Raw genomic sequence first — 72,089 nt, forward strand, 5'->3', positions numbered from 1 at the left:
ATTGACTCCCATTCATTTTGGCGTCACTTTGACAGCGAATAACTTTACATCTGAGGCGTTTAAAGACTCCATTTGTCCATTATTTATTTCTAAAGAAACACGACAATGTATAAAATGCTCCATTACCTTGTATCTTACGTTATGGCCCCGTAGAAGCAGTTTTTGTAAAAACAGGCTAACGATTGCATCATAACCACGCGACTCTCTGGAAATTACCGTAGAGACAGGAGGAGAAGCTCGCAGTCAATCGGGGGGACGTGGAGGCATAAAGTCAAGGGAGAAGCCCATAGAGAATCGTAATGTTTCTCCTGCTCCTAGCTCATGGACAGCTCCTACTCACACTCTCCGTCTCTGCAAGTTTCGGAAGGGAATGATTCAGATTTCTCTTGGCACAGCTCCTAGAAGACTTACAACTGTCAGACAGGCTGCTCACGTCACATTCACGTCGTCAAGCTCAGTTTGAGTCTGCGCAGTTCGCTCGGCAATCAGGAAATGAGTGCTTCTAATTTGCTTCACTTTTCTCCGTTGAAACCTATGGGGTCGCTGTGTCCAGTTTATATACTGTCTATGAATGCAACCCTGCGTGAAAAGATCGTTCGTGACGAAAGTTAACCTGCGCCTGCGCGGCCCCGCCCACTAAATCCAGCGAGGTGAAGCTGGAGCAGCTGCGAGGGGAAGAGCTGGAGCTCTAGCTCCTCCTATTTGGCTCTGCATCGAGTACCACTTGAAAATGTTGAATGTTTACAACTCTCATGCCCCTCCCCACTACCAGCGAGCAACCCTCCCATCGAGGTCGTGCTCGTCAGTGCGTCACTGTGAGTGTGTACCTGATTTTCTGTGAACGCGTCCGTCTCTTCAGCATCTATCAACACCATGGACTCGGAGGTAGGCTGCCCTGGCTAATCTATCCATAGATAGCAATAACCGAGGAATTGGAAGCTTAGTAGATTTTCTCTCCGCCATCACGCTTCATGCAATCTCCAGGCGAACTTCAGGCGTGGCGTGTGCATGTGATATTAACGTGCGCGAGTGAGGGGGGATCTGTGGCGTGTGCATGACCTGTGATTGACAGTCAGATCTCACACCCCCCTGCGCTGATTGGACCTGATGATCCGGGAGCGGTGGATTTTTGCAAAACAAATAACACGCTCCAGGTGGAGTTAGAAGCTCGGGTTTTTTCTAAAACCATCTTATTTATGTTGTTCTGTCGGATTATAGTGTCAATTTCACTGAATATGATCAAAAAAATGTTGCCGACGGCAGCTTTAATAAACAATGCTGCAATTTAGATCATGCATCCTTCCCTGCTTCAACCTGCCCGTGACAGTTATGCTGCTTGATATTGCAAACTGTTATTTGTTATAATATTATTTTAATTTGTTATCATAATCATAAATGCTAGTTTGTAGCGCAAATTATTTGACCATTTAAAGCATTTCTGTCAGGTCCATTAAGTCAAGAACACACAGACAATAAAAATAATTTAAGAATTTTTTTATTGAATAGATTGCAAACAGGTTGATGTTCCTGATTTGAATTTGGCGGTATGGCTCTGTTCAGGGAGTCCTCTGACCTTTCATGAGCACCATGAAATAGCAGAGAGTCAGAGGACAGCAGCAGCATAGGGAACGCTCACAGTTTAGGACTGTGAGAGCTAAAATATCCCCCCGTGAACAGAGCAGGCAACATGACAAAGCAAAATGCCACGTTATGCATAAGGAGGAGCTGGGGAGGTGGCGGGCAGCAGTAGCGAGCAGCAAGCATGTATGAGCAAACTGAATGTGCTTTAAATAGGGCGCCTTGTTTGAGCTTGGCCATTGAGCAGCGAGGGGAGTTACCCAGCTAATGCAACTCAGCTGGAGCAGATCAGCTGGCGGGACAGTGTTGAAGCAATGCATTAGCAGCGTCTTGACTACCTGGCCTGCCAGAACTGACGCTGACGCTCAATTTCTGTTTGTTTTCCAGTTATTTATCTACAGCGGCTAAAGCGTTGGAAGTTTACACACATTCACAGAAAATAGCTTAATTCCACATTGCAAAAAAAGGTGGATAAACATCCCATACGGCAAGTTCTTATAGTATATCCTCTCTTCTCAACTCTGTTCATGTACTTTAAAATTGTTGAACAGGTGTTACCACATTCTGTTATTTACAGTCTCAGTGGTTTACAAAATATACATGTGGTGTGATAAACATTTGATAGCTGGCTTTTAACGTTTTTGTAAAGCCTCTCAGGCATTTTGTATCACTGGGCTCCTACTCTTAGAGCACAGTAATAAAGAGCTGAATCTGACAGAGTTACACCATTAATAGTGAGTTCGGTGGAGGTTTGGGATGTAGTTGGCTGAAACCGATCGTCTGTTTTATCCCCTCCTCCACTTGATCGAGCACCTTTCCACAGTAAATACTGAGGTTCTGTATTAGGATACTGTCTGAACCAGTAAAGATAGACATAACTGCTGCTTGTATCATATGAGCATCTCAGTGTCACAGACTCTCCTTCTCTTCTGATTATATTAGTATCCTTGTCATTTGGTTCAATGCTGTCAGCAAGCACACCTGCAATAACAGAGCAATTGCACACTAAACCATCAGCCCTTTTCCATAAATCAAAAAATCATTCTTGTTAAAAACACCATTTGATCTTTAAAGCATGAAATATATTCACCTGAAATTGTCATGAGAATCACTAGCAGACAGGCCTCCATGCTAATACTGTACCTTAGTTTAAATATGTTTCAAGTGGGTTTTGATCACAGCTTTAGGAGGTTTTGCTATTTATCATTTTTGAGATTCATACATATGCACACCCATAAACTTTTGATAAATGAAATTGATGTAGATGGATGCATGGATTTATACTGCAGTGGGAGGTGCTCAGCTGTTTATGAATGGTGTGGGTGTAGTCAGTGACATCAGAGCCAATCATCTATCCCTTTTTCTTTCATAATATAAATATACAGAGCAAGTGTCATTTTAACTAATGTGAATTACTGTAAATGTAATCAATACTTATCAATCTTATGATACGGTGACTCTTTAATGCAATATTTTCTTACTGTGGATCTTAGAATAATCTACAAGGCAAATGGCTGTCTTCCAGTTTTTATTAAACAATCATTGTTCTTCCCTGCAGTTCATATTAAATCAATTTGAAACAGCTTCTATAATTCCCCTTTCATATTTATTATATATTAGTTCAAATATAGGAAGTCAGATAACACAGTGCTAGTTTTGAATAGATTTATTGTATGTTTTTAATTTAAACTTAAAAACAAAAGTAAAGGTTGTAAATGTCTAATTTATTTAGCTGTAAAGCACATGTACAGCAACTTGTTCTAGTTCATTATCATGTCACCAATTCTCTCTTAAACGCACTCCTCAACTGTTCAGCAGGTGTTACCACATTCTGATATTTACAGTCTCAGTGGTACATGTGGTATAATACACATTTGATAACTGAGTTTTAAACCAAGAATTGTGTCTGAGAGTTTTTGTAAAGCCTCTCAGGTATTTTCTATCACTGTGATCCAATTCTTAGAGCACAGTAATAGAGAGCTGAATCTGACAGAGTTACACTGTCAATAATGAGTTCAGTGGAGGTTTGGGATGTAGTCGACTGAAACCGACGGTCTGGTATATTATCATTTCTGCTGAATGATCGAGCACCTTTCCACAGTAAATACTGAGGTTCTCTATTAGGAGACTGTCTGAACCAGTAAAGCCAAACATTATTGCTGTTTGTATCATATGAGCATCTCAGTGTCACAGACTCTCCTTCTCTCTTGGTTATATTCGTATCTTCGTCACTTGGCCCAATGCTGTCAGCAAACACACCTGGAAGTAATATAAGACACTTCACAAATCCAATTATTTCAATGAAACTAAAAAGGAGACATACAAACACACATGCATATAATTGATGTAAAATTGACTCTGTACTCATTGATGTGATGCACTGCTTAACATGTATTTAAGAATTGTTAAAAGTGTGATTTACCTGATATAATTATGAGGATCAATAAATACCTCTCCATGTTGATATTTCAGATCTGAACTGTTTTTGAAAGTGTGGAAAATTGTACTATGTTGTTTTGAATGCTAAATTATACCATACTTAATACTGTACATAAATTATAGGTATGAATGCCCTAGAGAACTGATATGCTTTATATTAATAACGTGGGTGTGGCTTGTGATAAAAGACCCAGGGCCTCAGAGCACAGTAATACACAGCAGAGTCAGACACACACACATGGATTGTCAGTGGAAATGATTCTGATGACACTTTAGAGAGAAATCTTTCCTGCAACTCAATGTCCTGATCTCCTCCATATTTGTTTTTCCTCATCATGTATTTAGGAATGTAATTTGCTGTCTTGATATACCAGAAAAGGTCTGGTGATGTTGTAGATGCAGTATTCATGGATTTCATCCGGTCCCTTTCCACAGGTGTATTAATCAAGCACAATGCAGTCTGCATTCATAATCTAGGTGCTTGATTTTATACACCTGTGGAAAGGGACCGGATGAAACCCATGAATATTTGCATTGTAATGTGACTGATCCTCCTTCAGGTTTAGTTACATGTTTATCTGGCTGATCAACAGTATCCTCTGGTCTGCATTCTGAAAATACATGATAATGTTACAAAAATGGTATTATTCAATAAAAAAAGAACGTAAACTTACATGTAGTAAGTGTACATACCAAGAATAAATAATGCAAATTTTAACGCTTCCAACAATAGTTGCATTGTTTGATTGAGTGGTATCCAAGCAGTTTTTTCCAGTATAGGTCTGAGAGAGAAGTCTGTTATTCAAAGCATTGGTTTTGTTACTGATAGTGAGGAGGATTTCATTGCACTGTCAGATGCACTTGGTTAACAATATAATTATAGAGTGCAAAACTTCAGGGTTTTTATGGTAAATTGCAAAAGGTTGAAATGTTCTCACTGTAAACATGTCCCTACTGTGACATTACTTATTTGTTTATTTTTGGTAACACATCACATATTAATACTGATAGCTGCTTTACCTTTTAAAATGATTGGTTTCCAGGGAGGATTTCCAACACATGGGGCTGAATGTAATTGTAACGTTGTGGTTGAATGATAGGAGGAAGCAGGATCCACGTGCAGCAAACTTTATTAAATAAACACAAAACTAGACAAACTCAGACTAGGAAAACAAGACACAAGAACCAAACAGCCAAAATACAGTAACAAGAACTCATTAAGACAGAGACTAGACACAGGGCTTAAAAATACACAGGCAAACAAGCTAAACAAGATAACAAGGGGGCGTGGTTAATCAGAAACACCTGGGGAGACTAATCAACACTAAACACGGGACAAGACAGAGGAACACAGACATGAATCATTACAGTAATACAGTCAGATAATAAAACATATGGACATTACACTTTCCATTGTTTTGTATAAATACACAAATATTTAAATAATAAAATGAAAACTGTTAATGAATTGTAGGTCAATGATAGGCCATACTTAAACCAGAAGTTATTCCAGAATGTTATTTGAAACATAAATCAACATATAATTTGACACAGTTTCATTATTTATTTTTAATGTCTGTTTTTTCACAATCAGTTAATAATTCTTCCTTAATTTACAATTAAAATGTATTCCCATTAATACAGCATAAAACATAAACAGTGGATATAGGTAAATGTATACTATACTGTGGGGAACCCCTTTTTGATGTTCAACAGGTGTTTACATATCCTCTCATTTATTATCATCTCTGTGGTTTACAAAAGATATGTCCATGGTTCGTTACTCATGTGATTGCTTTTGTTCAAAGCAGTAATAGTGTATGTGAGTTTTTGTAAAGCCTCTCAGGCATTTTGTATCATTGGGCTACAACTCTTAGAGCACAGTAATAGAGAGCTGAATCTGACAGAGCTGCTTTACCAATAATGAGTTCAGTGGATGTTTGGGATGTTGTTGACTGAAACCGATGGTCTGGTATAAGAGACTGTCCGTTGTATGCTCGAGCACCTTTATACAGTAAATATTTTGGTTCTCTGTTTGGATACTGTCTGTACCAGTAAAGATAGACATAATTGCTGCTTGTATCATATGAGCATCTCAGTGTCACAGACTCTCCTTCTCTTCTGATCATATTAGTATCCTTGTTGATTGGACCAATTCTATCAGCAAATGCGCCTGCAATAAAATTTGAAACATCACAATAAAGAACATTAAACCATCAGCCAGTTCCTATTGCCAAAAACACAATGTAATGTTAAAAGTGCTTATTATATACACCTGAAACTGTTATGGCGATCACTAGTAGACATCTGTTCATGTTGATTCCTCAGTTTAAATGGGTTTTGATAATGGTTTTATGGTTAGCTATGTGTCTTTCTTTGAGATAGCATGTGCACTAAACTAAATGTGATAAATGATCAAAATGATTGGATAGATAAATGACTGCAGTGGGAGGGGCTCTGCTGTTATGAATAGTGTGTGTGTAGTTAGTGACTTCACAATCAATGCACAACCCGATATTGTAAAATATAACCAGGAACAATGTCTGTTTAACTCATATGAATATCTTTATTCCTTTTTAATTCAGAGTTTAATAACTAAATGTAATTAAAACTTTCATGCTCAAAACTGAAAATTCTGTTTTTGGTGAGCAATTGACAAAGGAGTTTCTTAGCTTTTGCGGCAAATAGGCCATGTGTTAAAGCAATAATAACTTCTCGTTCTCATTTAGTGTACTAAGCATTTAGGTTCATAGAGGCATTATAATCGTGGAAGTAATTAGCAATTAAACACTATTCAGGTGCTTATGCAGGATTTTTTTGGTGAGTGTTGAGTGTGTTTGAGTCACAGTGGATGTCAGAGCACAGTAATACACAGCAGAGTCAGACACACACATCCTGGATTGACAGTCGAACTGAGTTTGAGTCCAATCTGGCATCAAATCTGTCTTCAAATTCAGAACTACTACTTGATCCAAATTTGTATTTCATCAGTATATATTCAGGAAGGCCATTAGAGCTCTGAATGTACCAGAAAAGATATGGAGCAGACTGAAGCGTTTCATATTCACAGCTCAGGGTAACCTGATGTCCTTCGGTGGCAGTTTGTGTCTCACTTGGCTGATTAACAGTGTCTTTCCCAAAGCTTCCTGTGAATGCATAATAGCACAATTATACAAGCAATGTCATTTTAATAATGCAGTAATTTACAACAATAAAGGTTTGATTACTTACCATAGAAATTAAAGGCAAAAAATAATAAAACAGGCATTCTGTGAGTCATCTTTGTTTATCTATGCAAGGAAATAGAAAAATGTAATTGAAAGCAGTGTTCCAGCGCTGGAGGAGAAGCTTTGATTCCTGCTTGTCATGTTGATGTAGTGATGATGTTCAACAGCAGATTTTCTGTTGTTTCTGACAAAGGTTTACAATTGTAAATATGAGGTATAGTGTCCTGTGTATGTAGATATCGCCATCTTCAGGTTAAAAAAATATCTTACCTTCTGTGTCCCAAATTCCAGCAGAATTGTAACATAAAATCCAAAAACATTTTAAAATAAAATAAAATAAACAGCGGTTGTTAGTATAGATCCGATTACAGTATCACCTAAAAAGCAACAATGACTTCCCAATTGCTTTTTGTTTTGTTTGTCAATGCTGACTTGAAAGTACACCTGAATATGAATTAAAGAAAAGTTTTAAATAGTACTGTACGATTATGTTGTTTTAAGAGGTTTCCATAAAGTAAAGAATATATTACATAGCAATTGGCAAAGCAGTTGTATAGCATTTGTGGCATCTGTGGTTTTTTAGGGTAATAAGTATTTAGGCTCACATAGGCCTTATAACAGTGGAATTAGTCACATCTCATAGGAGGTTAAGCAACACTCAGATCCTCACACAGGGTTTTTGTGTTTGTGTTGAGTGTGTTTGAGTCACAGTGGGCCTCAGAGCACAGTAATACACAGCAGAGTCAGACACACACACATCCTGGATTGTCAGAGGAATTGTTCCTAATGTGGAATCCATTTTTGAATGAAATCTCTCCTTAAATTCAGGCTCTGTCGTTCCTTTCCCAATGGAAAAGTTACTCAGAATTAATGTTGGTGATCTGTTTAGTTGTTGTTTGTACCAGAAGAGATAAGCATTTGCAGCGCTCATGAGTGTATAATTACACCATAAAGTCACTTGATTTCCCTCATCTGAAGTCTTTTCTCTCAAAGGCTGATCAACACTGTCCTGTCCCCGGCACACTGGAGGAGATGAAGCATAAATTAACAATCATTTACAGATACTCAAATAAAGTGTAAATGACGAAAGGCTGTTCTTACCTAAATCATGTGCCGTAAAGAAAAGAGTAATTATCACCCATTTTGACATTGTTGCTCTTGAGTTTAAGAGAGTGAAGAGAAAAACAACTGATCCGACATCTGAGTCTCTCCTTATGGCGAATCTCTCTTGATATTTTCAGCAACTTCTCAGTCACACAAGATTGTAAGGGATGGTTCCCCCTGGTGGTGAATTCATTGAATTAAACACCTCGCTTTTGAAGTTAATTTGTAACCTTTGAAATAATTTGTATTTTTTTAATTATATAAACCATGGAGTGCAATGTCTTTGACAGATATACACATATAATCAATTTCTGTGTATTTGAATCAAGATGAGTAATCAGGTGAGATCATGTGATTTTCAGTCAAACATCTCTGTTTCTCTTAGTAGTTTTAGATTCTTCATAAGGTTCAGCCTTATAAAAGAATTTTAGGAATTATACATTACTCTTAATACATTTATTGGATAAATCAGACTTTTTCAGGCAGACTCAAGCAGATGTAGATATCTAATGATAATGTAATGTTTAGTCACACATTTGTCAAGCTGTGATGTACTAAAGTCATGTGGGATGTTACATTTCTAGAAGAATATGTATTATTTATCTGTAATTTTTTTTTATCTCTTTCACTTTATTTCATTTAGCTTAAACTTGAATGACATTTCATTTGTAACCACACACTGGTGTTTCCACCAGTGTAATTATATTATGTGAATTATAGATTGTGGATTTGATGTGAGATCAAAGTGAAGTTCAGTTTTTCTAGAGCTTCACACAGACTGTATCACTGGGCTCCAGAGCACAATAATAGAGAGCTGAATCTGACAGTTCTTTCTTATTAAAGTCCTGTGCTGTGAAGAAAAGTGTAATAATTAATCACCCATTTTTTCATTGTTGAATAATAATATATTAGAGCCAATAATAATATTAGTGCTATGATACAAGATCTTAACATGTCTAGTACTGATCTAGAGTAGAGGTGTATTAAAAAGTATAATTATAATAGTTAGCAAGGTCAGTGTCACAAATTTGATAATAGTGACCTAAAAATAGTTATATGAATCTTAAATAATTCTGTCACCCACAGTGGGCTGCAGAACACAGTAGTACGATTGTCAGAGGAACTGATCTTGATGTGGAGTCCAATGTCCAAAGGAGGAGCTAATGATCCTCTAATCATTCAATGGCCTAGGACCTCAATACATTGCAGATATGCTCACTGAATATAAACCCAACAGATCACTCAGATCATTAGGACCATATCAGCTAGAAATACCAAGGGTTCACTCTAAGCATGGTGAGTCTGCTTTTAGCTATTATGCCAGCCGCAGCTGGAACCAGCTTCCAGAAGAGATCAGATGTGCTCCTACAGTGGGCACATTCAAATCTAGACTCAAAACACTTCTGTTTAGCTATGCATTTACTGATTGAGCACTGTGCCGCTGTTCGTCCGACTGTTTGTACTGTACTGTATTTTATTTTATTTTTCTAAACTGTTTTAATTATCCTTATTTCTTTTAATTATTTTAATTTCTCCTATGTCAGCAGGGCATTTAGCCCGAAACTGTAAATGCCCACTCAGAAGGTAAAAGAAAGTGATAATGTGAAAGTGACGTGTATTAATGTGGGTTTGAAAGTAGAACAGTGTTTAAATGACGATATTAAAGTTTTCGTCTGAGAAAGAATGTGAACGCAGTGCTAAAGAAAGTGAAAAGAACGTGTGAGTAAATGAGGGAGAAAAGAAAGTTAAAGGAAAGTTGATAGATGGAAGTCGAGAAAGAATGTGAACGCAGTGCTAAAGAAAGTGAAAAGAACGTGTGAGTAAATGAGGGAGAAAAGAAAGTTAAAGGAAAGTTGATAGATGGAAGTCGTAAGAAGATTGAAGGTTAAAAGAAGGAAAGATTTAAGTCTTAAGGGAATCCTTTGAAGGAAAGATCTATAATAATATTATTTTTTATTTTTAAAAGTACTGTATTTTATTTAATTTTTCTAAACTGTTTTAATTATTCTTATTTCTTTTTATTATTTTAATTTCTTCTATGTAAAGCACTTTGAATTGCCATTGTGTATGAAATGTGCTATATAAATAAACTTGCCTTGCCTTGCCTTGCCTAATGAGGCTTGGTGCATATGGTTACCCAAAAGCATTACAAAATGTATTTAATGTAGTTTAATTTTTCAAGAAAATAAAGTCTGCATACTGTTTCTTCTCTCCCTGCATATTTTATTTTGTGTTGTTTTATTTTTTATAAATGCTGGTAGAAGTTACATTGTGAAATTTTCACTTTCACTTACAGCACATAATAATGACTTTAATGTTAGGTTTGTACAAAGTTATTATATCTAATTTTAAACATGGGCCTTTGAATGTGTTCTATCACTCTTGTTGTAAGTGTCTGCATTGGCAGGGAATGTTATTATTTTAATTGTTATGTGCTTCAGTCTGTTAAGTAGAAGGCATCAATGCCTTTTCAGTTGTGTCAGGTTTTTGTACAGTGTTCTAGTGTTTCCTGTGACTGTGGGCTCCAGAGCACAGTAATACACAGCAGAGTCTTTCAGAGCAGCAGAGGAGATCTCCAGATCCACATAGTTTTGTTTTTCTTTTCTGATCTCAGTGGTGAATCTGGAAGACTTCTGAGCTTCTTTTGCACCGTCTGAGATGAGCTCAAGGAATTCAGGAGCTGTCCCGGGATACTGACGGTACCAATGAAGTGTACGAGCAGAGGAATAACTGCAGGATAATTTAACACTTGAACCCTCGACAGCAAACTCCTCTGTTTCGGTTGGTTTAATTTCATTTCCATACGTTGCATCTGCAAAAGTAGATCAAATCTTTAATGAACTGGTGTTTCAATTGAATCTATTTGAGATGTATCAGCATACAATGCAATATACAACATAAAGGAATATACTTTATACTTGACAAGTATTATGGCTGCTCAGAATAATTGATGTAGATGCAAAACACAAAACACTTTATTACTTACATGAAAAGGCAGAAAGCAGAAAGATAGAATGGAGTATCATTGTGTGTGTTTCTTATGGTCTGTCTAAAGTTTAACAATATCTCACCAAACATCAAAGCTTTAAACCCTCCCTCTTCCAGAGAGCTCTATGAGAGAGCAGATCAGTTTCATGTTCATAGTCCACAGTGTCATCACTACTGCAATAGTGAATAGCACCCTCTTGTGTTTTTTTTTACAATCTCTGTCATATAATATAAATCCACAGATCTCAACCTACAGAATATGATCTGCCTTATTTTGCAAATACTTTGGCTGTTTCAGTATTTTAGATACATAAACCATCAGCAGTTATTCTCAGTTTAGATGTGTATATGTACACAGCACAAATTTAGGGATTTATTTTTAGAGGTGCTAAAACAGGTATTCATCTGGTTCTGTGTAGTTGGCACAGCATAGACAAAAAGCAAGTTGAACTGTTTAGTCATTGATTTACATCCTAGAGTACAGTGTGAATAAATATCATTAATAGTATTAAGAAAAATAAGCATACTTTATCATATCACTGCTTAGTTTTCACCTTCACATGTGACCCTGGACCACAAAACCAGTCACATGGGTAAAACATTTTTTAAATGAGATTTATACATAATCTGAAAGCTGAATACATACGCGTTTTATTGATGTATGGTTTGTTAGGAGGATAGGATAATATTTGGCAGAGATACAACTATTTGAAAATCTGTAATCTGAGGGTGCAAGCAAAATTGAAACATTGAGAAAATCGGCTTTAAAGTTGTCCATTTATGTTTATGATTGTGCTGCATTCACTCACAAAAATAAATGTTTTATATATTTACAGTAAGGAATTTACAAAATATCTTCATGGAACATGATCTTTACTTAATATCCTAATGATTTTTGGCATAAAAGAAAAATTGATAATTTTGACCCATACAATTGTTGGCTATTGCTACAAATATACCCGTGCGACTTGTGACTGGTTTTGTGGTCCAACCAGGTTCACATATTTATTTATATATTATAAATTCATAATCTACCTTTAATTCAGATAGATTTTATGGTAGGAAATTAGTTGTGCACGTTCAGCTGTCAGGTTTTTGTACAGTGTTCTTGTGTTTCCTGTGACTGTGGGCCTCAGAGCACAGTAATACAGAGCAGAGTCAGACACACGCACATCTTGGATTGTCAATGGAAATGATTTTGAAGTTGTGTCGAGATCGCTGTTAAATCTATCCTTGAACTGGTTGTCATCAGTACCGAATCTGTTCAGCATGTATTCTGGAAATCCATTCACTTTTTGCTGATACCAGAAGAGATATGGTGAAACATCAGTGGTTTCATATCGACAGTTGATTGTTACAGTTGCTCCTTCAACAGCAGTTTGAAATGTACTTTGTTCAACACTGTCCTGAGAATCACATCCTGTAATGTATAACATCACTGATGAGGATCCCATATTCATATTAGAGGATTATTACAGCATGTATATACTTACAGAATTTGACTTACCCCAGAAATATGTGAGAAAGAAGACTACAATTTTGTGCCAGTTTGCCATCACAGTAATTGTTAAATAATACTTGTTCGAAACAAAAACTTGTCAACAAAAACTTGTTGAAATCTATAGTAGACTCTTGTTTCAGCCTCTCTTTGATAAGGTTGTACTAACACTGTCACACATGCAGAGAACTTCATGAGTCTGACTGCACCACAGTTCCTGAATACTGAATGTCTCCTCCTCCTTAAGAATTCTTGGTCTATTTTTGAGACTTTTCAATGTTCTGATGTTTGTTTTCTCAGTCTCTTCACAGTTTTTGGTTCAAACACAGATCCACTATTTTTCTAGAAGATAGAAGATAGAGCACTTAACATTATTGTACTTACAGTAGGTATATGTGAAAAATAAGAGACTTGTACATTAAAATATTGTATTTAATGTTGCTCAACTACTATGTTTTTACTATAATTGAATTACAATTGAGTATTGATTCATTATGGTTTGTCACCAATATATGTCAGAGAAATGTGAGTGTTGAGTGTGTTTGAGTCACAGTGGGCCTCAGAGCACAGTAATACACAGCAGAGTCAGACACACACACATCCTGGATTGTCAGAGGAACTGATCTTGATGTGGAGTCCAATGTTGCAGAAAATCTCCCCTTAAATTCATTCTCAGTAGTTCCTTTAATAACTGTAGATTCACTCAGAATGAATGTTTGTACCAGAAGAGATAAGCATTTGCAGAACTCATGAGTGTATAATTACACAGTAAAGTCACTTGATTTCCCTCATCTGAAGTCATTTCTCTGAAAGGCTGATCAACACGGTCCTGTCCCCGGCACACTGGAGGAGATGAAGCATAAATTAACAATCATACAGATACTCAAAGTGTAAATGATGAAAGACTGTTCTTCTTACCTAAATCATGTGCCGTAAAGAAAAGAGTAATAATTGCCCATTTTGACGTTGTTGGTCTGAGTTGGAGAGTGTGAGAGAAAAACAACTAATGCGACTCCTTATGGAGAATCTCTCTATCCTTAGTAGCTTCTCTTGATTATTTTCAGCAACTGCACAATCACACCAGAATGTAAGAGGTACTTCCCCCTGGTGGTGAATTCATTGAATTAACCACCTCAGTTTTTGGAACCTTTGGAATAATTTGTGATTATTTATTTATATAAACCAAAGAGTGCAATGTCCCTTTTTTTGTACAAATTGTGCATAATATGACATTACTGTAAAAAGATTGCATAAGATTGCAAAAGGTTGCATAGAATACATATCTATGTAGGCCTATCTGAATTGAGATGTAGTTAGATGAGATGACAGGCTAATGTGATTTTCAATCAGACATCTCTTTTTTTCTTAGTAGTTTTAGATTCTTCATAAGGTTCAGCCTTATATAAGAATTGGAGAAATAGCACATTCGTCTTACGTTTGCTGAGCTGACTACATTACATATTTTCATGCTGCCAGCAAAGGTTTCTTAATTTGTTTTTGTCATTTAATCTTAAAATATGTTTGTTTATGGTTTGTTATATGTATCCATCTATGATTAAAATAAAAAAACCTCACAAATTTAATTAGGAACTTAAAAATAGTTCAGAATCTTAATTTATTTATTTTTTGTCATAAAAGTGTTGAATAGCCTACTTCAAGATCTAAATTCTATAAGAATTTAAGAATTCTCTTAGAATAACTTAAATTCTAAGTTATTATCTATTTTATGTTTTTGTATGAGTGTTGAGTGTGTTTGAGTCACAGTGGGCTGCAGAGCACAGTAATACACAGCAGAGTCAGACACACACACATCCTGGATTGTCAGAGGAACTGATCTTGATGTGGAGTTCAATGTTGCAGAAAATCTCTTCTTAAATTCAGGCTCTGTAGTTCCTTTCCCAAAGGAAAATTCACTCAGAATGAATGTTGGTGATCTGTTTGATAGCTGTTTGTACCAGAAGATATAAGCATTTGTAGCTGTGGTAGAATAATTGCACAGTATAGTAACTCGATCTTGTTCAGTTGCATTAATTTCTCTTGAAGGCTGTTCAACATTGTCTTGTCCCTGGCACACTGGAAAAAAGATTTAACTATTTATAATTTACATATATTGAGTACTGTAACTAAAACAGATACTGAGGTGTAATTGATTGTTTTTCTTACCAAAGTCCTGTGTTGTGAAGAAAAGAGTAATAATAATCAGTTTTTGCATTGCTGAGATAAGGAGATTATTTTAATATATTCTAATGAATGCGTCTCTCTGTCTTTACTGTAGCTCTCTGTTTCCTCTCTGCTGCTCTTCTCTTGATATTTCAAGTCTTCAAGTAAGTCCTCACATGCACAGTTGATGGCACTTTTAAAGGATGCTGCCCCCCAGTGGTGAAATTGTGTATCTCTAACACATAACCACTTTATGTATACATTTTGTAGCAGTGGACATACAGACGACACACTTTTTGAAATAATGCCATAGGGCTAGATTTACTAACAGCATGCACTAGCGCAAACCCTCTTTTGGTGTTAAAAAAGGTCAGGATTTCCTAAGACATGCAGTGAAAAATTAGCAAAGAAAGGGTGTGGACAGTTATTTTTGCAGCTGACCTCATTGCTTGTGCTTTTAGAGTAGCTTTCCTTTCAGACGCAAAATGTGGGGAGAGCATTTAAATAAATCATTCAAGGTGATTTACTAAAGCAAGTTCAAAAAACGAGAAGGAAAAAATATCGGGATAGCTTTTCCCAGGTGAAAAGAGCTAATGAAGGAGAAAGACTTTGAAAGGGACGCTGAAGTTGCCTGCTTTCTTCTCGACAGGTAAGTCAATGTTACGGCCTAAATTACAAGCTTTTTTTCATTGCTTGGTTGTGTAATTCATTATATAGGCAGCATAACAGTAGAACATATAGTTAAACTCGATGACGTGCTATTTTAAGATATGTTGTCATAGCTTATTGGTACATAACGGCTACCGTAGTTGCAACACGCATTTGAAAAGCGAGGCGCTAGACAGCACTATTCATTTGAATGCAAAATACAATTTCACCACTAGATGGGAGAAATTCCCATACAGTGTACCTTTAAATTTGCGCATTGTCTGTAAATCACCCCGGAACTTTCCGGTCTCATATCCACTTTAATAGAATTGTGATCTAATTGGCCTTGTTTAGAAAATCTGCCCTTTTCAAAAGTAATTTGTCATGGGTTGGGTGTAAAGTCCAAGGATAATGCATGATGCAGGATGAACAATAATATTAGACGTTTAATAAACACAAAGAGCGATAGCATAGCCTATGGAGGATGGCATTGGCAATCGAAGAAACGGGAAAAGGAGAACAAATGAGAAAAGAACAAATGAGAAAACCACGACAATGACTCAAACACAGGCAAATACAGACAATGAAATCTAAGACTAGAAACTAAACGGGGTCGACTAACCCCTCATTTACCCCTCATTTACACTGCACACCTCTGCGGCGCATTACGGCTGCGACACGGCTACCGGAGCTGATCGCGCCCATTCTAGTCAATGCTTGTGTTTACACCGGCCGCGACGCGGCGCGTTTCAGAAGCTTCCCAGAAGCGGCTCTCCGCGCCGCTTCGCTATATATAGGCGCCTAGTCTATTTTTGACGGACGCGCGTCAAAGTCGCACCGGAAATACAAACTAAAAGTAAAAAAAACATTGTCAAATTCAAAATAAACACCATGTGCAAACTCCCAAACGTATTACACACCAATATCCTTGGTAGAAACCATAGACTGTATGGGAGAAACCCAAAAATCAAGAAAAACCACGTCGGACAGGCAAATCACGTGGTCTCGCGCATCCAGTCGCTCCGCTACTGAAATGCTTCTGGTGTGAGTTGGCACGGCGTGGAGGACGGAATAAAACCTTGTCGCAGACGCAATGCACCGCACACGTGTGCTGTGTAAATGAGGGGTTACACCGCACACGTCTGCGGCGCATTACGGCTGCGACACGGCTACCGGAGCTGATCGCGCCCATTCTAGTCAATGCTTGTGTTTACACCGGCCGCGACGCGGCGCGTTTCAGAAGCTTCCCAGAAGCGGCTCTCCGCGCCGCTTCGCTAAATATAGGCGCCTAGTCTATTTTTGACGGACGCGCGTCCAAGTCGCACCAGAAATACAAAATAAAAGTTAAAAAAAAACTGTCAATTTCAAAATAAACACCCTGTGCAGACTCCCAAACGTATTGCACGTATATTGGCCAACTTCCCCATGGTACTAGAAACCCTCGAAATCAGAAAAACACGTCGGACAGGCAAATCGCGTGGTTTCACGCATCCAGTCGCTCCGCTTCTGATATGCTCCCGGTGTGAGTTGGCACCGCGTGAAGGACGGAATAAAACCTTGTCGCAGCCGTAATGCGCCGCAGACGTGTTCAGTGTAAATGAGGGGTTAAAGCAGCACTGCGTAGAACGATCGGTGTATGACATCAAAGTACCGCGAGAGCTTTTCAAAAGCATACAGAGCCGTCTGCTCTCTTATCGCTCTCGCGGTACTTTGATGTCACACACCGACCAGACCAGTCTTTCCAGCGCCGCTTCAAGTCGAACACACCTAACATGACTGTGACATCATGCTGTTTGCAGTCAGTTGAGGAAATACAGTGAAATAAAATAAATCAGCAGGTGTCACAGTTAAAAACAGAACAGAGGCCACAAGTCTTCATCAACACTGATGATCAGTTTTACACTTGAATTTGCACTTTTAAAATGCTTTGTAGTCAGTAATAATCTCTTACATTACCGTAAACAGGTGTTGCATGAAATATTATGGGTAGCAGTTACAGTTATGTTCAAAGTGAAAAATGAATTTGAGTTTTTGTACAGCTTCACATAGACTTTGTATCACTGGGCTTCTACTCTTAGATCACAATAATATAGAGCTGCATCTGACAGAGCCAGATCTTTATTAATGAGTTCACTGGATGATTGGGATACAGCCGCCTGAATCATTAAATACTGAAGCTCTCTATTAGGATACTGTCTGTACCAGTAAAGTCTAACATTACTGCTGCTTGTTTCATATGAGCAGCTCAGGGTCACAGACTCTCCTTCTCTCATGATGAGATTTGAACCCATATTTGGCCAAATCAGGTCCTCAGCTATCACACCTGCAAACATGAACAGAAAGAAACGTGTTACAAGATCATGTGTTGAGATCATGCATATAAATGATACACATTACATTTGAATGATCTATATTGCTATAATATAGTGGAAAAGGTATGGAAGTAGAATAATGTCAAATGTTTTTGAAATAAAAAGCCTGTTGAATTGCACTACTTGAAAAAAAATAGGCATTGCATTAACCATGCTTGCATTTTAATGCATTGTATTTTTAGTGCTTACATTTTTATGGGCTGAAATTCAACATGGTTGAATATTTAAGCTGTGAATATTTCAATTAAAAACATTTCAAACACCTTTTCATTATTAAAAATTCAATAATCCATATTCACCTTTCATATTTCACTTCCAAAATATTCAAACTGTTTAAAAATACAACCAATAATATTCAACAGGCAATTTTCGGTCCATTTTATTTCGCTTTGCAAATTCGCTTCCACAAATTCAGTGGTTCAAATTCGACAGTAAATTCAACATTGACGTCCAGGAACTGCAGGAAAAGCAGAAGATTGCCGAGCATACTCTCCATCTGCTGTTAGTCTACCTCACCATCAGATGGTGCAAAAGCGCTTGTTGTTGACGAAGACATTCATTCATAAAATGAAAATGATTATCTGTGTCAGTATATGCGGAAAAGATGATAAACACACAAAAGCTGTGTTTATGTTTCATTCAATAACTTCATTGTTACTTTCCCTGTGTATTCTACATGTCATCAGCTTTCTCTACCATGAACAGGATTATAATCGGTTTCCGTCAATGGTCTCATACTCAAGGATTTCCCTTCCGTTGATAGTGATATGAAAGACCAATCTTGCACCTTATTAGGGAAGTAGGCTGTAGGCTATTATATAGGCTACAGGCAAGAAGATGGACTCAGAATATGAACTTAACGCGCAAAGTTTCATGCTGAGCGTTTCGTGATATACTAGCATAAAATCAACATATATATATATATATATATATATATTAGTATGCATACGTGTATTGCATTAGCTTAAACTGTCACAGCACTTGCATATTGTCCTCCTATTGTTAGTTTAACTGTAAATCGCTTTGGATAAAAGCGTCTGCTAAATGACTAAATGTAAAAATTGGCTTGACATTGGACATTCGCACATTTAGGGACCGTCTCTAAAGTTGCATACAACATTGGCATACACGTTTCTAACTTCAATAGCAAACTTAAATTTATTTGAATAAATATCAAAAATCCAAAGGGTGCACATTATGCCTGACACTAAATGAACACTTTACAGTAGGTTTTATGACTGTAAGTCATTCTATTCAAATGCTATCGGAGTTAGAAACGTGTATACCAAAGTCGTATACACTTTAGAGACGTCCCTAAATGTGCGAATGTCCAACATCAAGCCATCTGTATGCCAGTCTATCACTGGGAAACGCTCAGCATTAAGCTTTGCGCGTTATTCTGAGTCCATCTGCCTGCCTGCGAGTTTGGTCTTTTACATCACTGTAGTCCATTAAGCTACGTTAAGCGTTGTATATGTCCAGCAGGGGAATCCTTAAGTATTGAGGGAAACCCTAATAGCCTGCATGCAGCACATCGCCACAATATAAAGTTAAGGCAACTAAACAACCAAGAGAAATATATGTCAACCTCAAAAATGTAACATTGGATCTGTACATCCGCATCGGGGAATAACATTAATCTCGTTCACGGTAGAGAAAGATGCATGTATAGGCTACACAGGAAAAGTAACCGTGAAGACACTGAATTTAACATAAAACAGCCGTCATAATAATCACAAATACACTTACGTTGCTGTAAATGAGTTTTATGAATTAATTACTTGTTTTAACTGTTGCTGGTCTTCAACACACGCTTTTGCACCATCTGATGGTGAGGTCGACTAACAGCAGATGGAGAGTATGCTCGGCAATCTACTGCTTTTCCTGCAGTTCCTGGACGTCAATGTTGAATTTACTGTCGAATTTGAACCACTGAATTTGTGGAAGCGAATTTGCAAAGCGAAATAAAATGGACCGAAAATTGCCTGTTGAATATTATTGGTTGTATTTTTAAACAGTTTGAATATTTTGGAAGTGAAATATGAAAGGTGAATATGGATTATTGAATTTTTAATAATGAAAAGGTGTTTGAAATGTTTTTAATTGAAATATTCACAGCTTAAATATTCAACCATGTTGAATTTCATCCCATAAAAATGTAAGCACTAAAAATACAATGCATTAAAATGCAAGCATGGTTAATGCAATGCCTATTTTTTTTCAAGTAGTGCAATTCAACAGGCTTTTTATTTCAAAAACATTTGACATTATTTTACTTCCATAAAAAGGTTGGTTCCTTACTACAGGACATGAATAAAATCAAACTCAGGTGTTTTTCCATGGTATGTTAAAAAGATGAGTTTGTTGGAGCTCTCAGTCCTCTGAGACTAGAAAAAGTCAGAAAAGCCACCTCTATGCTGGTCAGTTTCTTACAGTGACTCTCTGCAATTCAGTCTTTGGCACTAAAGAACTTCCTGCTCTCTGTGAAATGCTGCCCTGCATTTGCATGTCTATCTACTTTGATGATGTGTTTCATCAGATTTGTTCAGCCCAAGAAAAGTTTAAGTGAAAGAGTTCATTGTTTTTATAAGACACTTCCGATTAAAGAAACCATTCACAAAAAATTGACAACTCTACCATTATATATTCTGTTATTATTAATAATATCATAATAGGCTATTACTTTGATCATATTCCCTAAAATCATTGTGATTGTGTTCAGCTAAAAATGTTTTGCAGAATTTTTGCAGAACATTTGAATCTTTAGTGATTAATCTGAAAGTGCCAGTAATGTATGTAACTGGGCTTTTAATTTATGATCTTTTTGGTCTGCACATCAGCAGTGAGATCTTCTCTGACAATATATTTATTGTGCTGTATATAATATATGACAGGAACTGGTCTGTAGTAGAGCTGCCTGTTTTTTAGTGAAAGTGAGGCACAAGTGATCACAGTGGGCTTCAGAGTACAGTAATACACAGCGGAGTCAGACACACACACATCCTGAATCAGCAGTGGAACTGTTCTTGATGCACTGTAAAAAATGATTTTTTGGTGAAGTAAATAGGCTACTACTTAAAAAAAAAACAATGTAATTTACATGAAAAAGTTAGTTCAGGCAAGAATTAAAAAAACTAAGTAAATGCCATATCAGTACTTAATTCAAGCGAGTAGAAATGAAAGCGTAAATATCAACTCAATAAAATTAAGTAAAAATTACTCAACTTTTCTGATACTGGGGTTCCCATCATGCACTGGACCTTGAATAATTAATGAGGTTCATTTTTCACTGGTTTCCAGCTGTATTTACACTGTTTTATCATTGCTTTTGTTGTCAGGATTAGTAACTTGCCATTTTGTGACATTTCGAGTAAATTTTCTGCTCAAAATGACACATTCAAACACAAAAACGATCCATCAAATGTTACCGTCATTGTGTATTGTCATACCAAGTATTGAGGTCTTTGCATTCACATGATGCTTAATATCTGACATGATATAGTATAAATTACTTAGATAATCTAAGTAAAACACATACTATAAATGACTGGTATAATTCAATATTATTGTTTGAGTGAAATGTAATGCAAAGGAAATTTCAACTAAATCGATAATAATCAACCCTTTACTAGCCAAGTTAAAATGACTTATTTTCTTTGTTACTTTCACTTAACTAGGTTAAGTAAAGTTAACTTAATTCCATATTCCAAGTACATTTAACTTAAAGATTTCTAATTAAAGCTACTGATAAATATGTTTAGGTTTTTACTTGTCAAATCTTTGTAAATTTACTAGCATTTTCTGAGTGGAAAAAGTTGCCTAGCTTTTTTCAAGTAAATCCTACTCCAATTTTTTTTCAGTGTGTGGAGTCCAATGTTGCAGAAAATCTTGTCTCAAAAATAGGTTCAGTGATTCCTTTTCCATAGATTCATTTGCTCAAAATGAACTTTGGTGATCTGTTTGGCAATTTTTTGTACCAGAAGAGATTTACATTTGTGATGGTGGATGTGTAATTGCACATTAGAGTAACTTGAGCTTGTTGTTCATTTAAAGTCATTTCTCTTGTAGACTGCTCAATTCCCTCCTGTCCCCAGCACTCTGGAAAACACATTTAACATTTTTTTAAATTTAAAAATAAGAATAACTCATATACTCAAAATACTTTATTACTTACATGCAAATGCAGAAAGCAGAATGACAGAATGGAGTATCATTGTTTTTGTTCCTTATGCTCTGTCAAATAGACTCTCTAACAGACGCTTAACAAGCTCACATCAGATGTCAAAGCTTTAAACCCTCCCTCTTCCAGAGATCTAAATGAAAGAGCAGATCAGATCTGTTTCATAGTCCACAGTGTCATCACTATACGCTGATTTCACGCAGCCGTTATTTTGAAATCGAAAGCGAGGCTCCGGTGGGAAGAAAACCGGAAGTGTCGCCTTTAATCACAGGAGAGTCGTGAATGTGATAGCGTATTGTAGTGTTTAATGTTGTGTCAATTCTAAAAATGTACAAACATTTCTTTCCTACTTTAGACTATATACAGTGAAATTCATTTATAAAAAAAATTTGTTTTATATATAATTCAGAATGTAAAAAACGAAGCAGGAATGAACTATACATATCCTATATTGGATATTAACATCCAATATGTCAATCGCGGCAGCAGCTTCAGGTTGGTAATCCAAGGCATTGTTGTTTATCTTTACTTCCGGGGTTCTTCCCACCGGAGCCTCACTTTCGATTTCAAAATCGTGGTTACTTACTAACTTGTACAACATGCTCAGAACACAAACAGAATGTGATCTGATTCATTCATCAAGCTTTGGTTGTTATAGTAGATCTATATATCAGGTATTCATGTTATGGTCCTGTACAGTCACCACAGCTTAGACACAAAAAAGCAAGTTAAATTATATTTAAAACAACAACTAGTCAGTGGTTTGGAGAACATCCTAAGAGTACAGTGTGTAACGAACTGCATTAAAAGCATTAAGTTATTTAAAAAAAAATCTAAATCTATCATACCACTGCTGATAGTTATATAGTATGTAAACATAATATACCGTTAATTCAGATAGATTTATGAAAAGAAATGAGTTGTACACCTTCAGCTGTTGTCAGGTTTTTGTACAGTGTTCTAGTGTTTTCTGTGACTGTGGGCCTCAGAGCACAGTAATACACAGCAGAGTCTGACACTGTAGCAGAGGAGATCTCCAGATCCACACGTTTGATTTATTTTTCTTATAGTCTTAGTAGAGAACCTGGGATCTACCTCAGATTTCTTAGTCTCTTTCACACCCTCATGTATAAACACAAGGATTTCTGGAGCTGATCCGGGATACTGACGGTACCATAGAAGTAAATATGCAGAGGAATAACTGCAGGATAATGTAACAGTTGAAGCCACTGCAGCAAACTCTTCACTGCGGTCTGCTGTGATTTCATCTCCAAAACTCACACCTGGAAAAGAACAAAAGAACATTTTAATTTTCAAATAGTTTTAGTTTTGAAATTGATTGATTACAAGGATTTGAATCAATTAATACTAGTTAACAATTATATACAATTTTAATGTTACTGTCTTTGTCATTGTGAAAAAATAAATTTAGGATGTAGTAAATATTTGTCAAAAAAAAAAAAAGATTTAGCATTTAAGATGAAAAATTTTTTGAAAAAAATATATACGTATATTCTAAAATTAGAAATGCAAATGCATGTAAAACATGCACAAATGCACTTACATGCCAAGGCAGAGAGCAGAATGACTGAATGAAGTATCAGTGTGTGTGTGTGTGTGTGTGTGTGTGTGTGTGTGTGTGTGTGTGTGTGTGTGTGTGTGTGTGTGTGTGTGTGTGTGTGTGTGTGTGTGTGTGTGTGTGTGTGTGTGTGTGTGTGTGTGTGTGTGTGTGTGTGTGTGTGTGTGTGTGTGTTCACTACAGCAGGACTGAGCTTTGTGACAGTCTAGCAAGTGTAACAAGATCATCTATGTTAAACTCCTCTCCTTTCATCCTCTGTCAGTTTGATGAAAAACAAAACAAACAAAAAAACTCACATATACACACAATTTAAAAACAAATATTATATTTAGTATAAAATGTCATATCTGCTCACGCAGGTCAAGAAATAATCATTTTTATGCAGGTTTACACAAAAAAATTAAGATAGATTTTAGCATATATACCTTATGTAAAACTAAAATGTATAGAGCAGATGAAATTATGAAATCATTTTAAATATATATATATATATTTAATTACACAGTCAGTATATTATTGCTGTGGGATAGAAGTCAACAGCATGTGGATTTGCACTTAGTCATATAATTGAGCACTTCCCCTGTTTTTGTATGAGCATTGAGTGTGTTTGAGTCACAGTGGGCTTCAGAGCACAGTAATACACAGCAGAGTCAGACACACACACATCCTGGATTGTCAGAGGAACTGATCTTGATGTGGAGTCCAATGTTGCAGAAAATCTCTCCTTAAAATCATCCTCAGTAGTTCCTTCACCAATTGTATATTTATTTAGAATGAATGTTGGTGATCTGTTTGGGAGCTGTTTGTACCAGAAGAGGTATGGATTATTACTAGTGGTAGTATAATTACACCTTAAAATAACTTGATCTCCTTCACTTGCAGGCATTTCTCTATAAGATTGTTCAACCCTGTCCTGTCCCGAGGACACTGGAAAAAGAAAAAAGTTAAAGTCATTGACATGAATTATTTGCAAAGTAAACTTAAAAATTTAATAACCTAAATGAAAGGAAACTCTTTCATCAAATGTTTTGCTTACCATCATAATGTGCTATGAAACACAGGGAAATCAAAGCCCATCTAAGCATACTTGTTCTCTGAGGTAAAAGAACTGAAATTCACTCAACAGTGCTTTTAAAAAACTCTGTGTCTCTGTCCCTGTTTCACTGAGATCTACTTTAGTTTATCATGTCACATGATCTACTCACACACGAAGGGAGCAATTCTGACCTCTTGTGGATAAAGTTTAAAATTACTTAAAATGTGTTTTTTTGGAAACCAAGAACAATTTTTCACAAAAGTAGGATTAGCCTAGTAAAATATTTTTTTGAACACATGCTTGATCCCCTCTACTTATCTCTAGGTGTGCAAATTGTAAAGCCATTTACTCACTGTATATACCACTGGGCATCATGCACCTGTTTCTCTTTTTTCTTTGCAGATTATTGTAAATTATCTGAAGAAGGTGTGCCTTGACTGTGTAGATGCTAATGAGTGATTTCTGCCATAATGCTTTAAACTAAACTAAACACTTTTCTAATATTCATGCATTTGTAGTTAATGTGGCTGCTTTGAATGGGCAAGAAGATGCTTCTGCCAGAGGGGTCTGTATATAATTCAAGATTTAAGGGTGCCATTTCTCCTGAACTGTGGAACACTAGTAGGTTTTTGTACAGTGTTCTAGTGTTTCCTGTGACTGTGGGCCTCAGAGCACAGTAATACACAGCAGAGTCTGATACTTCAGCAGAGGAGATCTCCAGATCCACACGGTTTTGACTTTCTTTTCTGATCTTAGTAGTGAATCTTTGATCTACTTCAGATGGCTTCACATCTTTTGCAGTGTCTGAAATAAGCACAAGGTATTCAGGAGCTGATCCGGGATACTGACGGTACCAAAGTAAAGACCATGCAGAAGAATAACTGCAGGATAATTTAACAGTTGAACCCTCGGCTACAAACTCCTGTGTTTTGTCTGATGTAATAGTATCTCCATTACTGGCACCTGCAAAAAAAAGTGAAATAGTCTCAGAGGGTTCAAATATTATCACTATGCTGGTAAAATGTGAGCATTTCAGAAGTTAATTCACTTATAGTGCACATTAATATATTAAGGCCACAAATAGGACAATATATAATTATAAAAAATTACTTGACATACTTTATTGTGATAATTTAAGGACATCATTGAAGTGATGGTACTTACACACTAAAGCAGAGAACAGAATAACTGAATGGAGGATCATTGTGTGTGTGCTTACAGTCTCAGCTTGAATGATCTTATGACGGTCTCTGTCAGGTTCAGTAAAATACGTTAAGCTCCTCCTTCCTCACCTCCTGGGGAAAGGAGTGCATCTAAAAATCTGTTTATTACTGTCACACTGTTGCTTCATAATGTCAAAAAGACAGCGTATCTTTTATCTAAAGATTTTGACAAAAGATTTGCATTTAATTTCGTAGTGAAATTGATCTTTTTGAAATTAACAGGCAGAATGTGTAATGTACGGCAGATTCAATATCAGTTTTTTTTTGTGTGTTCTTGTGTTTCCCGCACTGTGATCTGCAGAGCACAGTAATTCACAGCAGAGTCTGATACTTCAGAAGAGGAGATCTCCAGCTCCACACGTTTGATTTCTTTTGTAGCTTTTAAATACAGACGAAGACCAGGCTCAGATTTCCTTAAATATTCAGTGACGAGAGTAAAATCTCTGGTTTTGTTCTGAGATTCTGGCAATACCACTGGAGAGAGTTAGTGACACCAGTTGTACTGTAGTTACAGGAGAGAGTCACATTTTCACCCTCAATAACATGTTTTTCTAAAATAAATGGTTATCAGCACTAGCGTTTCTGTGAAAAAGCAATGGTTGGTGGCTGTAGAGAAGCGCCCCTTACGAAAAAGAAGTTTATTCAAGTGATCTATTAGTATACTTCTTTTAAACTAAAAATAAGGAAGTATACTTTCAGTCTACTTTTTATGTACTTCTCAGAAATATACTTTATGTAGTTCTCAGAAATATACTTCAAATTGCACTTAAGTATACTTGACTTATACTGACAGAAAAGTGTAAGTATATTTGGACTATACTTGTTGATCGAGATATACTTAAAGGTATAATTAAGTATTCTAAGTATTCTTGGCTTGTACTTGTGTTTACTATTTTGATTGAGTAGCTTATTAAATATATTAAAAAAAACAACAACATAATATTACACACTGTCTTATAAAGTAACATGTTCATATTTATATAGTAACAAGCTTTCGGGTGGAATAGCTTATAGAGTAAATAAAATAAGCATGGAACTGAACCTGATCTTGTACACAGCGATAATAATAATTTAACGTTTATTCAAGTGTTTATTCAAGTATTCAAGACCTCTATATGGCGTTTATTGACCTTACAGGCGCTTGACACCATTCACCGTCCAACCCTTTGGAAGGTTTCGAACAAGATAGGTTGTCCTGAAAAGCTAATCAGCATTGTGCGTACACTACATGATGGGATGAAAGCATCTGTACTAGTTGATGGAGAATACACCAAGAATTTTGAGGTGAAAACTGGAGTAAAGGAGGGTTGTGTAATAGCACCCATGCTATTCTCAATATTCCTAACAGCAGTGCTGCATTTGGTCAGGAAGAATGGTAATAAAGAACCAGCTGCGATGGGCGGGTCATGTAGTCCGCTTGGAGGACACTAGGATTCCCAAGCAGATCATGTACTTGGAGCTGGAGGCTGGCAAGCACACACAGGGAGGTCAGATGAAACGATACAAGGACACTCTACATCACAGCCTTCAACAGTGTTTCATCAAAGCCAACAACTGGGAGCAACAAGCTCAGGACATGAAATTATGGAGGAGCACTATCCATCGTGGGGTTCAAATATTTGAAGAGCAACGGAGAAACAAAAGAGGGCAGCTCGTAAAGCTAGGCAAAGCGCTGCTGTCATGACACCTGCTGTAGCTGATCCGAGCAACACCTGCCCTCACTGCCATAAGATTGGCCGATCTCGGATTGGACTTGTCAATCATCTGAAAATACCCAACTAATGCAAGCAGACATCATAATGAGGGATTGCAAACGACGACTGGACAAAGTAACTGAGGAGTCACAGGGTTTAAATAACAGGGAGAACTAATGAGTAACTAATAGAACAACTGGTGAACCAAATCAGTAAATAAGGAAACAAGCTGGTACACACTGGGAAACTATAGGTCAGAGAACACATGGCAGGGAAACAGAACAACACAATGAACAAAACATAATCCTGACAGTATGCGTGTCATAAAAAAATCATTATACATTATATCAAACATTGTCATACATTTTTGCATTAGCAGTGAGCAGCACTTTATAGCCATTGCAAATGTTTACTAATGTCACATTGATGCATTTAAAGAAAAGTAAATAGTTTGTAATTATATAATTATTTAGAATTAATTTTCACTGCTGCTTGATCCAGTTGAGAGTTTATTGAGCATGTAAACTGGGAATCCACTGGTTTTATGTTGGTACCAATAAAGATAAGGGTATTGGTCACTGGTGCTGTAAGTGCAGTGAAGTGTAACCACGTCATGTTCAGAAGCTGTTTGAACTCCTGTTGGCTGATTAACAGAATCTTGTGTATTGCACTCTGTCAGGAAATATAAAAGAAAGTAAAGAAACAAATCGGTTTTCAAGTGTATTCTGATGCAAGTATAATAAGGAATAATTTAAACTAAAAGCAGTTAGGCTACTTTACTGCAGCCAATAGAAGTAAACTCTTCTGCCAGATTAATTTATTTTACATATTTTCCCATCGCCTCCCCGGCCTGATAAATGAACTTGTTCAATGTCAAAATAAAATAACTCACAGAAAGAATGTTAAGAAGAAGAAGAAGAAACTTACTGTACATCTCCATGTCTTATGGCACTATAATGTTTACAAATACAGGTTCTCAATTCTCTTGATGTTTCACCAACATACAACAATCCACATGGGCAATGTAGAACATACATGACATTGCATGAATTACAAGTGATGATACTTTTTATAAATATATTTTTGCATGGTTTTCTTTTATGCCTAAAATAATTTACTTCACACAGGTGTTACCACATATTTTCGAAATCGAAATTAACAGTAAATGCTTACATCTTTTCTGTCCTTCTGACATAATACAGACATGAAATATGTGTATTGTAATGTGAGTCTTTTATATTCTAATATTTTATGTCCTTTTTTTTTTTTTTTTTTTGCATCAACCATGCAGCTGCTGTTTTTTTCCTTATGCAAATAAAGAAAGAGGCAAAGAAAGAGAAAAATAAATAATAGACTAATATGTGCAGTTTCTTACAGTTTTTCTCAGTTACTTTGGACATTTCTCGAATCATTCTTAACATTTGCAAACCAGTAAGAACATTTTGCAAAGCAATTCATACAAACAGCCCCACATAATGGATTACCTGCAAAAGCCTGTGACTTGCTCAAAATCCTTAGTTTTAAGTAAGTACTTACATCAGTGAACATATCAGTGCCATCAGAATGACAAGTCCTTGAGTTAACAAGCAAGGTAGTCTAAATTAATCTTATTAATATAACAGTGTACTCCTGATGTAAACTATGGTGACAGTTTAGATATACAGTATATATATATATATATATATATTACTGTACATACATTATGTGTTACAGTATAGTATGAATGTATATACTGTATAATGCAATACAGTAATAAGAACTGTTATAGAAAGTATACAGTATTACAGCACAATGTACATTGTTGGATTACACACCTGTTCTGTCCACAAAACATTTGAATTTTTGAGGACACATTGTTCTCCCAACATTCGGCTGCCCTTCGGCCCGCCTCGGCCATTGTAAGGCCATGAATGAGAACATGGTCCACAATAGTTTCTTATTTCTTATTCTTATCTTATTTCATCAGAAACATGCATATGTCCTTCCTTGGTCTCTTACCTCTTCCTCTGTTTTGCCTCCCTACCCTTCCACTTACTTATCTTCTTCTTTCTGACTGTTGACCCTGTTTGTTTTCTTGTTGTTCTTCCATTTGTCAGAAATTATAACACTGTGTTGTGCGCTGTCTATGCTTGCCAACCGAAGGGTCTTGAGATGCACCTCTGAGCTATTTTAGAGAACTGGTTGAACATTGATTGATCTAACACTTTACATTCCCCTTATTAGTGAAATTCAAGATTCACCTGTGCTATTCATCAATTCAGCACAAATTTACAAAAAAAAAGTATATTAGAAATGTATAGAAAATATGCTTAATAGACTATGACAACTAGTTCAACCATTTTGCATTTAATGACTTATACAATTAACTATTACCTTGATGTTTTGGGGGGTTAGACTATTCATCAGAGAACCAGAATAATACATTTTGATCAACATGACAAAGTAATTGCTTATGTATAGGAAACCGCACACAATTGTACAAAATCAATTGCATGAACATACCAAAGTATTAGCAATATTTTCAAAAGAATGATAAATGGCTTTTATGACGTGCACAAGTGACTACACTGTAAAAAAAAATTACATCCCCAAGTGAAAAATTTCTAGTGACTGATAACATCTAAATTTTTCAATTAGTCTGAAGTATTATTTCTCATTGAGCCAATGTTAACAGACTATTGCAACAAGAATTGCACTTGGGCCAATTTAAAAATTTAGATGTGACCAGTCACTAGAAAATTTTGACTTGGAGAGGTTAGAATTTTTTTACAGTGTAGATGATGTGGAGGTTGAACAAGTTTTGAGAATTTCAATTGTGATCTGAGACTGAGGAAAAACTGTAAGAACATGTAACAACACTGCTGCCCTGTGGCAGAAATGTGCCTGCACAATATGATTATCATTTGACACTTTATATAGCATATTTGTGTCAAAATCTATTAGGCTGGATTACTTGGTGCATGACAAAGTGAAGGAAAGTACTGTGTGTTGTATGGATGTGATATCATTTTCAACTTAAAACGGTATCAGCGATATCCTTGCTCTCTCTCACTGGGTAAAGTGTTTTTGTATAGAGCTGATGTGTTTCCTGTGACTGTGGGCCTCAGAGCACAGTAATACACAGCAGAGTCTGACACTTCAGCAGAGGAGATCTCCAGATCCACATGGGTTTGTTCCCTTTTAGTGAGTTTTAACAGACAGTCTTGGATCTACATCAGACTTTTTGGTGATTGTTGTACCATCAAAGATGAGCACAATCAATTCAGGAGCTGATCTGGGATACTGATGGTACCAGTATAGATAATCTGCAGAGGAATAACTACAGGATAATGTAACATTTGATCCCTCCTCAGCAAAAAGCTCTGTTTTCTTCGGTGTGATGTTTCCAGACACAGCAGCTGAAAAAAATACAGAAAAGGTATATTTTTAATTAGCTTTGTTTTAATTAAACTCATCATTAACAATAGATAATACAAATAACATTTAAGTTTACATACATGCCAGACTGTATATGAGAATAACTGAATAAATATCCATTGTGCAGTGCACTGTGTTCACTTTAAGATGATTCAGACTGAATTGTTTCTATAGAGTCTGAAGTGATCAGATTGTGTCAGATCTGTGTAGTCCCTCCTATCTGAGACACATCATAAGTTTTACATTTCACACCTGAGGAACAGAACAACGATCCAGTTACAATCTCTAATGTTTTTGTCTGTTTCTTTTTCTTATGTATTGTACTACAGCGAAAATTGATCTATGATCAATTTGATTATTTGAGAATAAATATAGCACAATATAATTTCTATCAATTTTAAACATTGAATTATCCGATTTCACTTCAATTTCCTTTAAAAAATGTATTTAATATATTTTGTAATATTAATTTTAATCATAAAGATATATTCATAAAAGACATTTAATATTGTATTGCAAACGTAATAAATAAATAAATGAATAAATAAATATTTCTGATTTCTCAAACTGGCAGCACATGAAGTGTATAATGTAAGTAGTCTGGCAAATAAAACACACTAATGCATCTTTATAGGTTTTATATTCTCATATAAATGTTCTCAAATAGTTTTTTTCTTCTCACATGTGTCAGGTTTTTGTACAGTGTTCTAGTGTTTCCTGTGACTGTGGGCTGCAGAGCACAGTAATACACAACAGAGTCTGATACTGTAGCAGAGGAGATCTCCAGATCCACATGGTTTTGCTTTTCTTTGTTGTGTTTAGCAGTGAATCTGGGATTTACATCAGACTGCTTATCTTCTTTTGTTCCATATACGATGGGCACAAGTAATTCAGGAGCTGATCGTGGGTATTGACGGTACCAGAATAAAGTCAGTGCAGAAGAATAACTGCAGGATAATGTAACACTTGAACCCTCAAATGCAAACTCTTCAGTTTTGGTTGGTCTAATTTCATTTCCATATGTGGCACCTGCAAAAATAAATCAACTTTTAATCCTCAATAATTTTTTTATTTATAATGAGTAAAGTGTGATCAGTGATGTTTCAGTTATATGAATACCACACTAATTAAAGCTCCTCACATTGTGGTTGTTTAGAATATTTAGATGCAGCACAAGAAAATGAAATACTTACATGCAACGACAAAGAGTGGAATAATAGATATGAGCACCATTGTCTGTGTTCACTGTAACAGACTCTGAAGGGGTTTCACAAGATCACAGGAGTCAGTGCTTAGAGACACACCTCTTCCAGTAAATATAACTCAGACCTTGAATGTCTTGAAAGGGAAAATAATTTGAATGTAATGGGGATAATTGTTTTAAAAAAAAATTTTTTTCTAAAGAAACTATTTATTTATAAAATGGCCGCATATATTAGGGACTCATTTCTGTTCCGAGTGCAGTAGCCTAATACAGCAGAGTCAGACATATGAAGGTTTTGAAATGTATTTTTTGTGGCATCTGTTGTGATGAATGAATGCAAAACAACAAACTTCCAAATGTAAGTTAATTATACTGATCATGAACAATTGTAGAAAACAAAGGGTTCTAAACCCTTTTGCCAGTGTGTCGTCATTCCTGAGTTGTTCAGTTTGGTGTGATATTCATGGTGGAAAAATGTAAGGTTCACTCAAATACCAGAACTCTTTATCTCAACAGCCTCTAGTGGAAATGTATGAGCACTACGCTCTTATCTGCCTAAGACAGACATAAAAAAAGTATTGGGTTAAACATAACTAAAAGATAACATAACTAAAATAATTGTATTAACTCATCACTCTTATGACCATTGGCATAAAACCTGAAGTTTGGATGTACTCTGGTAACTGAAAATAGCAGCATATGTGCTATATTTTATGTTGGGTTTGGGAAAGTTCTAAAAAAATAAAATGGTAGAAAAATATGAAAATATGCTGAAATGATTTGCTGTTATCATGTATCTTTTGTTATTGTTACCTGAAACCTGAAAATCCGATAACATCAGCAATTTTCTGATTTCTGTAAATAAATATAAAACTAAATGTATATTGCAGCACAGGGTGAAGTCCGTATATGCATTAACTACGATTTGAGACACATAAATGTAAATTTAATATAAAACTATGTAAATGTAGTAAACTATGTAAAAAACTATGTAGAAGCTGATTTACTTTTAGCTTCTGACCAAGGCTGTATCTCAATACTAGTTTTACTTGATCTTAGTGCTGCGTTCGATACTATAGATCACACAATACTCTTAGATCGACTACAAAATTATACTGGTGTTCAAGGACAAGCACTAAGCTGGTTCAAATCATACCTATCTGACCGCTACCATTTTGTCTATTTAAATGGAGAAAAATCGATCATAACTCCAGTAAACTATGGAGTGCCGCAGGGATCTGTATTAGGCCCTCTGTTATTTTCCATATATATGATGCCACTTGGAAATATTATAAGGAAACATGGAATTAGTTTCCATTGTTATGCTGATGACACTGAAATATATATTTCATCACGGCCGGATGAAAACGCTAAATTTTCCAAATTGACAGAGTGTGTTAAAGATATAAAAGATTGGATGACGCGTAATTTTCTTTTATTAAATCCAGACAAGACAGAGGTAATACTTATCGGTTCAAAAAACCGCCCACAAAACCTCGCACAATACAACTTTAACATCATAGGATGTCCTGTTACTTTATCCTCTACAGTAAAAGACCTGGGTGTTATACTCGATTGCAACCTGTCTTTTGAAAATCATATTTCATATGTTACAAAAACAGCCTTTTTCCACCTTAGAAACATTGCTAAGCTACGTAATATGCTATCAGTTTCTGATGCAGAAAAGTTAGTTCATGCATTCATGACCTCGAGACTGGATTACTGTAATGCTTTATTAGCTGGTTGTCCTGCATCCTCAATAAACAAGCTACAGTTAGTACAAAATGCCGCCGCAGGAGTTCTTACGAGATCAAGAAAATATGATCATATAACACCGATTTTATCATCACTGCATTAGTTACCTATAAAGTTCCGTATTAATTACAAGGTATTGCTACTGACTTATAAAGCCCTCAACGGCTTAGCTCCAGTCTATTTAACGGATCTTCTATCGCCCTATAATCCATCGCGCTCTTTAAGATCACTAAATTCAAGGCTTTTGGTCATACCTAGGATATCCAGAACCACCAAAGGAGGGAGAGCATTTTCACATTTGGCTCCAAAACTCTGGAATAGTCTTCCTGATACTGTTCGTTTGCTCAGACTCGCTCTCCCAGTTTATAACTAGATTAAAGTCGCATCTCTTCAGCCAGGCATTCATATAATCCTACAGTTCAAACTACAATCCGGCCTCTAGCTCATAAATGCTAGAGGAGAACTGGCCCCCGACGGAGCCTGGGTTCTCCCAAGGTTTTTTTTCTCCATTAGGTCACCTGATGGAGTTTTAGGACACCATTAGGTCACTTGATGGAGTTTTTCGGTTCCTTGCCACTGTTGCCTTTGGCTTGCTCAGTTGGGGATATTTTGGGGATATTTAATTTAATTTTATCAATCAATAAATTCCTCTTGAAACAAACTTTGTTGTATTATTTTAATTTAATACTGTGAAGCTGCTTTGATACAATCTGTATTGTGAAAAGCGCTATACAAATAAACTTGACTAGACTTAAATGGCGCTCTGTGGCGCGCCAGGATTTTGAACACGGTCCTGAGCCGTTGCTGGGCGCCGCGGACAGACGACGAAAGGCGCCGCTGGTGTGTGTACTCTCATAGAGAATAATGAGTTTGAATTTAAAAGACGTGGCGCTGCGCGGCGCTGAGCTGCGCGTCCGGTGTGCGACCCCCTTAACTTTATAGCATTAAACAAAAGTATATCTAAAAATATTGTTGTACAAATGTCCAAAAATTCACTTTCACTTACTTTTAATCAAAAATACCAGAAGAAAGGCGCAAAGAATCATCATGTTTGCTCGGTGAGAAGTTTAATGATCACTCTGCTTTTACTCAAACCCACACAAGCTCCTCCTGCACAGAAGGAGAACACAGCACTGACATGAACTGCACCTCTGTGTGATCAATATTTGGTATGAAACAAATCTAGAAATCTCATTTAGTTTATTCACAAAATGCAGTTTATTGTATTGCTATAAAAAAAATAAAAAATAATAAAAATAATAACCCCAATGCTCGTGGGAAATGGGAAATGTTGCTTTGGCAACTAGCTGAAATTTGTTTTTGTTTTTCAAATATTTTATTTCAGTTGACATTTAGTATATTTCAAGTAACAAAAATGTGTTTTTATGATTTTAGTTTAAAGGAGTCATGACCTGTAATTTTCACTTTTCCACGAGAAAAAATGTATGTTATGATTGCCTAACGATTATACACTGGCCGGGAAGCCGATATTTAAAAGTGAAGCGTTTGTTTACCCCTGGGTTCGTCAACCAGCCCACGTGCACGCGCACTCAAATACGTGATGTTAATTTCTGCGCCGACTTGACGTCAAGTCGGCGCAGGATATACCATATATGGACACCGCAGACCTATGCTGCAGGAAGCCCGCCCTGACCCTCTCCCCCTCATATTCAGTCGAGCGCCGCCATGAATTCCGATTCGAAGTACGCACTCGACCGTGAAAGATGCAGAAACGTGGTGCACACGTGAGTTGCTCTGTTGTTGACTGCCAGAATCAACATGGAAATGTTTTTTTCTCTCCCAAGAACGGACCAAGCTATCAGGGACCAGTGGATTAAATTCATTTTAATGACGCGGTTCCTACAACCCTTCCCACTGGCTTAGGTGTCTGTGCTAAACATTTTACAAAAATTGAGTTGCAATGATAAGATCTTTATTCACGCGATCAACAGACTGTCTGTCATCTGCTCAGTCAGCTCATCATGCTGCAACCTTTCATGTGATGGAATAGATTTAAATATAATGCTTTAAACGCTACTTTTCACGATTTGTTAATCTCGATAGCTGTAATAGTAAAAACGTAGTAAAAGTTTTCGACAGAGTTCATGTAATACTATTAGCTATTTCATATGCAAGCATGTCAGCCAATCACAGCAGTGGGCGTTTGCACTGCAGTCTCACAGCAGACACGCCCCTTAAAACAGAGCGTTCAAATCTGAGGCTGAAATCAGGCTTGGAAAAATGGCTTTTATTTATAAATTATGACCATTTTTGATGTAAAAATCATACTAACATTATAAGGGCACCCCAGGCAACATTATAAAATAATAAAACAATCCAGTTCATGACTCCTTTAAGATATAATAATAAAACTGCTTTGAAGAGCTGAATGATGTTATGATATATCGCCCTCTTCTGGTGCTCAGTAGGTTTATATATAGCAAGTGCATTATTTTGACAGAAATGTGCACTGAAATGTGATTTCTGCTCATATCATAATACATTTATAGTAATAACCAAATACATTCAATGCATGTGTTTTGACAGCATATTGATCACTGTGGATTTTTTTTGACAAGAAATGCCTAAATATAATAGGCTTAAGTTCCAGTCAAATTTTAAAATTGGGTAAATCGATTTATGATATGAAGTGAAATATTTTAAAATGATAGACTTAATCCAAAGACAAATCAAGAATATTTAATTTAGGACTGTATTTCCAAGTTTTTTGAGTGTGTTTGAGTCACAGCGGGCTTCAGAACATAGTAGTACACAGAGTCAGACACACACATATCCTGGATTGCCAGTCGAAAGGAAGTTGTGCTGAGATTTGCTTGAAATCGCTCCTTGAACTCTTCATTGTCTTCAATTTACTTGGGAATTCCATTCAGCAGAAGTCATTTGCTAATATTTGCCATCATCCATAGCAGTGTTGTATGTCAGTCTGCTTATCTGAGTAACTGAAACTGCCTCTACTTTCAAGCCACTCGTATCACAATGTGAACTCTCACTCTCTTGTTCCAAACAGATGAAACTGGGACTGTCTTGCATCTCAGTTATTGTCATGTTTGTGTTTAGTTTCATTCATGGACTGTTAGTTTGTTTTTCTTCAGTTACCGGCTCCCTTTGTTCTGATTTCCGGCCACTCATTAGTTACTATGGACACTCATGCCATCAACAAACCTGTTCGTCATTTAGTTAGTTATCATTGTATATTTAAGTTCCTCCTTGTATTCAGTTGATTATCGGGTATTGCCGTGTCTACATGCTGTTTTGTTGCCTTCTTGCCAGTGAATTACATTAGTTTGTTTGTTTAATAAATATTTTGTTTATTTGAACTATTTTGGGACTCTTTCTCATCATCATCTGGCCTAAACATTACAGTTATTGATCGTCTTGCAATTAAATGACCTCAGATGACTTCAGCATTATATTGCTATTATATATTTTGCAGTGTTTGACTTGTTGCTATCCAATTGTTCTGTATGTTGTTGTGGACTTTAAGATGACATAGATACAGGTCAGATTATTAAATAAATTCAATGCAAACTTTAACTGTAAAATAAATGTAATATCCACATATTAATTTATACGTGGTTGACTATAAATTATCTCTTACTTAGTAGATTGACGGTACTTAATGAACAAGCTCCTTTTAAACATTTGTTGAAACCACCATTAAGTGTAGTTTTTTATAGCATGTAAAAATGGACACCTTTGTGTAATTGAAATGCAATACTGTGAATCAGGTTTTTGTACAGTGTTCTAGTGTTTCCTGTGACTGTGGGCACCAGAGCACAGTAATACACAGCAGAGTCTGACACTTCAGCAGAGGAGATCTCCAGATCCACACGTTTGATCACTTTTGTAGCTTTTGAAAACAGACGAAGACCAGGCTCAGATTTATTTGAATATTCATTGACAAGAAGTAGGAACTCTGGTTTTGCTCCAAGATACTGGCGATACCACTGGAGAGACTGAACATTGCCAGTAGTGGCACTGTAGTTACAGGAGAGAGTCACATTTTTACCCTCAACAATATGTTTTTCTGAAGACAAAGGTTGAATTGTATCAGCCAAAGCAGTTTCTGTGGAAAAGAAAAGTCTTTAGTCAAGCAATACAATTATATAACAGAGCTTTCTGTTATATTACTGTTATATAATATTGATAACAATTATTCATAATAAACATATTGAATGAATATTTCTTACCCATGCAAAGTTGTATTATTATCCAGGTAAAGAGAAACATGATGTCTTCAGAGAGACAGTGATGGAATAGATTGTATGTGAATAACTGTTTGACTGTCTCACATTCTCAACCGTGTGGATCAGCTCCACCCACTGCTGGAGGATGTTGACATGAAAAAAAGCTCATGTCAGAAACTGCACACTTTAGAGCTCTTAGTTTTTGTAAGGATGTCTATGTAATATATGAGTTACAGTGGGCAGCATAACACAGTAAGCACAGCAGTGTCTGATACTCTGAGATTCTGAATTGACAGAGAAAAGAGTTTGTACATTTCTAACATGTGAGGGTCACATTGTAACATGACCATATGAAAGCTTAAAATGTTATCTGATCTAATCAAAAAAAATATACAGACAAACTAATACATTTTGTCAATAAAATACAATTATTAACTTTAATGGAATTTATTCGTAAAAACAAATGTTTGAGTTTGACAACAAACACACTGCAAACACAGCTATACAGCATAGTTCAAAACATAATAATAATTCATAATTTCTGAACTTTAACTCTCAGGGCCCTATCTTGCACCCAGCGCAATTGACTTTGTACACCGACGCATGTATCATTCCTATTTTGCACCCGCGCAAAGCGGACTTTTCCCTCCACAGACGCACGTCGGTTAACTAAGAAATACACTTGCGCTCCCAGGGGCGGTTCAGCGCAAAGAGGAGGCGTGTTCCGGCGCAAACGTTCCTTCATGCTATTTTGCACGTTTAGAAAACAATTCAGGCACAAGAGTCATTTATCCCGCCGGTATAATAGCAACAGCGCCCAAGACCCGCCCACAAAGTTACTTGCGTTTCAGATCGTTAAAATAGGGCCCTCAGTCTTTATTCACCTTTTTTTCATGGTTTGGATAGAATAGAATTGTGTATTCTATTAGGGGCACAATGTAACGCTGTGTTACAACATGCCCCACCTGTGCAACTGAGATTTAAACTCTATTTTGCAGCTGCTTGAACCAGTTGAGAGTCTACAGAGCATGTAAACTGGGAATCTTACCAGAATCTTGTGTACTGCACTGCCAATAAATATAAAAAAGCAAACAAATCAATTTTCACAGATGTGCTAAAGACAATACAAATTTGTTACATTTAACAAGTTACATGCCGAGAACAGCAGCCAAATAAAGCAAATTCCTCACCCAGATTAACATAGATTATAACAGTCTAATAAATATTCCAGTGCAGAAATGTTTGCAGAGGTTACACACATACAGTGCGATCTTAAATTAATATTTCCCACCAACATCACAGATTATGCCACACTGTGGCCAACTTCTGAAATCACATTGTTTTTGTCCAAAAAAAAAAACAAAAAAAGACAAAGTGGAAAGTTTTTACCTTTTTTTTAATCTTTTGAACTGTACTGAAAATATGTATATTAATTGTATTGAAATAAAATATGGTCACATATGAATGTAGAAAACATGTGATTTTGCATTTGCTGCGGAGAAGTTTGAATTCTATTTGAGCAAGACAATGCCCGGTTAGTTTGTCAGTGTGAGACATTTAATGGTCAAGAATATCCAAGAATGGAATTATTGATTATGTAAACTAAATGTAAACTAAAAGTTTTGTCAATCTCCTTTGTCATATTAAATTTTAACATGCATGTAATTGCAAAGGACAAAGGAAGATTTGTTGTAATCTGTGTCTTTTTTCTAATTATATTATTTTATTAAATAATTGTATACTAATAAAAGCTGAATATTTTATATAAAAGTTTTAATTTCATATCAATTTTTTAACAGGCCTAATTCAACCTCACACAGGTGTTACCACATATTTTATTACATTAAATTGGGGTTGTGATTGTGGTTTTCACTAGATTCGTTCAAAGTGAAAAGAGCTTCAGGTTTTTTTACGACGTGTTTCATGTTTTGTATCACTGGGCTACAACTCTCAGAGCACAATAATAGAGAGCTGAATCTGACAGACGTACAACAGTAATAGTGAGTTCAGTGGATGTTTGTGATTTAGTCGACTGAAACCGATCATCAGTGGATCGTGCACCATTGCGTAATAAATACTGCGGTTCTTTGTTTGGATACTGTCTGTACCAGTAAAGCCAAACATTATCACTACTTGAACTATATGAGCAGCTCAGCTTGACAGTTTCTGTTTCTTTAGAGTTTTTTTCTGTCCCTTTATCTGGCTCAATGTTGTCTCCAGTCACCAAACCTGTCAACAATTAAACATAAAAAGTGATTTTTTTTTAATATATGAAAGCAATGTTGACAAAATAATATTGCAAACACATTTCACAGCACTTACAAAACAACAAATATATATATATATATATATATATATATATATATATATATATTATATATATATATATTGTATTTAAATATGCTGTTTTAGTTCCATCAGTGATTTTCACTTCATAATTAATGTACCTGTTCCCACAATGAGAATAAGTATGAGGCATCTGTCCATGTTGAATCAGATCAGCTCAGTTCTCTGTTGAGGCTCTCAGTTCTCTGAGCTGTAAGTCACTGAAGATCACACAGAAACACACACAGGAACTTCCTGATTTATAAAGGTTTATATACTTGATGTCTTTGCATTTGTCAGTCTGACTAATTTCCTCTCATGTCTCATGAACATGGAAATATTAACTGATGGAACTATAAAAAAAAATTACTTTGTGTAGTTATTTAGCTAGCTTTTTATATATTATATAACCATAATTTGGAAAAAAGCAAGAGCTCTGAATATATTCTCTATATATTATGAGAATCATTTGAGATATTTTAATGTTTTTTGTGACATTTTCTTGAATTACAGGATTTTCTAAATTGATTTGTCAAGGACAGTAGACAATATTGTAGGGTTTTAATGTGTTTCATCTTTATATTGCCAAATATTCACTGACTTTTGAATGTTATTTTGTTTATATTTTTATCCTTTTTACAATAAGCTGATTAAATGATTTGTCTACCTTTTGATTTTGGTAGCTACCTATTTCTCTGACCTATATGTTGTTATTGGCAGTTACAGCTTTTTTTCTCACTGTCATTTTCCCTGTCTCTGTGTTTCTCATTATAACAGGTTTTTGTATAGAGCTGATGTGTTTCCTGTGACTGTGGGCCTCAGAGCACAGTAATACACAGCAGAGTCTGATACTGTAGCAGAGGAGATCTCCAGATACACATGGTTTTGTTCCTTTTTATCAACTTCAACAGTGAATCTTGGATCTACATCAGACACCCGAGCTTCTGTTGCACTTCCAAAGGTGAGTACAAGAAATTCAGGTTTTGATCTTCCATACTGACCATACCAGTGGAGATAATCTGAACCTCCAGGGGAAAGACTACAATATACTGTAACATTTGAACCCTCCTCATAAACAACATCTGTTTTGTTTGGCTCGATGACATTTCCAAAAACAGCAGCTGAAAAAGCAAACATTTGTTAAAATACATTTGTAACTTTTTAGTGAGAGATTTCAAATAAAACCTATTAATATATATATAAAATAATAATATCCTAATTAACCAAATAAACACACCTGCTGAGGCACAGAAGAGAATAACTGAATGAAGATCCATTGTACAAGTGTTCACTGTGAGAAGAGTCAGACTGAATCGTTTCATCCTCAGTCTCTTTCAGACACGATGAGATCATGTCAGATCTGTGAACTCTGAGTCCCTCCTCTCTGAGCAACATTATGAGTTATGTTTTGTAAATTCAGTTATGTTGTTCGTTGTTACAGTTCCTTTAGTTATTGTCTGAGAACACTGCCATCTTGTGGCACGTTATACCTGCACAATGTGTTATTTGTACAAAGTACTTAAACTATAGGTTCCTGTAGACTTGGTATTGGACTCATTACATATTTATAAAATTATTTACATATTCTACTTTATGTACTGTGTTAATCACAGCTCTCTTAGTCTTTGTCTTTGTGTATCTTTCTTCTTTCACTATATAAGGAAAGGTTTTTGTACAGTGTTCTAGTGTTTCCTGTGACTGTGGGCCTCAGAGCACAGTAATACACAGCAGAGTCTGATACTGTAGCAGAGGAGATCTCCAGATCCACACGTTTGATCTCTTTTGTAGCTTTTGAAAACAGACGAAGATCAGGCTCAGATGTATTTCTATATTCAGTGACAGAAAGTAGGAACCCTGGTTTTGCTCCAAGATACTGGCGATACCACTGGAGAGTAACACTAGTGCCGCTAGTGAGACTGTAGTTACAGGAGAGAGTCACATTTTCACCCCCAAAAACAATTTTTTTTGAAGTAAATGGTTTTATTGTATCACCAAAAGTATTTCCTGTGAAAAAGCAAATAAAATTAATCAAACAATTAAACAGATTTATACAATGTGTGCAATTTAACTATTTAAATTTATAAGCCTTTATTTTTTTAATAATAAATATATTGATTGAAAGAATATGTCTTACCCATGCAAATTTGCATTATTATCCAGGTAAAGAGAAACATTGTGTCTTCAGACAGACAGTGATGGCAAAAATAATATTTGAATAACTGTTTGACTGTCAGCAGTGTGAATCAGCTCCACCCACTGGAGTGGTTTATTCTATAACAGTAGGAAAAAAATATTGCTCATGTTAAAAAGTCAGAGCTCTTAGTTCTGTCAGGATGTTTATGTGTTTCAGTCACAGTGGGCTTTAGAGAATATAGTAAACAACAGAGTCAGACATCCTTGATTGTCAGAGAAACTGAGCTTGAGGATTTGTTGAGATCTGCATGAAATCTTTCCTCAAATTCTTTTTCACTGCTGCTTGATCCAGTTGAGAGTTTATGGAGCATGTAAATTGGGAATCCACTGGTTTTATGTTGGTACCGATAAAGATAAGGGTATTGGTCACTGTACTGTACTGTTAGCCCGGACTTTATATCTAATAAAATTTAAATATTTAAGTTTGATTGCATTTCTAATAAAATATAAGTAGATTCTACTAATTTGTGGATAATTTGAATATGTGAGTAAATGTAAGATAGATGGACTCAAATTATGAAGTTTTTCTCCTGACCACACCTTCCACACAGTGGTTTGATGCTGCGAGTCAACATCATTTTGTCGTGGTGTGTGTGGATTCAAGGAGCTGTTAATGAGAAGTTTGGAACATTTGTTTTTGCAAGTTCTATGGAATTTTTTTCTCGACATTTAGCCTACCTTTTTATCGTTTCTTTGTTTTCCTCGAGAGTCCGTTTGTGAGCAGTGAAAATCAGTGTTTGTTTGTTTTTTAGATAGCTAGATTTCTCACTCACGTGCAGCCAGCGGACATCGCCGCGCTTGTCTGACTGGCGAGTTCAACGTACGTTTTTTTTTTTTTTTTGTCTTTTCCCGTTTCTTTTTTCACTCGAGGAGCTGTTGTTGAGACTGAGAGTGTAGGCTAACTGTTTGAACCTCCGGCTGGCGCCGAACACCGCGAGGACACGGCTATTGATTGAAAGAGTAAGTTAAACTTAATTAATGGGTTGAATACAAAAACGTATGTATGTACTACTGTTTTATCTAAGTTCATAGCCCTCTTAACTACAGACTATCTTGTTTTGTGTTTACAGGCTCAAACATGTAAGTTATACATGAACAGAACAATTTCCGTGTTTACATCTGAAATGCATGTACATTTAAATCACTTTATGCACAATGTTTATGGCTCACAATGGCTTATCCTGCCATTCACACTAAAACTCCAGATTGTCATGTGTGTTTACTGAGACCTGTTCTGAGGCTGATTAGTGTATTCATCTGCATATTGCAAAGTGCACAATAACATGTAAACCATAAAGTCAGGTGCCATTATAAAGACTATAACTTTAATGTTTGTTCTTAACAGAAAAGTTGTCAACGACAAGCTTTGACATCAGCCTGATGGTACTTCAGTGTCCAGCTCTTTCTACAGTAAACCAGGTATGTATAGGTGCATCCACACCATATTGTATTTAAAATAATTTTGTGATTCCAGCTTGTAAAAAAAACGCTCCCGTTCTCGTAGAACTCGTAATTGTAACCTGTAAACTGGGAATTTTCTGAGAGCTCCTACACTGTAAAAATAAAAGGTGACTGGAGGAACCTTTTGGGGTTCTTCACTTTGCCACACCGGCGGAACCGTCTGTAGATCCTCTAGGCACCCTTTAAAAAGGGGCGGTTCTCTGAAGAACCACACAGGTTTCCTGAGGAACTCTTATATTAGGCACTGTGTGGAACCACTTTGGGTGCCTCCAGGAACCAAATTTCTTTCTTTTTTTAATATTTAATTTCATGTTGTTACTATGTTACTACTACTTTGACTTCTATTATAATAAACAAATTGAAACAAATACAAAATAAGAATTGTTTATTACATATTTGATATTCATTTTTATACATACACTTCCATGCACATGGGAAAAAAAGCTTAAAGATTAAAATCAATGAATACACAAAAAAATTGTATAATACATAAGCAACATAAATAATCAACCATGTATATACAATAGATAAACAAGAAAATACATCTCAACAAAATGCATGGAAACACATATGTTCCACGAAATAAATTAACATTTAAATTGACTAATTAAAAATGTCCATTTTCACTTAACTTTAAAACATTTGTGTTTCAGTCCGAAGGTAAGTCTGACATCACTGTTTCCAAGTCCAAAAGCTCTATCAGACGCCAAAAAACAAACAAACAGTGCTGAAAATTATGATCCTAACCTTTATCTCTATACCGAAATCTCAGATGGTTTAGTTATTCAGCTATTTTGAATGATAAAATGTTCAAGTCTGGGATGCCGTTAGACTGGAGACTGTAATGTACACTATGGCTTTTGAAAAGCTTAAATGTGTGACTTGAATCAACAGTGTTCATAAATGGTTGAGTATTCTCATGAAACAAGATAGAGGAAGTAGAAGTAGAGGCTTCGACCTGGAAACAGTATTAAGGTGCAGTAAAATGATCTGTTGTTCTGTGAATGTTCACTGGTGAATTCATTCATTTCAATAAGAATTTACATGGTCAGCAATTTCGTTTGTGGTCAAAAATGTCACTATGGGACCAAGTTGGTGTGAGGTACTTAACGAGTTAGAAAAGTGAAAAGGTACAGCAGATTCGGTTTCCGTTTGTTTTTCCTCTGTTCTGGTGGATGGTCCAGGCACTTCAGTGATTTTCAGGTCTACAGGAGGATTTTTATTCTTGTTCAAACTTGTATTCAGCTTACCGAGATCCCTGAAAAGTACAAAATTTACTGTTAGTATAAGGTTATTAAAGTGATGATAGTTGTGAAATTTAAATAATTTCCTCAGCCTTGGGACGTTCCAAACCTGTTTGACTTTCTGTCTGTGGAACCCAAAAGCAGATCTCAGGCAAAATGCAACCCCAGTCACCATTCAATTTCACTGCATGAAACACAAGCAGAAAAAAAAAGTGTAAATCATTCATGAAACCATTCTTATGTACACTTGTCTAGTTCAATTCAATGCAACAGTTTATGTAAAAATGGTTAAGCTCCAAAAATGTCCCAGAAAAGATCCTAAAAATAATCAATGAGTTCACAACTCATATGTTATAATGCAGTGGTTCTCAACTCCAGTCCTCGGGACCTGTTGCTCTGCACATTTTGTATGTCTCTCTTATCTGACACACTCAGTTCACTTCATGGAGTCTCTCCTAATGAGCTGATGATCTGGTTCAGGTGTGTTAAATAAGGGAGACAAACAAAATGTGCAGAGCAGCGGGTCCCGAGGACTGGAGTTGAGAACCACTGTTATAATGGGTTGTGTTGTAAGTCTTCTGAAGCCATATAATAACTTTTTCCTTTTTTTTTTTTTTTTTTTTTTTTTTTAAAACACTAAACTTGAATAAAATGTCTTATTCAAATGCAAATGATAAAGATATAAGAAAAAATGCATAGCATTATTTGTGAACCAAACCTGTGATATTATTTTTCTGAGTAACATGAATGAGATTTGAGAGCATGAGGGAATTTTCATGAGCATTTTCAGAGAATAACTGATTAAAAAAACACAAGTACACAGTCAAACAATACAATTTCACACCGAGAAAGTTCATAGTAATAAAGTACTTGCATGTGGTGTAGTAGGTAACTTACTGTAATTCAATGTTGCCTCAGAAATGTTCAGATTATTTTAGAAATGTAGCCTAATGGTTGTTCTGGGGAAACAAAAGAACAAAGCTGATTATTCACAACATAATATTTATTGACCAGTAAATGGCTTTAAAATGGTATCTGAGAGAATGAGGGCACATGTAAAGTAAAGTTAGGCTAAACAAAAACAGACCAAACTATATTAACCTGCTTTTGTTATTCATAACAAACGCCAATGACGACAGCAGCAATCAGATAAATTAGTTAAGCTATATCAGCAATTTGTACAGAATATGTTGAATTGAATGACTAAATCAATCTAAGACAATAAGTCAATAATTTGCATTTGTTCATTAGATCAACGTAGTTAGCATCGCGGCTAAAACCTTCATATCAAATACTGTGCAATAAACGAGTGGTAAACACTAAAAACGTAGTAATGTATGATAAATTTAGTTTATATATGTGTTTGAATATATAGTGAGTACACTGTATTTATATTTATTTGGCGAGTTTACAAACCTTGTAACGGAGAGCTGAACAAACGGCGGAAGCTTTCATGAGGAGAGCCGTTACTTTCAAACCCGATGACGTCGATCAGCTGAGCTTTGTTGCGCGCGAGCATCACTGAAGTGACGACAGCAGAGCAGCAGTTTCGTGACAGAATTAAACTTCTCTCCTCCTGGTTCTTCTTCTTCATATTATTAATATTATTATTATTTAGTGTTGTTGTTTAATGTTTAAATTACTTAATAAAATAGGCCTATACTAAATAAATGTAAGCTACCCAGGTGAAAATGACGTAGGCTACTGTTAAATGTATTAAAAATGCATTAAAGTATATTTGTATTGTAGGTCTACTAAAAACACACTCAAGTACATTTTTAATACATTTAATAGTATGTCTTTTTCACCTGGGTATGTATACTGAATCAAATTTAAGTAGCCTATAATAATAATAATAATAATAATAATAATAATAATAGGATAATAATAATCTTATTCTGGCCTCACTGAACCATTGGGTTCCTCCAGATGCTGGCTTTAATATAAGAGATCTTCCAGGAACCACTTAAATGTTAAAAGATCTTCCAATAACCCTTTTATCGCATTCAAGTTCCTCTATTTTCCCCCAAAGCACTTCGAGGTCTCATGGTAATGAAAAGGTGACTCCAGAACCTCTGAACTAAATACAAAGTGCTTAAAGGATCCCAAAAGTTCCAGCAAGAACCTCAAAGATTGTCAATGCTCCTCCAGTAACCCTACTATAGGAGAAAGAGCTTTGAGGCTCCTAAATTACATTTTTAAGTTCCTTGAGTATCCGACAGGATATTTGAGGCTCCTTTAGTTTTTACAGTGTACTTTTACCACATGATCAGTGTACCACTCTAATACTGCTGATTAATTTAGCCGTGGATAGTGTTGCCTTTAAAATGAATAATTTCCAGTCAAAGAACATGAACGGCTCAGAGTACAACGTCACATTTTGTCACCTAGAAATTACAGTAATACAACATGGCGTGAATGCAGCTTATGACTTTGAGTATTTTACAACAGAAAAATCTGACAATGTATTTGTCTATTTTTTTCTTCTATCTTTTTCTTCCTCTGTTAGGATGCAGCTGACAAGGACTCATACAGACAAACTCCAGTGAGAATCCTCTGCGTTGATCAAGAAAGTCCTCAGCTAAACCCATCTGAGGACAGATTTGGAAGGATGTTTGGTGATGGATGAACTGACCAACCTCAGGCCTTCTGTGTCCTTTTTTCGGACTGATTTACGCCCTGCCCTGGAGTACCCTAACTGTTTGAAAAACTATTAAAATTTTATTCAGCAGGTAATGCTCAGCCTGGGAAAAGGTGAGCTGGCACCTAAAATTAAATACTGACAATATTGTGAGCAACAAACCATATAGTTACCATTACTTAATTTTTTTAGGGCAACCAGTGTGCTCCAATTTTTTAAGTAGATTCAACTTGTCTGGGCTAACAGTGTGTAAGTGGAGTGTAAAATGTCATGTTCAGAAGCTGTTTGTTGGCTGATAAACAGAATCTTGTGTATTGCACTCTGTCAGGAAATATAAAAGAAAGTCAAGAAACAAATCGGTTTTCATATATCTTCTCAAGTAAGGATACAATTTTGTTACACTTAACAGTTAAGTTACTTACCAAGTACTGCAGCCATTAAAAGTAAATTCCTCAGCCAGATTAACATGTTTATGTACAGCAGGAAATATCAGACTGGAGATTACCAGCGCACAACTGTTTGTAGAGGTTACACACATACAGCAGGAACTTCACTGAGCATCTCAACCATGATGGAGGTGGAAACTGCTCAACACAGTTGCCAACTTCTGAAATTACATTGTTTTCATTAAATTTTAAAGTGTTCTTTTGAGAGACAAAAGCTGAAATAATCATTGTCTGACTTTCTGTAAAATGAAAACAAATGTTTTTAAATTGTATCATCCTTTATTGATTGACTTTTCTTTATACATATGGGTATTTTGTCATGCTGAAATAGTAAAGGATCCTCCACAAACTGCTACAGCAAAACTAAAGAGCATGCAGGTCTCTAGAATGTTATTGATAAAAATTATAAAGACAATTTAGATAAAAGTGTCTTAAATGAATAAATGTAAACTTACTGGAATAGCAAAGCCTATTACTTTAAAGTGATTTTTACATACTTATATAGCTATATATAATGCATGTGGCTTTGTTTTTTGAGAACTAGATTTGAGCATTGACAGTGGCTTGTCATAAGAAGCTCAATAGTCACTGCCTTGAAAATAAACCCAACAGACCCAACAACTGGTTAGATGTTGTTGGAGAGTCACCAGAGCCATTAACTCAATAGGAGTGGTGCTGAGAGACGCAGTCGCTTAAAAGAAGTCCTAATATCGTGTGAGATCTCAGCACCCCTACAACAAATGACAGGCTTAACTGAACTCTCTCTGCTGCTCCCTACTGCATGATGACAATTAAGCAATTATTTTAAGAATGTATAAAGTGCTTAAGGAACCACATGGAACGTGATATCTAAATCTGTTGATGTTTCCCTGAAGTTTTTTAACAGGCCTAATTCAACCTCACACAGGTGTTACCACATATTTTATTACATTCAGGGCTTGATAGATTGTGGTTTTGATTTTGGTTTTCCCTAGATCGGTTCAAAGTGAAAAGAGCTTCAGGTTTTTGTACGACATGTTTCATGTTTTGTATCACTGGGCTTGAACTCTCAGAGCACAATAATAGAGAGCTGAATCTGACAGACGTACAGCAGTAATAGTGAGTTCAGTGGATGCTTGTGATGCAGTCGACTGAAACCGAGGGTCAGGGGTGTCTTCATAAGCACTCCGGGATCGTGCACCTTTGTATAATAAATACTGCGGTTCTTTGTTTGGATACTGTCTGTACCAGTAAAGATAAACATAATCACTACTTGTACTATATGAGCAGCTCAGCTTGACAGTTTCTGTTTCTTTTGAGTTTTTTTCTGTCCCTTTATCTGGCTCAATGTTGTCTCCAGACACCAAACCTGTCAACAATTAAAAAATGATTTCTGAAAGCAAGGTTGACAAAATAATACAAATGACTTTCACAAGAATACAAGTGACTAAATTAATATAAATTTCGTCTTTGGGGATTGAGAATTAAAAACAAAGTAATTATTTATGTACAGAATTTCATTAACTATTTGATAATGTACCTGTTCCCACAATGAGAATAAGTATGAGGCATCTGTCCATGTTGAATCAGATCAGCTCAGTTCTCTGTTGAGGCTCTCAGTTCTCTGAGCTGTAAGTCACTGAAGATCACACAGAAACACACACACAGGAACTTCCTCTTCACTGAACTTCCTGCTGTGGTTTATGATTTGATTTTAAATATTACAGACTTTTGCATACAACACACATGAGAAGCATGTGAATTAAATTGTCTTGATGGAGTTCTGCTGTTTGAATGTGTGCAAACATGATAGTGATGACCATGATGGTGCATAGAGTGTACAATGGGAGTATTTCTACAAAAAAAAAAAAAAAAACCTTCAAATAAGTCTAAGTGCCACAATAAAGCCCAACTATTGGCCAGTAAAACCCACTGTACACCGAAATACTATACCAACGTTCTTTTATTAAGACTATATTGGTTTAGATTCCTGTATTTTTCACTTTGTCGAGTTTCCTTATATTATAAGCATACATATCATAATATATGAACTAATGAAAATTAGATATAAAATATGTAATTTTACATAATGTTATTTTTATTTATAGGGTTAGGTTTTTATTATACAAATATATTTTCAATACAGTTTATACAATATTGTAACGAAGAGGCAGCAGAGTTGGATCCATGTGCAGTTTTTATAACAGCAGTAAGTGTGGTACAAACAGGCAGGGGTCAAACACCAGTAATAGAGATATCCAAGACAGTACAGAAACATAGTCAAAAGGCAGGCAGCAAACAATGTAGAGAATATCCAGGCAAACAAAGCAGAATCACAAGGGCATGCAGAAGAGGGTCGACACAATGAAAGCAGTCCAGGGTCAGAAACAAGAAAACTGCTCAGAAATGTCAGCATGGTCAAACCAAAACTTCAGTGATAGAGTGGAGAGTGACTGAATAAATAGTCCAGATGATAAGCAGCAGGTGTGCAGGTAACCAGTGCCAGGCACAGGGTCATGGGAAATGGAGTTTAAGGGATGACGTCCATATTCAGGAGAGGGAGTCCTCTGGTGGTGAGTGGGAGGAACCACACAGGCTTGATTTGTGACAAATATAAACATAGTATTGTAGAATGACCATTATATTCTATTATATAAGATTTGAAACAGCAGTATCTTCATGTGAATCTCACAAAATTGATATCTTCACTTTAACAAAACAAAAATGTTAAAGACTTAAGCATATTTTGTCATGGTTTGGTGTAGGTTGAAGACAGAGGCCAATGGCTCCAATACATACGTTTTACTAATCACTCAGATAGGCACATACAGGCAGAAGGTTTACACACACCAAACTCAACGTGACTATGACTGACTAACCATAGACGAGAACGGACAAGGACTAACTGAACTGAGGGAACTAAATACACACTGATGAACATGGATTACAGAAACACAGGTGGAACAGATAATTAACTAGACACAGGTGAATTAACTGAACTGATAATGATGGAAAGACAAGTCCAATGAAAAAACTAAACAAACACAACAGAAACCCAACACTGACAGTCCTGGATGGGACCAGAAGTGAAGGCTGGACGGGACCAGCGGCGAAGGCGGCTCTGGGCTGGACCAGCAGCGAAGGCTCTGCGGGTATGCCGTTAACAGTCACTGGCTCAGCGGGCATGACGTGAACAGTCTCTGGCTCGGCGGGCATGATGTGAAGTGCAGGCTCGGCAGGACTGACGTGAAGTGCAGGCTCGGTGGTGGCCATCTTGTCCGGAGACACTGGCTGGGCGGCGGCCATCTTGTCCAGAGACACTGGCTGGGCGGCGGCCATCTTGTCCAGAGACACCAGCTCAGGAGACGTGGCGGCGGCCATCTTTGCTGAGGACTCAGGTTCAGGCATGGCGGCGGCCATCTCTGCTGAGGGCTCAGGTCGACGAAGAAAGCTCTGAAAAAAAGGTCAATTAGTTCTTCTCATCCGGACTCTGGATGAAGACAGGAACAGGAGACACTGGATGGGCGGTCTCGGCGGAATGAGACTCAGGATGATGGAGGCTGGTTGAGCAGCGATGGGTTGAGCGGCGATGTTAAAGTCAACCTCACCCACAGTGTAGGCTGAGCTGCTCAACAAAAGCATGTAATCCAGATAATGAACAAACGTCCCCAGGATCGCTGCTGCTGGAGCTTGCTGGTGCAGATGATCGTCCAACCCGTACCAAAACAGTCTTTTGGACATCATCTGCCCAGCTTACCCTGTCCGAGAGCTCCAGGAACTCGGTGACATTCCTCTATGTGACGGCCGTCCTGGAAACAGACCGTTGGAGTTGGCAGAGGTGATGAGTATGCCTAGTGATGTTACGTCTGACACCGACGCTCCGAAGCTTGCTTCAAACTCGAACGGTCCTTGCAAAGAACCACTGCTTCGGAGCTTGTATCATTACGTCACTAGTCACGTGAAAATGACTTCTGAAGCAAACACACTGGTTCACTCCTGTAGTGAACCACCTGACTGCTTTGACAGCCCAATCCAGTGTTGACAGGTTTGAAACCTGGCGGCTGTATTTCTTATAAAAGTGAAGCCAAACCATGGCAACAGTAGTCGGTGTCAGTAGTTGGTGTCTCTAAAGCTGGTGAAATTGTTTAAAAAAAAAAAGATATCACCTTTCACCAAAGACAAAGAAAATAATATTTCTGAATAAAAACCATACCATTTAATGAACACTTTGTCTAAGCCTTCTGCATGTACCCAAAGCACACCCTCTGCCACATTTTTTTATTATTAATTAGAGAACATATGAACATTGTTGCATAAAAATATGCATCAAAGACCGAAACTTCAAAAACCCTCTGCTACATTATACAAGTAGCCTACAACCAGTTACACAAACACATCCTTTTCAACATACAAAAATATCAGTCCCACCAGTTAACAAGTTAAGAGTTCTGCTTCCCACAGCTAAACAAGATAAAGCTTTCACACATGATACTGCCCTGCTAAAAAAAAAAAAAAACTATAGAAACCATTACCGAAATTCTATTGGATTTAATGGTTTTCATGAGAATTTTATTGGTTGTAATGGGAATTATAGTGGTCTCTGTGGGTCTCTACTGATATGTGTTGGGTTCTATTGGTGGGGGCATTAAATCCTAATGGAATATGTCCCAAACACACTACAACAAAGAATTCTGTAGTGGTTTAAATGGTAAAAGCCAATGGTTCCTATTGGTATTTTAATAGAAACCATTAGTATTTCTGTGATGGTTTCCAACTTTTTTTAAGCTGGTCTGATCTTCTGTCCTTGTCTAAAGAAATAATTACACACACACATCATGCTTAATGTTTTATTATCAAGGTGAACACATGAAATTCATCAGTATTTGTAAAATTCACCTACATAAATGAGTTTCACAGCACTAACACTGTTTCAGCTTTGATCGCCTCGGTAAACACGTAATAAACGGGGCGTTAACATATAAGCCTACTTGCATTTTATGGTTGTCAGCTTTGTTGCATTACATTTACTTCACCAGGAGATGGTGCTGCAATTTCTATATGAATGAAGCTTCGAGTAATGAACCATTTTCGACACAATTGTATCAGAAAGCAATAATGCTTCAAAACGCTTCATTTGGCCATCACTAAGTATGCCAATCTTGTCCCGTTATGTGGTCCGTTCTTCTGTCATGGTGTGGTGTAGGTTGAAGAAGACAAAGAGGCCAATGGCTCTAATCACTCTGATAGGTACATACAGGCAGAAGGTTTCCATTACCCTGACTCTGACTCACCATAGATGAGAACAGACAAGGACTAACTGAACTGAGGGAACTAAATACAGACACTGATGAACACTGATTACAGAAACACAGGTGGAACAGATAATTAACTAGACACAGGTGAATTAACTGAACTGATAATGATGGAAGGACAAGTCCAATGAAAAAACAAACACAACAGAAACCCAACACTGACAAGCTGTGCTTGGAGTGAGTTGTTTTATTTGTGATAATGCAATTCATTCTCAAATGCCAAATTGTGCGGACATAATTATTGGCCAGGTTGTCATACAAATAATGAACACATGCAAAAACAAGAGAAAACCAACCAAATATAAATGAAGGATTATGTTGTAGTCAGTGTATGCTTTTTCCTGTGTGCTTTTTGTTGTTTTTTTTGCGTAGTAAAATAAAACCTGTAGCTGTTCTTCCTTCACATTTACAATGCATTAAATATTCTCCTCATATTTTGATGGTTTAATCAAACTTGATCATCGAGCACAGCTATTTGACAATTGTGGCCTTTTCTCATTAGATGGGAAATCAATTGAGAGAGTGTCTTCATACAAGTACTTGGGGATATGGATAGATGATAAGCTTTCCTTCAATTAACATATTACTGCTTTAGTTAAGAAACTTAAAGTCAAGCTCGGCTTCTATTACAGAAACAAATCTTGCTTTACTTTTAGTGCTAAGAAGAAACTTGTGGAAGCTACTTTTCTGCCTGTAATTGATTATCTATATTGTACATGCATGCTGCATTTTCCATCCTGCGTCATGTTGATTCAGTTTACCATGCATCACTACGATTCATAACAAATACAAAGTCCCTTACCCATCACTGCATTCTTTATGATTTAGTTGGTTGGACATCACTTAAAATTCGTAGACGACAGCACTGGTATATCTTTATTTATAAAGCTATACTTGGCAAATTTCCACTGTACCTCTGTAACCTCCTCTCTGTCTGCTCTGGTATCTATCAGCTACGCTCCTCAAAGTGGTTGCTTTTTAATGTGCCACGAGTTAAAACCGAATTGGGAAAAACTGCTTTTTCTTATTTAGCACCTTGGGGGTGGAATAATCTACAAAAAGAGCTAAAGTTAGAAACTCTTATGTCCATAAATGAATTTAAAACTACTGTAAAGAGTGTTGTGATGGAGACATGTTCTTGTTTTTCTTAAGAGTCTCATTGTGTTTTATATTTTTATTTTTAACATTTTGTACTTTTTTTTTATTGTGAAAATGTAATTTGGTGTTTGTTATGTATGCATTTGTTGTGATTTGGCTGCTACCTTGGCCAGGGGCCTGTACCATGAAGCCGGTTTAGGTGGCTAGCCAGCTATGTTTCAGTTTAGTTTCCGCCAACCCTGGGTTTTAGGTACTATGAAAGTAGCTTGGCTTTAATCGGTGTTCGTTGCCATGGTATCTTACGCTGCACGGCTAACCTGCTCCGGGGCAGGTTATGTTCTGGATTCAAGATCTCAGACTGAAGTTTGACCAATCAGCTGAGAGCAAAGAAACATATAGGTGACGTAACTTATTCCCAGTGTCTGTTACAATGACTTCACATTTGCTTCCAAATCCTGTGACATCTCAGCGCAAATTGTTTGACGAGCACTTCGTAGAGAAAGAGTTTTTAGCCAGACAAAATCCCCTTGCCTTTCCTGATAGTTATTTGTGTGAAAGATACAGATTTTCTGCGGAAGGAATGTCTTATCTTTGCAAACTTCTTGAGCCGCACATAAAGAATTTAACACGTCGAATTCATGCACTACTGTACCGCAAATATTGCGTTACGTTTTTTTTGTTGCAAGTGGTACATACTTGCACGGTGGGTGACATACAGAAGCTATAGGGGAAAACACGGTTTGTCGAACCATTCGTAAGGTGGTCCTCGCTCTGCAGGAGTACATGAATAGTTTCATTAATAGTGTTCCCCGGACATTTATCGGCCATGTCCATAAAAGAGGGCTTTTATAAAATTGCCGGTAAGATATATTGATAGGGTGACATCACATGAACACATTTTATTTTATTTTTTTCAAAAAGCAAATTGCACAAATGTACTATACAATATAATACATGTTAAGAATTATTTTAAATCTTTATTATTATTCTGTTAATCTTATGATAGGATTCCCTAGCTTTCTTAGTAGTACAAATACGTTCTATATTTATGTAAAATTATGTATGTATGTGTAGCCTATGTGTAATATAGCCTATAGCCTATTTTTATAATATATAAAAAATGTGCATGTATCATTTTTTATATATTATAAAAATAGGCTATAGGCTATATTACACATAGGTTACACATACATATATAGTATAATTTTACATAAATATAGAACGTATTTGTTTAACTTACACATTAACAATCAGCAATCTTTCTCCAACAGTCTTCTCTTGCTTTGGCAGCAGAGACCGTATTGTTTCGAGCTTGAAATACATATTTAAATTCATCGTAATTAATTCTGAATGATTATAGGTGTGTTCGACATCGGCTGCGGCTGGATGTAACCGATCGGCGAGAGTAGCCGCGTGCAGGCGGGGAGGAGCTGCAAACGGAGACGTGAAGTCGGACACTTTCTGGTTCCCGTAGTGACAGCTCACGTGTTGTTTGCATACTTTACCACAGCTGCAGTGAAATAAATGCAATATTTGCCAAATAATACACAGATGTTTCAGAGACATTTTCATTCAATACTTTATGTACTGCTTCATACAGCGTCTGTTTGAACAAGAATAAAGTTCAACATTTAGCTACTATCAATGAAGTGGAGTCTACGTTTTTTAAGCAGTTTTAATTTGATAAACATGACACAATATAACATGACAACGACATGAAAAGAGTGTTCACTGTTATAATAAACTGATTTGAGAGCTTTAGAGGAACTAAAGGTGTTCGAATAAACACGAAACACACGTGATCGTTGTCATGCGGTGAATCCGGCCAATCGTGGAACAGCTGTGTCGTCATCAGCCCACGTGCAGCCCAGTGCAGCCGCTCTTGAGAAGCTGCGCTGGCCTGGCTGAGTTCTCCGGCTACTCTCGATTTGCTCTCGCGGTACTTTGATGGCATACGTCACAGTCACGTGGCGTCGGCGCTGTTTCAAGTCGGACAAAATTTCTAACCGGCATGCACTGCTTTAAGTCAGCCGCCGATCGGTCTGCGCAGAGCTGCATGAAGTCGAACAAGCCTTATCTCTTGCTCCTCCGCGGGAAAATATATCGCTCACGCTCTACCCGCGATTGGTTGTTCAGTGTCGACGTCACTCTTTTATGTGCACGCGCGCGTGGAGTAATCATAGCTTAAGGATCAAAGCCTGAGTTGACAGAGAAAGTTGATGAGCTGCATCATGGTACCATTAAAGCCTGATTACATCGGTTTGGTTTTGTCAACTCAAAACTAATCCTGTAACGCCGAGTTTGTTCAGGTACCTTCATGGTACAGGCCCCTGGTCTCTCTTGTAAACCTCTCTTGGGACCTCCTGGTTAAATAAAGGTATAATAAAAATAATAAAAAAATAAAAAATGTAAAATAAATATCCCCTCCTGGCCACTACTGTATTTTTCACATGAGAATCATTTGAGATGTTTTATTGTTTGCTGCATTTGACCGTTTTCTGAATAACAGATTTTACAAGTTCATGGATTTAATGTAATTGAATGTAATGTAAATCTTTCACATTGCCACACAAATTCAGGCCTTATAATTTAAAAGAAAATAAATCTGTTTCTGCCTTTTGATTTTGGTAGCTACCTGCATTCATTGGTTCTATTACTTTTCTGACATATATAATACTGTAATTGTCAGTTACATCTGTCTTCATCCCTGTCTCTATGTTTCTTTCTTCTCTCTCATTATAACAGGTTTTTGTAGAGTTTATGTGTTTCCTGTCACTGTGAACTCAAGGGCACAGTAATACACAGAAGATCTCCAGATACACATGGGTTTGTTCCTTTTTTTCAGCTTCAACAGTGAATCTTGGATCTACAGCAGACAACTGAGAATCTTTTGAAGTACTTTCGGTGAGTACAAGAAATTCAGGTTTTGATTTTCCATACTGACGATACCAGTGGAGATTATCTGAAAATCTGGTGGAGGAAAAACTACAGGATAATGTAACGTCTGAACCCTATTGCAAAATTAAAACTAAAGTAAAATAATGCAATTAAATTAAATTAAAATTGAGATAATATTAAATTGCCATGGCCCTACAGAGGATAAGTGTGTTTGAGATTGATGGATAAATTATTTTAAATTGATTGTATGATGAGCATTTTAGTCAATTTCACTTTTACCCTCAGTATGATTTTTGCTTTTATAATGATGATCCAAGGAGGAGCTTGTGGATGAAAGGTTCTGTGGTCAAAGGTAATATTGAGTAACTACTGCCCTCTTATGGTTAACTGCAAGTATTGCATAGCTGAAACAGTCATCTCATAGAGGAATGAAGGACCTCATTGTATGGTTTTAACATTTATCTTTTATGCTGCCACACAAATTCACATTGCAATTGGCTGTTTGATTCAATTTAGAATTGTAATGTTTTAAACATTGTTGCATTAGATTCATTACATATTTTTATACTAGCTTTCTTTTCACCATCTCTGTGTTTCTCTCATTGTAACAGGTTTTTGTACAGCGTTCTTGTGTTTCCTGTGACTGTGGGCCTCAGAGCACAGTAATACACAGCAGAGTCTGATACTGTAGCAGAGGAGATCTCCAGATCCACACGTTTGATTTCTTTTTCTTTTCTAGTCTTAGTAGAGAACCTGGGATCTAGCTCAGATTTCTTAGTCTCTTTCACACCCTCTTGTATAAACACAAGGATTTCTGGAGCTGATCCGGGATACTGACGGTACCATAGAAGTAAATATGCAGAGGAATAACTGCAGGATAATGTAACAGTTGAAGCCACTGCAGCAAACTCTTCACTGCGGTCTGGTGTGATTTCATCTCCAAAACTCACACCTGGAAAATAACAAAATAACATTTTAATTTTCAAATAGTTTTAGTTTTGAAATTGATTGATTACAAGGATTTGAATCAATTAATACTAGTTAACAATTATTTTAAATTTTAATGTTACTGTCTTTGTCATTGTAAAAAATAAAATTTAGGATGTAGTAAATATTTGTACATTTAAAAAAAAAAAAAAAAGATTTAGCATTTAAGATGAAAAATTATTTGACAAAATATATACGTATATTCTAAAATTAGAAATGCATGTAAAACATGCACAAATGCACTTACATGCCAAGGCAGAGAGCAGAATGACTGAATGAAGTATCATTGTATGTGTGTGTGTATGTGTGTGTGTTCACTACAGCAGGACTGAGCTTTGTGACAGTCTAGCAAATGTAACAAGATCATCTGAGATGTTAAACATGTTAAACTCCTCCCCTTTCATCCCCTTTGATGAAAAACAAAACAAACAAAAAACCTCACATATACACACAGTTTAAAAACAAATATTATATTTTGTATAAAATGTCATATCTGCTCACGCAGGTCAAGAAATAATCATTTTTATGCAGGTTTACACAAAAAAATTAAGATAGATTTTAACATATATAACCTACCTTACGTAAAACTAAAATGTATAGAGCAGATGAAATTATGAAATCATTTTAAATATATATATATTTAATTACACAGTCAGTATATTATTGCTGTGGGATAGAAGTCAACAGCATGTGGATTTGCACTTAGTCATATAATTGAGCACTTCCTCTGTATGAGCATTGAGTGTGTTTGAGTCACAGTGGGCCTCAGAGCACAGTAATACACAGCAGAGTCAGACACACACACATCCTGGATTGTCAGAGGAACTGATCTTGATGTGGAGTCCAATGTTGCAGAAAATCTCTTCTTAAAATCAGGCTCAGTAGTTCCTTCACCAAATGCATATTTATTTAGAATGAATGTTGGTGATCTGTTTGGGAGCTGTTTGTACCAGAAGAGATATGGATTATTACTAGTGGTAGTATAATTACACCTTAAAATAACTTGAACTCCTTCACTTGCAGGCATTTCTCTATAAGACTGTTCAACCCTGTCCTGGCCCGAGGACACTGGAAAAAGAAAAAAAGTAATTCATTGACATGAATTATTTGCAAAGTAAACTTAAACATTTAATAACCTAAATGAAAGGAAACTCTTTCATCAAATGTTTTGCTTACCATCATAATGTGCTATGAAACACAGGGAAATCAAAGCCCATCCAAGCATACTTGTTCTCTGAGGTAAAAGAACTGAAATTCACTCAACAGTGCTTTTAAAAAACTCAGAGTCTCTGTCCCTGTTTCACTGAGATCTACTTTAGTTTATCATGTCACATGATCTACTCATACACAAAGGGAGCAATTCTGACCTCTTGTGGATAAAGTTTAAAATTACTTAAAATGTGTTTTTTTGGAAACCAAGAACAATTTTTCACAAAAGTAGGATTAGCCTAAAATATTTTTTGAACACATGCTTGATCCCCTCTACTCATCTCTAGGTGTGCAAATTGTAAAGCCATTTACTCACTGTATATACCACTGGGCATCATGCACCTGTTTCTCTTTTTTCTTTGCAGAAGATTATTGTAAATTATCTGAAGAAGGTGTGCCTTGACTGTGTAGATGCTAATGGGTGATTTCTGCCATAATGTTTTAAACTAAACTAAACACTTTTCTAATATTCATGCATTTGTAGTTAATGTGGCTGCTTTGAATGGGCAAGAAGATGCTTCTGCCAGAGGGGTCTGTATATAATTCAAGATTTAAGGGTGCCATTTCTCCTGAACTGTGGAACACTAGTAGGTTTTTGTACAGTGTTCTAGTGTTTCCTGTGACTGTGGGCGTCAGAGCACAGTAATACACAGCAGAGTCTGACACTTCAGCAGAGGAGATCTCCAGATCCACACGGTTTTGTTTTTCTTTTCTGATCTTAGTTGTGAATCTTTGATCTACTTCAGATGGCTTCACATCTTTTGCAGTGTCTGAAATAAGCACAAGGTATTCAGGAGCTGATCCGGGATACTGACGGTACCAAAGTAAAGACCATGCAGAAGAATAACTGCAGGATAATTTAACACTTGAACCCTCGGCTGCAAACTCCTGTGTTTTGTCTGATGTAATAGTATCTCCATTACTGGCACCTGCAAAGAAAAGTGAAATAGTCTCAGAGGGTTCAAATATTATCACTATGCTGGTAAAATGTGAGCATTTCAGAAGTTAATTCACTTATAGTGCACATTAAGGCCACAAATAGGACAATATATAATTATAAAAAATTACTTGACATACTTTATTGTGATAATTTAAGGACAGCATTGAAGTGATGGTACTTACATACTAAAGCAGAGAACAGAATAACTGAATGGAGGATCATTGTGTGTGTGCTCACAGTCTCAGCTTGAATGATCTTATGACGGTCTCTGTCAGGTTCAGTAAAATACGTTAAGCTCCTCCTTCCTCACCTCCTGGGGAAAGGAGTGCATCTAAAAATCAGTTTATCACTGTAACACTGTTGCTTCATAATGTCAAAAAGACAGCGTATCTTTTATCTAAAGATTTTGACAAAAGATTTGCATTTTTTTTTGTGTGTGTTCTTGTGTTTCCCGCACTGTGATCTGCAGAGCACAGTAATTCACAGCAGAGTCTGATACTTCAGAAGAGGAGATCTCCAGCTCCACACGTTTGATTTCTTTTGTAGCTTTTAAATACAGACGAAGACCAGGCTCAGATTTCCTTAAATATTCAGTGACGAGAGTAAAATCTCTGGTTTTGTTCTGAGATTCTGGCAATACCACTGGAGAGAGTTACCAGTGACACCAGTTGTACTGTAGTTCCAGGAGAGAGTCACATTTTCACCCTCAATAACATGTTTTTCTAAAATAAATGGTTATCAGCACTAGCGTTTCTGTGAAAAAGCAATGGTTGGTGGCTGTAGAGAAGCGGCCCTTACGAAAAAGAAGTTTATTCAAGTGATCTATTAGTATACTTCTTTTAAACTAAAAATAAGGAAGTATACTTTCAGTCTACTTTTTATGTACTTCTCAGAAATATACTTTATGTACTTCTCAGAAATATACTTCAAATTGCACTTAAGTATACTTGACTTACACTGACAGAAAAGTGTAAGTATATTTATACTTGTTGATCGAGATATATACTGTAAATGATTTCTGTTGTTTTCACAGCATTATACTGTTTTTCTCAACAGTTTCTTGCTGTATAACCTATGTACAGTATGTTACTGTAGATTTTGTTGCTTTCACAGTATTATTTTGTATTTTCAACAGTTATGTACTGTGCACACAGTTGACAGTATGTTACTGTAGATTTTCAATGCATTCTGGGAAATTATTAGTTACTGTAAATCTAAATACAGCAGTGCAAATTGACCGCGAAAAACACCACACACAATTCCACAAGTAAAATTACTAGCCTACTAACGTTATCCTTACATAAAACTGGGTGACCATTAACAGTCTTAATTTCTGTCAGAGGGGGGTGCATGAGAGCGCATTTTAATGAGTTTTTCTGTTGTCAGTGCATCGTGTAGACCTGTCGTTTCTGCCGACCTGGAACTTCGTCATATGGTAAGTAATAAATCTTAATATTTGTATGCATGGATTCTAGCTAATAACTTTAAAAGTGAGTAGCTGACCAGGATTTAGATATTTAATTTAATTTATTCTCAACATTTTACTATAAGCTGTGTACAATATGATAGGAGACTCTAGGTTTCAATGTAGTTTGGGACATTGGGACATGTAACTGTAAATTTAAATACAGTAGTACGAAAGTACCGCGAGAAATAACCACAAGCTGCCGTTTATGAATAACTCTTCAGTTCTACCAGAAAGACTCGGGAGAGTTATTTCAATAATCCATACATTTATTGACAGCTCAGCAAGCTGATAATCTACAAAGTCATTTGGCGTAGGCCCCGTCCGTAGTGCATAGTCCGAGAGGATCTGCAATTCCTGCCTAAAGATGAAGGCAGGGGCGCAGCCGACCCCCCTCCTGGGAGGTATGGACGGGACCATCCTGGTGGTGGTGGGGAGGATGGGGGTAATCGTCGCTTCAGTATCTGCGAACTCAAACATGTGTAAGTACCGTGCTTTTATACAATAAGCATAATAATATGATTGGATAGAAGTGAAGCAATAAGTGACGTAATAATTGAGTCTTCCCAGCAGAACTTATGCTAAAGCTTTCATTTCCCTGAGTAACGTTGAGAGCGCAGGCCTTTGCATCGCGTCGCTGTGTCTGTCGGCGAAGTTTTCGCCATAAATATCTGGTTAGTGATGAATCTTTATATTTTTTTTTTTATGCAAACTAAATAGTAGCAGGTTAATGTTAGTTTAGAAGAACTGCCCGCGGCTTATGTTCTATAACGCCTGGAACGCGGATTACCTTCATGTTGATAGCTAGCCTACTTGATTAATAAATGTAATTTTATAAACATAGATTGCATTTGTAGCCTCTTATAAGGTCAGAATGATCTAATAATTGTGTTATTTACCATTTTAAGTCGGTGGAAGCGCCTGCGCGTTCATTATTTTATATATCATACGGTTGGGAATTGAAAATCGATCAATGTATCCTGAAATTGGATATCCAAGGTTAGGATTCGGATTCTTGTTATAAAATTAAATTTTCGATTCCTCTTATTGATTTATTCGCGATTATTTTTGTCTAAATCAGAATTTTCTTTTACACGTCTGTGAGGACCTGACCTGGCGATCTGCCAGGACCTTGTGCAGTTACCTCAGTCTATGTTCATTTTGTTACAAATTGATTTCTATTAGTAACACCAATGGCTTTTTATTTTGCACAAGTGATGGTTTAGAGCTTATCCCCTATTGTGATGTGACTTATTACAGATGATGCGACATATTGTGATCACTCTTGATTCAGTTGGAAAATATTTAAAAAAAAATTGTGTTTACAGGTTTCTTGTCAGGATAAATCCTGAAAATTCTAAATGAACATCACAGTTCCAGGTGAGCAGAAAGAGGCCCTGTCCCAAATGGCGCACTTCATGCGGACTTTCGGTCTCGTGGACTTGAATTGCGCGTGCTCGCTGAGTCTACGAGTCCGTAGGCCGTCTCATTCAGCATTTTAACGCTCTGAAGTGTGCTCAGCAGCGCCCCCTTTGTACCCTTGAAGCGGTCTTCCACGAAGCCCGCATAGATGCAGGCTCCACGCACTTTAACTACCCAGGAATCCTTGCGAAAGGCCAATCAGACAACAGATGGGAGGAGATTTCACTCACGGATAATTGTTGACATGGCTGAGAAGAAAATATTACTGTTTTTATGACCTAAATGTACATTTTACCAGTTGTTACCTACAGTTTATACAAACATTATGGTCATCGACCAGTGGTTGATGTCTCAAACATAATAATAGCGTGTTTAATAATACGATCGCATTATGATTCATTAAATAAATAGAACCGAATGGCAGGGCTTTACTGAGTCATATGTAAACATAGTATGAATATTGAAACCTGTAAATTGAAAAAAATATATTTAAATTATGTTTTAAAATTGTAATCATAGTTCAAATGGAACATTATGTATTATTATGTACAACTGTATACATCATTTAAATAAGCATGATTTATCTATTGTCTAATGCCCAGGTGATATGCATAATATCAAAATATAGAAATGTAAAATTAGGCTGTGTAGTGGACATGCAGATAAGACGTCGGAGCGCAAAAATGTGATTTCTCCTGTCCAACAACAACCAGACCGTTATTTCCGGCATGCCGAGCGAGTCTGTCCCAAAAATACCTCTCAATGCGCCCTCGTGGACTCGCGCCAAGGGCCCTATAGGTCTGCACTACATGACGTCACCAAAGTGTGGACTCTGAGGAAGTCCACAAGTCCGGAGTGTGCCATTTGGGACAGGGCCAGAGTTGTTCGGAGGAAGACCATGGCCTTGAATCCACAAGGGACTTAGCAGAATATGATTGGCAAAATCATTAAGGTAAGAGTAATGTGCAGCGATGTGCAGCGGAGCCCATATCTGTAGAAATTATTTGTGTCTGTATCTGTATTTAGAAAAATCCAAAAAGGGTGGAAATGACTTAAACCATACATTTTTCAAATTGATAGTCTGTTTTAAAATGTAATTATGTTCCCTTCACAGTTTCCATTTAACAAATATGCCTTGTATAAGTCAAATAATTTGTATTTAGGGGTTCAAGCATGAAATGCTGAAACCCTATTGTAATTGTAAGGATTCGTAAAACGCATCGTGCAGGACAAACCGTAAGGCCTAGAGACGTGAAACCTGGCCAGATGGTAGGCCTCAATTTGGGGACAACCTATCAGAGTATGACCCCAATTGGCCCATAGGTGGCGCTACAGCAACCAAAAGTACTAAATCGCTCACAACTCTTAGACCGTTTGTCCCAGGATCAAGTGTCTTATATCGTTGGAATCCTTGGCTCAAGGCGGATAAAATGGCTATCTCCGATTTGGATATAGGCAGGGAAAATTTTCTGCTATGTCGGATTTTGTCCAAAACCTACTTTTGCGAACTAGTCCCTGGTTTTTGGCCCGATCGGAACCAAACCAGTCTAGGACAATTCTCTGGACTCTCTAGATCAATAATTATCGAAAAAAAGTTGAACTTTTGCATTTGGGTGGCTGTAACAGGGTCATTTAGAAAAGGGGCGTGGCAAAATACACTAAAAAGCCTATAAATCCCAAATGAAAACTCAGAACTTCACAAAAATTGATGAGCATATGTGTCAGAACATGGTGAGGAAGCATGCAGAGTTTCATGGAGATCGGACCATAGGTGGCGCTATAACTGGCAAAAAGCCTTCATTCTTATTAGGGGTTCAAGCATGAAATGCTGAAACCCTATTGTAATTGTAAGGATTCGTAAAACGCATCGTGCAGGACAAACCGTAAGGCCTAGAGACGTGAAACCTGGCCAGATGGTAGGCCTCAATTTGGGGACAACCTATCAGAGTATGACCCCAATTGGCCCATAGGTGGCGCTACAGCAACCAAAAGTACTAAATCGCTCACAACTCTTAGACCGTTTGTCCCAGGATCAAGTGTCTTATATCGTTGGAATCCTTGGCTCAAGGCGGACAAAATGGCTATCTCCGATTTGGATGTAGGCAGGGAAAATTTTCTGCTATGTCGGATTTTGTCCAAAACCTACTTTTGCGAACTAGTCCCTGGTTTTTGGCCCGATCGGAACCAAACCAGTCTAGGACAATTCTCTGGACTCTCTAGATCAATAATTATCGAAAAAAAGTTGAACTTTTGCATTTGGGTGGCTGTAACAGGGTCATTTAGAAAAGGGGCGTGGCAAAATACACTAAAAAGCCTATAAATCCCAAATGAAAACTCAGAACTTCACAAAAATTGATGAGCATATGTGTCAGAACATGGTGAGGAAGCATGCAGAGTTTCATGGAGATCGGACCATAGGTGGCGCTATAACTGGCAAAAAGCCTTCATTCTTATTAGGGGTTCAAGCATGAAATGCTGAAACCCTATTGTAATTGTAAGGATTCGTAAAACGCATCGTGCAGGACAAACCGTAAGGCCTAGAGACGTGAAACCTGGCCAGATGGTAGGCCTCAATTTGGGGACAACCTATCAGAGTATGACCCCAATTGGCCCATAGGTGGCGCTACAGCAACCAAAAGTACTAAATCGCTCACAACTCTTAGACCGTTTGTCCCAGGATCAAGTGTCTTATATCGTTGGAATCCTTGGCTCAAGGCGGACAAAATGGCTATCTCCGATTTGGATGTAGGCAGGGAAAATTTTCTGCTATGTCGGATTTTGTCCAAAACCTACTTTTGCGAACTAGTCCCTGGTTTTTGGCCCGATCGGAACCAAACCAGTCTAGGACAATTCTCTGGACTCTCTAGATCAATAATTATCGAAAAAAAGTTGAACTTTTGCATTTGGGTGGCTGTAACAGGGTCATTTAGAAAAGGGGCGTGGCAAAATACACTAAAAAGCCTATAAATCCCAAATGAAAACTCAGAACTTCACAAAAATTGATGAGCATATGTGTCAGAACATGGTGAGGAAGCATGCAGAGTTTCATGGAGATCGGACCATAGGTGGCGCTATAACTGGCAAAAAGCCTTCATTCTTATTAGGGGTTCAAGCATGAAATGCTGAAACCCTATTGTAATTGTAAGGATTCGTAAAACGCATCGTGCAGGACAAACCGTAAGGCCTAGAGACGTGAAACCTGGCCAGATGGTAGGCCTCAATTTGGGGACAACCTATCAGAGTATGACCCCAATTGGCCCATAGGTGGCGCTACAGCAACCAAAAGTACTAAATCGCTCACAACTCTTAGACCGTTTGTCCCAGGATCAAGTGTCTTATATCGTTGGAATCCTTGGCTCAAGGCGGACAAAATGGCTATCTCCGATTTGGATGTAGGCAGGGAAAATTTTCTGCTATGTCGGATTTTGTCCAAAACCTACTTTTGCGAACTAGTCCCTGGTTTTTGGCCCGATCGGAACCAAACCAGTCTAGGACAATTCTCTGGACTCTCTAGATCAATAATTATCGAAAAAAAGTTGAACTTTTGCATTTGGGTGGCTGTAACAGGGTCATTTAGAAAAGGGGCGTGGCAAAATACACTAAAAAGCCTATAAATCCCAAATGAAAACTCAGAACTTCACAAAAATTGATGAGCATATGTGTCAGAACATGGTGAGGAAGCATGCAGAGTTTCATGGAGATCGGACCATAGGTGGCGCTATAACTGGCAAAAAGCCTTCATTCTTATTAGGGGTTCAAGCATGAAATGCTGAAACCCTATTGTAATTGTAAGGATTCGTAAAACGCATCGTGCAGGACAAACCGTAAGGCCTAGAGACGTGAAACCTGGCCAGATGGTAGGCCTCAATTTGGGGACAACCTATCAGAGTATGACCCCAATTGGCCCATAGGTGGCGCTACAGCAACCAAAAGTACTAAATCGCTCACAACTCTTAGACCGTTTGTCCCAGGATCAAGTGTCTTATATCGTTGGAATCCTTGGCTCAAGGCGGACAAAATGGCTATCTCCGATTTGGATGTAGGCAGGGAAAATTTTCTGCTATGTCGGATTTTGTCCAAAACCTACTTTTGCGAACTAGTCCCTGGTTTTTGGCCCGATCGGAACCAAACCAGTCTAGGACAATTCTCTGGACTCTCTAGATCAATAATTATCGAAAAAAAGTTGAACTTTTGCATTTGGGTGGCTGTAACAGGGTCATTTAGAAAAGGGGCGTGGCAAAATACACTAAAAAGCCTATAAATCCCAAATGAAAACTCAGAACTTCACAAAAATTGATGAGCATATGTGTCAGAACATGGTGAGGAAGCATGCAGAGTTTCATGGAGATCGGACCATAGGTGGCGCTATAACTGGCAAAAAGCCTTCATTCTTATTAGGGGTTCAAGCATGAAATGCTGAAACCCTATTGTAATTGTAAGGATTCGTAAAACGCATCGTGCAGGACAAACCGTAAGGCCTAGAGACGTGAAACCTGGCCAGATGGTAGGCCTCAATTTGGGGACAACCTATCAGAGTATGACCCCAATTGGCCCATAGGTGGCGCTACAGCAACCAAAAGTACTAAATCGCTCACAACTCTTAGACCGTTTGTCCCAGGATCAAGTGTCTTATATCGTTGGAATCCTTGGCTCAAGGCGGACAAAATGGCTATCTCCGATTTGGATGTAGGCAGGGAAAATTTTCTGCTATGTCGGATTTTGTCCAAAACCTACTTTTGCGAACTAGTCCCTGGTTTTTGGCCCGATCGGAACCAAACCAGTCTAGGACAATTCTCTGGACTCTCTAGATCAATAATTATCGAAAAAAAGTTGAACTTTTGCATTTGGGTGGCTGTAACAGGGTCATTTAGAAAAGGGGCGTGGCAAAATACACTAAAAAGCCTATAAATCCCAAATGAAAACTCAGAACTTCACAAAAATTGATGAGCATATGTGTCAGAACATGGTGAGGAAGCATGCAGAGTTTCATGGAGATCGGACCATAGGTGGCGCTATAACTGGCAAAAAGCCTTCATTCTTATTAGGGGTTCAAGCATGAAATGCTGAAACCCTATTGTAATTGTAAGGATTCGTAAAACGCATCGTGCAGGACAAACCGTAAGGCCTAGAGACGTGAAACCTGGCCAGATGGTAGGCCTCAATTTGGGGACAACCTATCAGAGTATGACCCCAATTGGCCCATAGGTGGCGCTACAGCAACCAAAAGTACTAAATCGCTCACAACTCTTAGACCGTTTGTCCCAGGATCAAGTGTCTTATATCGTTGGAATCCTTGGCTCAAGGCGGACAAAATGGCTATCTCCGATTTGGATGTAGGCAGGGAAAATTTTCTGCTATGTCGGATTTTGTCCAAAACCTACTTTTGCGAACTAGTCCCTGGTTTTTGGCCCGATCGGAACCAAACCAGTCTAGGACAATTCTCTGGACTCTCTAGATCAATAATTATCGAAAAAAAGTTGAACTTTTGCATTTGGGTGGCTGTAACAGGGTCATTTAGAAAAGGGGCGTGGCAAAATACACTAAAAAGCCTATAAATCCCAAATGAAAACTCAGAACTTCACAAAAATTGATGAGCATATGTGTCAGAACATGGTGAGGAAGCATGCAGAGTTTCATGGAGATCGGACCATAGGTGGCGCTATAACTGGCAAAAAGCCTTCATTCTTATTAGGGGTTCAAGCATGAAATGCTGAAACCCTATTGTAATTGTAAGGATTCGTAAAACGCATCGTGCAGGACAAACCGTAAGGCCTAGAGACGTGAAACCTGGCCAGATGGTAGGCCTCAATTTGGGGACAACCTATCAGAGTATGACCCCAATTGGCCCATAGGTGGCGCTACAGCAACCAAAAGTACTAAATCGCTCACAACTCTTAGACCGTTTGTCCCAGGATCAAGTGTCTTATATCGTTGGAATCCTTGGCTCAAGGCGGACAAAATGGCTATCTCCGATTTGCTCGCTCTTCGGCGCCAATTTCGAGTAAATTGCATTTTTTTGAAAAACCTATTTTTGCGAACTTCTCCTTGGTTTTTCGACCAATTGGAACCAAACCACTGCAAGAATATTCTCTGGAGTCTGACAATCAATAATCATCCCAAAAATTCAAAATTTCAATTAACGGTCGATAAGGGGAACCAAAATCTTTGATAGCACCAGGGCCACTTTTACTAAAACGGTTATAAATTGTGAACGGAAAGAGATTTTTTTGCTAAACTTGGGACACATCTTCCTGAGCTCAATCTGAGATCACTTGAAAAAAATCGCAACAATTGGCCAGTAGGTGGCACAATAAAACGGTTATAACTTGTGAACGGAAAGAGATATTTTCACAAAACTTGGGACACATGTTCATGAGCTCATTCTGAGGTCACGTGAAAAAAAATCATGAGAATTGGCCACTTGGTGGCGCTATAAAATGGTTATAACTTGTGAACGGAATGAGATATTTTCACTAAACTTGGGACACATGTTCATAAGCTCAATCTGAGTTGACATGAAAAAAATCGTGACAATTGGCCACTTGGTGGCGCTATAACAGTGAAAAAATTCATGAAAATAGCTATAAGCGCACCCAAACGTTAGTCTACTGAAAAGTGGCACGCAGTGTCTTTGTCCAGGGTGCCATCATAGTCTATGAGAACATTGGTGTATCTCAAAAAACTCAGTATACGTCATTGGCACAAAGCCTTGAAGGAGCCTTAAAAGTTTCAAGGAAGCCCATGTTTTTTTCACAGGAGTGACCTCCTAAGAATCCTTGCCGAGTCCAACAATACCAAACATGCCAGGTTTCGCCTTATGGTTTTTGTAAGTGTCATTTAGAGCTTTAAAAAATTGTGGTTATCTTCAAAGCCGTTAGTCTGATCTAGACAACAACAAAAAAACAAAGGAAATTTGAAAACATAGGTAAATAGCTAAACAATAACGCCAAAATGTTAAAATTATGATAGGAACTGACAAAAAAAAGAAATTAAATCCAATCAATTTCACCCATGGATCATTTTGATGCTCTCACATGTTTGAAATGAACAATGATGGATTGTGATGAAATTTGTTTTGAATTGGGACTGGCGAATCCCCGTCCATACTGTCAATGACCATTCACAAAGACCCGCCCACTTTAGTTACTGTTGCTATGTCTGACAAGCGACGCCACTCTCACACCACACCAAGTTCTCACGCAGTGAAAAATACATTGCGGATCAGAGAGGAGACTGCGCGCAGACAGACAAGTACTTTTGATATGAAACAAATGGCGCTTTTCCACTACACAGTGTAACACAGTGTACTTTTTCCACTGTGTAAAAGTTGTACCTGTACCTGCTTCCAGGTACTTTTTTTCGTACCACCTCCGGCGAGGTTCTAAGCGAGCTGGGGCGAGCTGAGGCAATACTAAAATGTGACGTGAAAACACGGCAGACTGCTGACTGGTCAGAGAGAATCGTCACTATTAACTGTGTCATCATTGCACACGCCAGACGGAGTATCCTGAATAAAAAACAGCAAAAACAAAAACATCCAAAAACAGCATACACTTGATTTCCTCCATTGTCCTGTGTGTGTGGCAGCGGATGTATCTCGCGTAGAAGATTAAGTCACAGCAGTTTCCTGCGGCGTCGCTATGACGACCAGGTACTATTGTGGAGGTACTATCTGCAATGGAAAACGGAGCGAAAAGCGAGCCGAGCCGAGTCGAGTCGAGTCGAGTCGAGTCGACTCGAGTTGAGCTGGTACTGGTAATGGAAAAGCGGCAAAAGTCTCACCTTTCAAATGTAGTCACTTTTTAGAGACATTTAAACAATAAATACTGTTTTGTGACTCTTTAATGTGTCTGACAGATCGCTGTAGACTCGAGGCTCAGTTAAAGCTGCTCGTGAACCAATCATCTCTTCCTTCTAGTTAATTTATAGCATTAAAATAAACATGAATGAACATAAAAGGAATGTTGTTTTAAAGTGCTAAGACGTCAGTACACTTTGTTTTTCAAATTTAAATCCTCCAATGTTAATCTACTAACTCTCCTGACTGCTTTGTGGGACAAAATGGCGGATTATGATTAGTCAGATCGCCTGTCAATCAAACTCCCTGCAAATGGTCAATTGAGAATGCCCGTGCGCACAATCCTGATCTAATCGACAAC

The 72,089-nt window shown here is 37.1% G+C and overlaps 6 long non-coding RNA genes across 8 annotated transcripts in view; 2 read left to right on the top strand and 4 right to left on the bottom strand.

Annotated features, from left to right (window-relative positions):
- Nucleotides 1–12,591: 12,591 nt before the first annotated feature.
- On the bottom strand, nucleotides 12,592–13,503 carry LOC309500742. The gene is made up of 2 exons (XR_014206679.1): nucleotides 12,844–13,503; nucleotides 12,592–12,756 (listed from the first exon to the last, which is right to left on the bottom strand). It is a non-coding gene; the product is annotated as an uncharacterized lncRNA (long non-coding RNA).
- A 1,141-nt stretch (nucleotides 13,504–14,644) lies between these two features.
- Nucleotides 14,645–15,941, bottom strand: LOC309501279. Its single transcript, XR_014206845.1, has 2 exons — nucleotides 14,998–15,941; nucleotides 14,645–14,907 (listed from the first exon to the last, which is right to left on the bottom strand). It is a non-coding gene; the product is annotated as an uncharacterized lncRNA (long non-coding RNA).
- Nucleotides 15,942–41,602: 25,661 nt separating this feature from the next.
- LOC309500441 lies at nucleotides 41,603–42,866 on the bottom strand. The gene is made up of 3 exons (XR_014206595.1): nucleotides 42,770–42,866; nucleotides 41,873–42,639; nucleotides 41,603–41,756 (listed from the first exon to the last, which is right to left on the bottom strand). It is a non-coding gene; the product is annotated as an uncharacterized lncRNA (long non-coding RNA).
- A 309-nt stretch (nucleotides 42,867–43,175) lies between these two features.
- LOC309500425 overlaps nucleotides 43,176–72,089 on the top strand; it is a 149,413-nt gene continuing 120,499 nt past the window's right edge. The window contains exon 1 of the long non-coding RNA XR_014206569.1: nucleotides 43,176–43,250. This is a non-coding gene — a long non-coding RNA (uncharacterized lncRNA). The remainder of the gene's footprint in view (nucleotides 43,251–72,089) is intronic.
- LOC309500429 lies at nucleotides 43,893–48,234 on the top strand. 2 transcript variants are annotated; one of them, XR_014206579.1, is made up of 3 exons: nucleotides 43,893–43,908; nucleotides 44,174–44,247; nucleotides 48,043–48,234. It is a non-coding gene; the product is annotated as an uncharacterized lncRNA (long non-coding RNA). The 2 variants fall into 2 exon arrangements; XR_014206580.1 differs by lacking the exon at nucleotides 43,893–43,908 and having other exon boundaries at nucleotides 43,921–44,247.
- LOC309500453 lies at nucleotides 45,342–47,783 on the bottom strand. Of its 2 annotated transcripts, XR_014206609.1 has the most exons (4): nucleotides 46,950–47,783; nucleotides 46,431–46,492; nucleotides 45,643–45,717; nucleotides 45,342–45,547 (listed from the first exon to the last, which is right to left on the bottom strand). It is a non-coding gene; the product is annotated as an uncharacterized lncRNA (long non-coding RNA). The 2 variants fall into 2 exon arrangements; XR_014206610.1 differs by lacking the exon at nucleotides 46,950–47,783 and having other exon boundaries at nucleotides 46,431–46,845.

This window comes from Leuciscus leuciscus, assembly GCF_965113295.1.
Source record: "Leuciscus leuciscus genome assembly, chromosome: 6".
Lineage (NCBI taxonomy): Eukaryota > Metazoa > Chordata > Actinopteri > Cypriniformes > Leuciscidae > Leuciscus > Leuciscus leuciscus.